Source organism: Dreissena polymorpha, chromosome 10 (assembly GCF_020536995.1).
Source record: "Dreissena polymorpha isolate Duluth1 chromosome 10, UMN_Dpol_1.0, whole genome shotgun sequence".
Taxonomy (NCBI): Eukaryota; Metazoa; Mollusca; class Bivalvia; order Myida; family Dreissenidae; genus Dreissena; species Dreissena polymorpha.
Genome location: NC_068364.1, coordinates 67,794,101 through 67,866,189, shown reverse-complemented (window position 1 = coordinate 67,866,189; position 72,089 = coordinate 67,794,101). Strand labels below are relative to the sequence as shown.

The following is a 72,089-nucleotide window of genomic DNA, read 5'->3' as shown; positions in this document are numbered from 1 at the left end:
TAATTAATCATTCAAACCGTTAACAAACAAAGCAATACAGTCGTCAATATTTGTTTTGTCATTTGGGAAAAATGAATTTTTTTTACACATCTTGTGCAAAACTATTCAGTTATATGTAGAAGACAACCCGCTAACAAATCTTGAAATCGGAAATGCATTCGAAATCTTAAATCTTGGATATTAGTTTCCGTCATTAAACCACTGAGTCAATATGAATTTTACCTCTTATAGTTAGTGAAATTTAATCATAGACTGAACATTTTCACATTGTCTACAATCAGCAATTTAAAACAGAAAGCGATAGGTGGAAGTTGAACATGCAAGTGTAGTTGTTTTGCACACACACGAGTGTTTTCATTATATATTTTGGCACACTGTAGCAACGTTTAATACATGTCTTACTTGACATTGTATGTCGTAAGATTCTGAATCGAAGTATTCGCAGGTTATCTCCCATGGCTGAACGGCAGCCATTGTACTCACTTAAAGATCTGGAAAGATTGTTATTGTAAATTGTTCTTTTTATAAAAACCCGTATTTAATTCTGCATTATTAAACTTTATATAGATGACATGGAGTAAACAGTGTGCACTATTATGAAAATATTCATACTTTGAAAAACAAAAGAAACAAATACAATGAAATATACTATCATCACGTGGTGTGTACTAGCTGAAAGGAGATTAAAGATCTATGCTCGGAATCAGCCTAATCTCTGCTTCAATTTCGATTCTTATGTTTGCAAACAACTCAAAACGTCGTAAAACCTCCTGACTTAAATGCCGCTATATGTCGATTGATCGTTGGTTAATGTCTTCTTAAGCGACTCTTTCATGATAATAGATGCAGGCATTTATTAAAATAATATTGTTACCTAGACAATTACGAAAACTTCCGAAGAATGATTGACAAGCAAACACAAACTCATAATTAACTTGTAATCAACGGAATACATTTTAAAAAGTAATGTCACGCTGTACTCAAAATCTAAAATGTGCATTGAATTACTGACATTTAGATTTAATCCTTAAAACTGACGTTATGGCACGTGATGGGGTAGGCGCTTCGCTTTTGAGCATTGTTGAAGTTGTCTGTGTGTCCAATTTAAAACTTTTCAATGGCATTCATTTCTTCTTTTGTTCTGGCCAATAACAGTTTAAAAATCTGCTTCAGACACAAAAAGAATCAAAATCGATTAACTTGCAAATTAATACATGAATAACGTCATATCATGTTGACATCATGTGTGTGAGGGGGGGGGGTAACATTGACTCTTGCTTTAATAGTTTAATATTCAATAGCATTGATTACGCCTTTCGAAAAATACATAGGTCTTAAATTAAAATCATAGTACAATGAAACCCCTCTAAACCGGACACACCGGGACCGAGTGGAAATTCCGGTTAAGAGAGGATTGAACACTTACATACATTTCAGTGTCCTTACGAAGTTTGCAAGCTTGATAAGAAGCTGAAGAGCTTCTTAATAGGTCATGTAACCACCAGGGAGTGTGGGAGTTTTTTCTTTAGGTTCGGCGTCGTCGGTCTCGAATGTAGTGATGGTGTTTGTCTTGTAGCTTTCCACAAGGTTATCTTCCCAATTTCCATCATTGTCCTCGGTCGGAATTACGGTTTCGATCTCATCGAATTCTGCTATTATGCCATCTGCAATGCCAGCTCACGTACCAAGACAGCCAAAGACACTTCTTCATCTTCATCATCACCATGAATTCCACTCCCATCGTTACCATCATCGCCATCATACTGGTTTGAAACCTTAAACCAAACTCCCTCAAAACGCTTCAAAATTGTCTCTGGCTTTACTGCTTTCCACGCACCTATAATCCACTTGGTGGCGTCCAGTAGCGAGTTTTCCTTTGTCATTTCTTTTACACTACTGTCAGTCTCTAACTTACTGATCAACGATGTCAGGAGTCGCCGTCGGTAGAGTGCATTAAAAGCACGGATGATGCCTTGATCGAGCGACTGCAGGGGGGCTGCTGGTGTTTGCAGAAAAACTTTACTTTGAAATGAGAGAGCTGGTGGTCTTCTTCTTTTCCATGTGAGGTAGCGGTGTCTAACATCAGCAGTATGTCACGACCCTTACACCGCATGTTCACATATACGCCCGTAATCCAGTCATTGAACACCTTGTTGTTCATCCAGGCCTTTTTTGTTGTGCGTATACTGGACACCTAGCGCACTTTCTTTTACATTTTTGAAGCAACGCGGCTTGACTATTTTCCCTGTGGAGTGGCGTAATTTTTTTGCCTATGGCTGAGCCCGCTAGCATAACAGTCACACCCTCTTTACATGTAGATGTCGATGAACCGTTTGCAGAGAGGGTCTTGTCTGGTAACGCAGGGTAGAAAAGTCTAATCACGATTGAATACGTTTTCATACGAATACGTTCCGATAAAGTCACTAATTCTGTCCTTAAAAGTGTTCACATCAAGTAAGTCCACAATGGCACTCTCTCCGCACACTTTGCTTCAATAACTCTGCAAATCACCATGTTATATGACACTTAATGGCAATTGTAATAAACAACACAAAATTAAATAGCATTGAGGTTATTACAATTTAGCACGGCTTCCTTCATCAGAAAAAAATCACACTCAAGAACCCTATTTTCGTTATCAGCAATTATAATCAGTATTATCACCTCTATTGGTCGATATGTACATCACAGGACAAGTATCTTTAAATTCTTTTGCGATTTTTACAGTTTGCGAATCGTTCGACCACCTTTATTAATTTCATGCGTCATTAATCCGCTATTCACAATTTTTTGACATTAGGTCTGAGGTGCAATACACCGGTCCTGAGCGGTTTAGAGAGGTACACTTACGTTTGGAATAACCACATTTTGATCGAAAGAATGACCGGTATTCGGAATTGATTGGATTGCGGTATTGAAGAGATATTTCGAGCATGGTTTTATAGGAAAAAATGGAACGGGACAATTTGTCCGGTTTATAGATGATTCCGGTACAGAGAGGATCCGGTTTAGAGGGTTTAGAGGGTAGTGCGATTAAGCACTGATGTTGCGACAAAAAGAGGCAGTACGTTTTGTTGCGACATTTAGCATTACAGCTGCTACAATAAGCACCAGGAGGTTTTGCGATATTATAACATCCTGACACACATCCTAAGAAAGTGCTGATCATCCATAATTGTCCGATGTATTTGCGTCTCAACAGCTAAATATTTGTTGCAAGCATCAAATGTTTCAATGTCATATTCGATCTTTAATTCTCTAGGTACATCATATTAGAACATACACGGTGAGAAAACGTACATCTGCGCAATGCACCGTTATGTTACGCAATTTATCGTAATTGACACCATATAAAATATACACATTTTAATTTGGTCAATTATTAAAAAAATCGATTTAGCGTTAATTTTATTCTATTTCATTTTTTATTGTTTGAAAAAGAATAATGTTTTTTATCTACATCCATTAATTAATATCTAGCAACAAGTTTTCAATTGAATTAATTTTTGTACATGGCTGGTGCAAATGTTTTATGCTAAAAAATCATAGACATTTATATTTTTTATATAAATAATACAATACAAAATATCAATCATGGCACGTGTATTCCATCTTTCATTATGGCCCATGTGAGAGGTTTTGTTTCTCGGTCATTTGTTAATTAAGCTATCATGGACAGTTATCTCACCGGCGCCGTGAATCAACTTCGAGTTTGTTTATTAAGTAGCATTTGATATATAAAGAATATTATTTTCTTTTTTAATTCATTTTTATTTCATTGAGAAATCAAAAATGCAGTAGCCTTCAACGCCTACGGGAAGAACGTTTTGTCAAATCGTGTCAATGCGTTTTCAACTGTGCTCTCTAATGAAGGGAATGCGTACAATGCCAGCACTGGACACTTCATATATCCCGTGGACGGGATATACCACTTTACGGCCAACATGTGCGTTAACAACAACAGTGGCTTTGGTTTTTACATACAAAAAGGCAGTGCAACCATGAGCGAATCAGTATCTCTGAAAACTACATATAATTACAATTATGACGGTTTGTCATGCTTTTCTGCATCCTGCTATGTGAAGCTGACCAGGAATGAGCACGTGTGGGTCCTCATGGATGGTCAATACACATCAGAAATATTCCCTATAAATTCTTATCATTCATTTACTGGAATGTTGATCCAAGAACTTTAATACATTCGTGAACTCTTTGTTCCAGTATGCGATTAGTAATGTAACTTAATCTATATTAAATTGTTGAAAAGTATTTAACACAAAGAATGGAATCAGATACAAAAACAATAATTTTACTCACTGATACAAATCTGTGCGTATAACCAATTTTGAAATCACTTATCGGGTACATTCAAGTCGACTTAAATTCCGCAGCTTTGAAAATAACTAAACTATGAATGTTTTAACAAACTATTGGACATAATATAAAGGGGGTTATTGTATACATTTTATACTCGCAATGTTCATTATGCATGATGATTCACATAATTTGAATCCTATTCGTTGACCTGATTGTATATATTTCCAGATAAACACGGTGTTTTAATTTTGGCGACAGTTGATTTTAATCTTTTGCTGACAGACCTTCACTTCGATAATTTAACAAGAATACTAAGAAATATAATAGTACTGACCAGTATTTTTATTTTCAACAAATAATAACACACCTGAATATAGGCCGTATTATACATAGACATTTAACCCTACTGGCACATAGATGTATTCATCCGTTTGCAAATATTGGTTTGCAAAAGTTATTTAATGTAGGTAATAGTTTGTTATTATGATTAGAGCGTTTGTTATTATGATTAGAGTGTCTGTTATTATGATTAGAGCGTTTGTTATTATGATTAGAGCGTTTGTTATTATGATTAGAGCGTCTGTTATTATGATTAGAGAGTTTGTTATAATGATTAGAGCGTTTTTTATTATGATTAGAGCGTTTGTTATTATGATTAAAGTGTTTGTTATTATGATTACAGCGTTATTAGATTCTTAGCACTTCTTCTTAACATGCATTCATAACAACTTCCGGTAAAGTAGTTTTCCATTTAAATAATTAAATTAAAAATGCTTATTTACGATTATGAATTCAGACCTTTGCCTTGTTAAGTAAATATTATCTTTGCAAAAAATAAATACATCAACACATGTCAGAAGCGATGATTTTGCGAAAAGATTATCTCCGTCTACAATCATTACTACTTTATAACAGAAATTACTAAAAGTAGAGGACTGAAGTAAAATTTGACTGTAAGTTCCATTTAATTTGAGACCGTTATGTTTATTTTTAAGTTTTCCAATGACCTTATCAAGACGAAATGAAATAGGACACTACTCTTGACCTCTGATAGACAGTACGCTATTTGAATAGATACAAACATTCTCACCAGGGAATAGAAACAACAAGAACTCTGGACACACTTTTATTTATCGACTAACACTTCAGTAGTGTCATTTTTGCGGATTTCTTATTACCTGAAACCACCCTTGAAAGAGCTCGTAAACAATGCATAACGTAATGTGAACAAAATCGGTAGTGATATAGAAGCAGCTCGGATTCATAATTATAGTATAGCATTAGTATTCTGAAGTGCAGTAATATACCATTTATAACATCATGGTGTCGTTGTTAATGAATCCATATATGTGATACAAGCTTATATATATATACACCTATATTTAGTTACTAAAACAATGCTCTACTTTACCATATCATATTACATTTAATGCGTTACATTGCATGCATTGCAGCTTGATTTGAAAAATCACAATTTTATTATTAGAACTATTATTTTTACTATAGTTCGCAGTTGGCTAAAGTCGAGTTTATATTATTTAATCGGATTAAACGTAATTCCTATTACCATCAGCTACATATATGAGATAAAGGAAGATAATCAATTAGAATATTAAAGTACGAAATATTGGTTAAATATATATATATATATATATATATATATATATATATATATATATATATATCATCTCACAGTCTCCTTTAGCCGGACTAATCATCTGAATACAATTCCATTTTGGGTCCTGGAAAGTGGAATGACTCCCCGTGTTGTTAGTGTATAGCCACACATATTGTCCGGCCTTTAAGTCGGCGAAATTAGCGCGTGAGCTGTTTAAGACGGTATCGAATGTTTGAGACTTCATCTTTGAATGTAGGAGCGTCGTTACAGACCATGGGCTTGTGAAACACGAAGAACAAGTGCCTCTGCCGCCAGCGACGCTACTTCCGCTTGATTGACAAACGAAGAAAGATAGAATATACTGGGATAAAGTTAAATGATGCTACCTTCGAGACTTTTAAACCCTGAACCAAACAAATTAAATCGTTCATTTTCTGCGCCTGTTTGCATCCTAAGCTAACATGATTACAATTTATACCAAGGGTGATTTAATATCTTTTTTTTGTAAAATGTACACATTATTAAAATTAGAACATTCATGCTTTGAGTTGTTTAATTTGAGGCCGCAACAAAATATTGATACACATTGGTTAAATAAATTCCTTGTCCGTTTATGTTTATGCCATGTGCATATCAATTGTTCTCGTTTGCAACAAGCGTAAAACAATGCTCATTTTAGTTGACACCGTTTTCTTCAAATAATTATTTAGTTTAAAGGCTCAAAACGTATGAGACATATTACGTTTAAATCAAATGATGTGCACATAACGTTTGAACGAATGGTAGCCCACATAAATTTTAAATCAATTAATGCACATATGACGTTTAAATCATTCGATGCACACAAACTCGTTTATGATAATTCATGTACACATAGCGTTTTAATCGATGGATGTACCCATATCGCGTAAATAATTGAATGCACACATAACGTTTCAATCAATGGATGCACACATAACGTTTTAAAACTTTGAATCAATAAATGCACACATAATTTGCAAATACATGGAGTTACGCCTAACGTTTAAATCAATGGATTTACCAGTAACGTTTCAGTGATTGGATGCTAATATAATATTTAAATCAAAGGATGCACAAATACCGCTATAACCAATTGATGCTCAGCGATGCCGGTTTGACATATAGATGGGGCATTCTTATATTACCATCGCATGTGTATTCCAGAAGGTGTCTTGTTAACGCGGATGATAAGTTAAAATACTATTAAGCCACGAAAACATGTCAGAATATAAGTCTGAAAAAAAAGTGGAAGTCAAATCATAACATATAACAATGACCATCGAGATTTCCATGCAAACATTTTTGTCAGTTTAATTTTGCTGTTTTAGGTTCCGGGTTCAAATCCAAGGCCAGACAGCTTTCGATGTACATGAAAACAATAACCTGTGTTTAACGTGCTTTTGGGAAAAGCATTAGATTGTTTAATACTAGTATTAATATAAGTAACCTGGTTCGATCAACAGTTGGTTATGGTGAGACACATTCGAGGGTTCCGCAGGTCCTACAAAGTTGTAACCTGTAAGGGTATACCGGATATGCGCTAATTTTGGTAAATAAGCTTTTTGGATTTGCTTGTCATCAGAGGACCTTATATTTTCCCTAGTGGTGCAGCCAGTAGAGATACAATTTATTATATATGGCCTTGTGCGTCTTTACTCCTGACCGTGTGTTATGAGACACCAATCTATAATACAAATGAAATTAATTCCTTCGCACAAATGTCTAAACCACGCGCAATAACCGTGTGGCTACATTCATCAAGTTCAAGATCGTATATTAATGTCGCAAATGTAATAGCATGTGTAGTGTAACCCGTCATCCGAACTACTAAAATAAAACCAGAAAAAGTTTACTCATACAACTCGACTGGTACAACCAGAACAGAAACTAACAGTCAGGTACAATTATTACTATACAACCGTCAATAGCTCTTAGCGGAAAGGCATTTACATTTAGATTCTGATAAAGTGTATTTTATCGTATAACGGTACTCATGAGTTCTATATCAACAGGGTCTTTTTTACAGGTTGTGTTGTTTGAAATTATTTTGATTTTAGTAAACATATTGTTCTTTATTCACATGCTATTTATTGTTTACGCCTTGTATTGTTCATTTTTAACTTAAAACAGTTAACAATTAACAGACGGACGTAACTTTGTCACAGGAGATGTTTCTTGGCAAATATGTTCATGTACTTTTCCAGTGACACATAAATCCAAAAATGATCATGAACAATTGTTTTAAACAGTTCTATAAATCCTTTTGACAAATACGTTTTCCCCAAGTTATTAAAGCGAAAAGTCCGATTACATATTAATGATTTTAAAATGGCTATAAAAGAGCTAACTACACTGAAGTTGTGTGCCTTTGCGAAATACTGGGCAGGATTCGCAGTTAACAATCAAATGTTCAAAGTAATTTTTCTAAATTTGATTTATTGTTTTAGTATATAAACCCATCACATACAAATGCAAATGAGTGTGAGAAACTTGCTCAACAAACACGGGCAGCAAACCACCATAAACTATTATATGCATTATATTAAACTTATATAAACAAAGGTTTTATATAAGCAAAGCCGGTCAGCGTCAAAACATATATATATGTGCCAAACATGCATACCTATCTCTGCTACTCCTTTGTGAGAATTAACTGACAAGTTTCAATTACGCGCAAGAATATGCTATTTACATGTCAGTAAAGTTATTTTCAAGCTGTGAACAACCTGTTGATGGAAAGAGTGCTAAGACGCACAAAAGTGTCGATATGGTAATAACGAAAATCACAATGTAATATAACACAATTATGATTAACCGATAAGCATTTTTCATAAGCCTAGCACATGAAATATTCGTTACGTTACATATATAACTAGCGGGCATTCCTTACTGTATATTCGAAGTGTTAAGTATTCGCCAGCTAGAACTTTTTCCATTGAACAAAAGTCAGTAGATAGATAGATTTATTTCGGCATAGGAAGCATATACACAGTTCACAACATAACATAGAATAAAATAATAAGCAATTATTAAAAACTATATCATGTACAATAAACTATGACATGCTCACCAAACCAAGGATAACACAAAAAAGAGCAAGCCCTTATTTCCATTGTGGTCCTTATTATTGGTGGCATGACAAACAGAGGCAGACCTTAAACATAACTATGTTGACCTGAAAAATAACTATGTTCATAGTAAAATAATTATTTAATGCAATAAAAAATATATATCACCGTTCAAAAGAGATCAAACTAATTATCACAGTAGTGCTCAGAAAATATGACAGGAGCTGGAAACTAAGATCAATTGATAATGTTATCAATTATTGCAACACATAGATCTTTGACAGTTGTAATTTGATGATATGAGGTATCATGAATTATCTAAATTAAATATATTGCTAAAATGTATGTTATGAAGTATGAACTTATAATTATTAAAAAATAGAAACCTAAGCCGAAGTTAATATCTGCTTATTAAAAGTGAAAAGATACACGTATATAATAATATACAATGTGCAATTCAGTTAACCTATGGGCAGAATAAATTTTAGGATACTTCCGGTCCGATTGTATTCTTAATCCAAGCCCTTTACATTTGAAGTTAAAATCCCACGTAGACGTAAGATGCAAAACATGCGGTCCGTCCTTGAACTTTTAAAAACCTAACTTCGATTTTGTCCCAGTAAAATATCATTTATATGAATAAACATGTGTAAGACATGACTTAAATGTTCGTGTTGCGTGTCATATATAGATCACGTGATACCACCATTGGAATACTCATGTCACAGAAGATCCGAAACGGGATCCGTTCTGAAATTTAGGGCAACTCATGTCATGTTTTCATGTTTGTAGCTAAACGTTATCTTGTAAAATCTTAAAGCACCTTGCGTGATTTATCAAAACTGATTACTGTTTAAAATTAACGACCACGAACACCTCGAGGAGGGCTGCAAAAAAACGTCAGATTAGGATGCTATGACAGTGTCCTACTATCTCAGAGTTTTGACAAACCCCTTAAATTTAAGTAGATATTTGTGTCCTGTTATTTCAAAATCATTCCATTCGAAGTCGAATGATAAAAGCAAAAAGTCATTTTTGGAGAATTATGTCATTTTTATCTCAACTTTTACCTTGATAATAACAGCATCCGCGATGTTTTTACGCGGAACACCCAAATAAAAGGACAAAGTCGTAATTTATTAATAAAAAAATATTTTATCTCAAAGTCATATATTTACATTAAAGATAGACGCGTGGTTTTTATAATGCGATAAACCGTCTCATATTGATGAACATGTTCGCACAAAAACTGTTGAATTATTCAATACATTATGTTATACTTCTGCTATATTTGGTAATTAACCTCAAGATTTGGCATTGACCGATTTGACATTGACCTTAAAGAAAGCAACATTGTTATTTTGCGTGACATTGCGTTTTCTAAAGTCGAACATGTTTGCATAGTTATTATTAAATCCTTAATAAACTTGGGACGTTATAGTCCCATAATTTGCGGAACAAACGGTCAGGCCAACAGAAAGACTGATGCACTCTAAACAGATATTTTACCTATATGTGCAAGTAAGGATAAATGTTGTTGTAATTAATATTGCGATGGCATGATCTTAAGAAACCTCAAGAAGACCAACAAGATGGCTTACTTGACTTGTCGACCGGATAATAATATTCCATACAATTTGATTGTCATGGTGTAACTATACACCGAAAATGAAATAAGTAGATGGATATCATTTGGATATATAACGAGACTTCTGAGACGTGTATTACTTCCAATTGCAAGCGCATTAAAATGTTAACAACGTTTTGAAAATGAACATTATCTACTGAAGACGTTGATTGAAACGTGAAACGAAAATAAATTATTGATGAAAAGCAACAAAATTCAAAATGTATAGCATGCATCACCCAATCATTTCCCCAAACCTTATATGAACCTTTTACATTTGCAGTTATGCAGTTCTTCCGTTGATCCCATCGGTATCATCGGTCGCTCTATCCAGTCCCGACAGCAGTATTCTTGTCATGAATGCTGCAGCAATAACCGTTGCAAATGATCAGCTATGTAAACACAGAAAACGTATGCATACTATAGGAACATATGATTATATTATATTGTAAAAATTACCGATCGTACACAAGAAATGATTTTTTAAATATGCCTTTCAAATCCGCCATTTGAATTAAAAAACAACATATTTGAATCATATTCAAAAATTCAAATATTAATTCAAATGTTTATCTTTAGGTAAAGAAATGTTTACCCATGTTATATCAATCTACATAAAATTATTAGCAAAAATACTGATTGAACCTATTATTTGAGCTACATCGTGCATTGACGACGCAACACTGGACTGTGCCCGTCTTAATTCCATCCTCAACGTTTGTGCTGATGTTCATCACGCCAAAACCATTTGTCCAAAGTTTTGCGGACTCTGTCAGCGCGGTAAAAATAGTTTATGCCAAAAAACATTCAGAAGAAACATTTGTTTTGATTTGTATATATGTTATCAGTTATAACTTTATATAAAAATATATATATTCCACATTACTTTGAACTGTTGACATATATTTTTAGATTTTAATACAATTTAATTATCTTATAATAACATATCATTTCAGTTGATGACAACTGGGGATACTTGGGGGAGTGGTCTTTGTGCAGCGGTTCGTGTTGTAACGGAACGAAAACCCGCACATGAACCTGTTCGAACCCGCCCCCTTCCAACAGTGGACTCAACTACACAGGGCCAAATGTTGAGTCAAAAATGTATGCGAACCAACTTTGTCCGGGTATGAATATAATGAAGCATTGTTTAAATTCAGATTTTTTATCATAAATTCCATCATGTTTACAATTCAATGCGTGTTAACCATTTGACGATAGTTTTTTTACGATCAATTGCGATGCGTATTTTGTATACAACGATTAGAACCATTTTTTTTCATTGACACATATACTGAGAACACTTTACAACTAAGGCATCTTGTGGTAAAATATGTTATTTTCCAAGTACACGGTCATTGGTCAGATTGGTCCATGTGGTCAAATTGCTCAGCTACTGGTGGTGTAGGGTTACAAAAAAAGACAAGAACGTCCAAGAATCCTACACCAGCCCGGTCTGGAGACTATTGTGTCGGTGAACCGAGCGAATATTCTGTGTGCCTTAATGAACCGTGCAACGTCATTGGTAAGTTTCCGATTTGAATTGTATTATAATACAAATTAAGTGGTAAATATGAAACAATCCATTAGTTTAATCCTGCATAAATCACACACTTCACGTGTTTTATTAAGATGGTGGCTGATTGAGTTGGGGTTCGTGGCAGAGCTGTTCTGTCACATGTGGAGTGGGTCTCATGGTTCGACACAAGACCTGTTCTAACCCGTGTCCTTCAGCTTACTGCAAAACTTGTGAGGGCGACTATACAGATTCTGCTGTGTATGTCAACACGCAATGTAAGTTAATATTTGCGATCAAGTTTGTACGAAATAAAAATATATGGTTTTTAACTTTAACTCGTAGTTCCATTAAGAAGTATTAATCAACCATACTGGCGTTATGGAATTATCGTAATACAACAGGATACCATGTTCAACATAAATTGAATTGCCGAAGAAATAAATAATAAATAAAGTTAAACTCCCTGAGCAGTTTACGTCAGGTTTTGCGACACTGAGCGATGGTTCTGAATCACCAGCCATGCGTCATTCAACTTTGCTGTAAACATCGCAACACAAAACCTTAGAAAATGCCGATCATATATATATATATAATTGTCATATCTAAGTACGGACGACGGAATCAACATCAATAAATGTTGCTAGCTTAAAATGTATTAATGTAGAATTCGACATTCATTGAAGTACCGGTGTTTAGGACATCACAAGTAAGAAAACGCGCACTGTCACAAAAAATTATGACGCCAGACTGGCGCCGTTAAGAAGCATAATCAATCTGTATTGTCATATAAAGATAAATAACCTTCATAATTATACACATATTTCCTCGAAAATTAATTACTATTATAATGTTGCACGTTCATGTTATCAGATTGTCTACTTTAGAGTTTAAAATCGAAGTAAAAACGTATAGAAAACAGATTTGATCGTTGATAAATATCCTGAAACAAGCTTGCTACGTTGACTTGATTCTTTTTATACATTACTGATGCAAGTGTTTGTAGGTAAAAAAACACTCTTGAATTCGATATAATAATGCAGTACAAAATATGAATAATGAGTTTCATCTATCCTAATGGGCCATTTAAAACGTTGTTTCCCTCTGGCCATTATTAATGAGTTGTGCTATCATGTACAGCTTTTACACCTGCGCTGTGTATTAACTTTTAAATATTTGATCAGGTAGCATTAGATATTAGTATGTTATGTTTTGTAATTTATTTACATTCATTTTTCTTTCACTGAGAAGCAAAAGCTGCACATCATCCCAAAGTCCAAAACTAGACATAATTAACTGCATTTAATATGTTACCTCTCAAACAAGTGGAGAGTGTGGTTATAGTTTATTATATTATTTTCCTAAAATAAAAAAGTCTAACAAAACAAATACGCTATCGGTATTATATTACAGGCCATAAAGTAGCTCTCAACGCGCAAGGAGTCAATGTGTTGTCAAATCTTCAACGAATGGAGTGCGTACGAAGCCAGCACTGGGCACTTCATAGCTCCTGTGGATGGGATATACTACTTCACTGCCCAAATCTGCGTTCATACCTACTATAACGCCAACTTTTTCATAGAAAACGGCAGTGCAAGCATGAGCGGGGATATGTTTCTGACAGCTACATTCGTATACGAGCATCGGGCGGGGATATGTGTCTGACGGCTACGTTCGTATACGAGCATCGGGCGGGGCTATGTGTCTGACGGCTACATTCGTATACGAGCATCGGGCGGGGCTATGTGTCTGACGGCTACATTCGTATACGAGCATCGGGCGGGACTATGTGTCTGACGGCTACATACGTATACGAGCATCGGTCGGGGCTATGTGTCTGACGGCTACATTCGTATACGAGCATCGGGCGGGACTATGTGTCTGACGGCTACATTCGTATACGAGCATCGGGCGGGGCTATGTGTCTGACGGCTACATTCGTATACGAGCATCGGTCGGGGCTATGTGTCTAACGGCTACATTCGTATACGAGCATCGGGCGGGGCTATGTGTCTAACGGCTACATTCGTATACGAGCATCGGGCTGGGCTATGTGTCTGACGGCTACATTCGTATACGAGCATCGGGCGGGGCTATGTGTCTGACGGCTACATTCGTATACGAGCATCGGGCGGGGCTATGTGTCTGACGGCTACATTCGTATTCGAGCATCGGGCGAGGCTATGTGTCTGACGGCTACATTCGTATATGAGTATCGGGTGGGGCTATGTGTCTGACGGCTACATTCGTATACGTGCATCGGGCGGGGCTATGTGTCTGACGGCTACATTCGTATACGAGCATCGGGCGAGGCTATGTGTCTGACGGCTACATTCGTATACGAGCATCGGGCGAGGCTATTTTCTGACGGCTACGTTCGTATACGAGCATCAGGCGAGGCTATGCGTCTGATGGCTACGTTCGTATATGAGCATCGGGCGGGGCTATGTGTCTGACGGCTACATTCCTATACGAGCATCGGGCGAGGCTATGTGTCTGACGGCTACATTCGTATACGAGCATCGGACGGAGCTATGTGTATGACGGCTACATTCGTATACGAGCATCGGGCGGGGCTATATGTCTGACGGCTACATTCGTATACGAGCATCGGACGGGGCTCTGTGTCTGACGGCTACATTCGTATACGAGCATCGGGCGGGGCTACGTGTCTGACGGTTACATTCGTATACGAGCATCGGGCGGGGCTATGTGTCTTACGGCTACATTCGTATACGAGCATCGGGCGGGACTATGTGTCTGACGGCTACATTCGTATACGAGCATCTTGCGGGGCTATGTGTCTGACGGCTACATTAGTATACGAGCAACGGGCGGGGCTATGTGTATGACGGCTACATTCGTATACGAGCATCGGGTGGGGCTATTAGACTGACGGCTACATTCGTTTACGAGCATCGGACAGGGCTATGTGTCTGACGGCTACATTCGTATTCGAGCATCGGGCGGGGCTATGTGTCTGACGGCTACATTCGTATACGAGCATCGGGCGAGGCTATGTGTCTGACGTCTACATTCGTATACGATCATCGAGCGGGGCTATGTGTCTGACGGCTACATTCGTATACGAGCATCGGGCGGGGCTATGTGTCTAACGGCTACATTCGTATACGAGCATCGGGCGAGGCTATGTGTCTGACGACTACATTCGTATACGAGCATCGGGCGGGGCTATGTGTCTGACGGCTACATTCGTATACGAGCATCGGACGGGGCTATGTGTCTGACGGCTACGTTCGTATACGAGCATCGGGCGAGGCTATATGTCTGACGGCTACATTCGTATACGAGCATCGGGAGGAGCTATGTGTCTGACGGCTACATTCGTATACGAGCATCGGGCGAGGCTATGTGTCTGACGGCTACATTCGTATACGAGCATCGGGCGAGGCTATGTGGCTGACGGCTACATTCGTATACGAGCATCGGGCGGGGCTATGTGTCTAACGACTTCATTCGTATACGAGCATCGGGCGGGGCTATGTGTCTGACGGCTACATTTGTATACCAGCAACGGGCTGGGCTATGTGTCTGACGGCTACATTTGTATAAGAGCATCGGGCGGGTCTATGTGTCTGACGGCTACATTCGTATACGAGCATCGGGCGGGGCTATGTGTCTGACGGCTACATTTGTATACGAGCATCGGGCGGGCTATGTGTCTGACGGCTACATTCGTATACGAGCATCGGGCGAGGCTATGTGTCTGACGGCTACATTCGTATACGAGCATCGGGCGAGGCTGTGTGTCTGACGGCTACATTCGTATACGAGCATCAGGCTAGGCTATGTTTTTGACGGCTACATTCGTATACGAGCATCGGGCGAGGCTATGTGTCTGACGGCTACATTCGTATACAAGCATCGTGCGGGGCTATGTGTCTGACGGCTACATTCGTATACGAGCATCGGGCGGGCTATGTGTCTGACGACTACATTCGTATACGAGCATCGGGCGATTCTATGTGTCTGACGGCTACATTCGTATACGAGCATCGGGCGAGGCTATGTGTCTGATGGCTACATTCGTATACGAGCATCGGGCGAGGCTATGTTTCTGACGGCTACATTCGTATACGAGCATCGGGCGAGGCTATGTGTCTGACGGCTACATTCGTATACGAGCATCGGGCGGGGCTATGTGTCTGCCTGCTACATTCGTATACGAGCATCGGGCGAGGCTATGTGTCTGACGGCTACATTCGTATACGAGCATCGGCGAGGCTATATGTCTGACGGCTACATTCGTATACGAGCATCGGGCGGGGCTATGTGTCTGACGGCTACATTCGTATACGAGCATCGGGCGAGGCTATGTGTCTGACGGCTACATTTGTATACGAGCATCGGGCGGGGCTATGTGTCTGACGGCTACATTCGTATACGAGCATCGGGCGAGGCTATGTGTCTGCCGGCTACATTCGTATACGAGCATCGGGCGGGGCTATGTGTCTGACGGCTACATTCGTATACGAGCATCGGGCGAGGCTATGTGTCTGCCGGCTAAATTCGTATACGAGCATCGGGCGGGGCTATGTGTCTGACGGCTACATTTGTATACGATCATCAGGCGAGGCTATGTGTCTGACGGCTACATTCGTATACGAGCATCGGGTGGGGCTATGTGTCTGACGGCTACATTCGTATACGAGCATCGGGCGGGGCTATATGTCTGACGGCTACATTCGTATACGAGCATCGGGCGGGGCTATGTGTCTGACGGCTAAATTCGTATATCATTAAGCTGGATGTGCATCTGTATCTAGCTCTGTGAAACTTACCAGAAATGAGCACGTGTAGGTGAAGATGGAAAACCCGTTCACATCATATATATATGAAAGTGGTTTAAATATTTGGAATACATTTACTGGAACGTTGACCCATGAGATTTAATAAAGTCGTAAACTCTTTATGTTTCGTTTGTCCCTAGAAAGTACAGGTAGTGTTTAGGATAAATAGTGACCGGTATCCGACCCATGGTACTAACACGAAGTCATAATTATCAACATACACAAACTGTGAAACGTCGTTCATTAAACACTTGCATTGACCATTATTTTGAAGAAAAAAAACACTTTTAATACAACTATTTGTTATACAATTAGGTTAACAAGATATTTTCAGATTTTTTTTTGCTTTATATTGTATGTGTTGATATCCAATACGTCCCGAAATCACATTTATTTGTTATATGTATTACAAGTGTTTATAAAATCATAACAAAACACACTCCGATAGCATCTGAATGATGAGTGCTCTACCTGCACCAGACACAAATCAAGGCGATGAATTTAAATGATGCGCTTGTAGGTTTATGCGATATTTCAGTGTAAATACATTATAAAATATGGTCCTAAGTCGAATAGTTTTCAATTCCTTATTCAAACCAAATACCGGTAAGCAACTGTTGCTTTGTAATTAAATGACCTAATCCAAAAGAAATCATGCTGCTGAAACTTAAAGCGGCAGCCATTTTGTAGTTGCTAATAAAACACCTTGTTGGCAACGACGGCATGCAAAAATCAAAGTACTGACAGTACTGGTGTGACGATGCTTTTGAAGAGGATGGATATACAAACATAAATTTTATTTTATGTATATCACCGCAATTGTTTATGTGGGTACGAAAAGTATTTTGGGTACGAATATTTTGGGTACGAAAAAAGTATGCCAACACAAAATTTGGGTACAAACACAAATTTGGGTACGAAAATACGAAAACAAAATTTGAGTACGAAAAACAATTTGGGTACGAAACAAAATTTGGGTACGAAAATATTTTGGGTACGAACAAAAATTTAGGTACGAAAAAAAGAGTTACGAAAACAAATTGGGTACGAAAAATATTGGGTACGGAAAAAAATTGGGGTTACGAGGAAGTAGTACCCGTGGGGATCTTTACCCCCAATCGCACATTCTCGTCCGTTTCCGTCAAACATCAGATAAGTACCTCGATGGCAATAGTATGAATACACATTGCGAAAGCGGTAATGCGGTCCTACCTTCGCGCGTCAAAATGTAAGCGAAATATGTAAACAATGTGGACTAGCATGTCAGGAATGTCTGAATTAACGAAGAAAATCGTGTATTGATGTTAGTTTATTGAAGAAATGTACAGAAAATAGATTAAATAAACAATGGCGATAATTTTCTCAGCCACATACTTGTTAAAAGTTTTATATCACAAAATGAAAGTGAAAGTAGAACTGTCAAAATGACAACCTGTCAACGTACTGTTTTTGATGGCACGAGAGGGCGATTACACTCAATGTGTTCACATTTTACCATAGGCTTTGTCAATGACCTTTATAGTATGGGAGGCTTTGTTATTATTTATTGCTATCATGTAACTGCATGAATGTGTATATGTTTACAATACACAAAGCATAAATAATGATATAAATATACTGATTGAGCTTATAATAATCTGAGAACTATAGCCAAGTCAATTAATGATTTAAAATACAATTTTTTTGTCCTGATTTCATGAAGACTTGAGATATTTATGCACATAGAGTATCAAGATATGGGGTGATCCAAAAATAAAAATGACTGTGAAAGTGAAATTTTCATGTGAAAAGAATTTCATTTTTTCTGAAGTATTTCATTCAACCATTGCATATAATGAACTGTTCTGCATATTTGCCATTTTGATAGGCGTTTGTTAGGTGATCAACAGGAGATGACCAGAGTACCAGAGAAAAGGGATAAACATTTGAGATCTGGTCAGGGCTCCATGTAAAAGTCGTTAAATGGTATACATTTTATATCTGGTCGGTGCTCAAGAGATAATGGGTATAAATTTCAGAAAATTTTACCATTTAAAAGTGTTTAAATAGCCCTTGACTAAGGTTCTTAATTCATCTAGCATGAAAATGTGTACTATATCTTTTTAACACTAATAATATTTAATGTACAAATTTAATCTACCAATGTGTACAGATACTACTTAACATATAGTTGTCTGTATTGGATGTAGGAACTAGCTAAAATATCCATTAGAAAACATATCAGGGGGTGAAATATTCTTTGCTTAAAGCCCTGACCCTGGAGCTATGTTTATACATATTTAAACACACTGATTAAAGAAGTAAAACAATACATTGATACAACAGAGGGAAAATCATCCCCTCTAAACAACATGAAACATAATGATGTATAATAGTTTTGGATCTGAAACTGGATCTGGATCAAGCAAAAGCACTCCTTCATAGAAATAAGTCATTTTACAATATCGGATAGATTATTGACAATCATCATTCTTATTTCAATAATAAGAAAACTTATGAAGTGTTTGATACGAATGCCATTGTTACTTGAGCAAAAACTTGTATTTTAAAGGTAATGTTTGAACTACTCCGTAAATTAAAAAGCCCATGAGGCAAAGTGGTTAAGCATCAGACTTTGATTAAGGACGTGTCCGTTTGAGACCCAATGAAGGAAGATCTTTTTATTTTATCTTTTTGTATTGTTAATATTTGAAATATTAATATATTTATTTTGATTAAAATAGTACAGTTTTGTTAGTTAATTCATTAAATGGCATTTGTCAAAAAATGAAAATCTGTGAATAAGTCTCGTTAAAAATAATTACAAACCTATGCTTGAATTAAGTTGAATTTAGTTGATAGACACTGGACAGAATGAGGCGTGTGGACGACTTGCAGCATGACGTGTGAGAATTCACACACAAACGGACCCGCCACCAAGCAACGGTGGACTCTATTGTACCGGACCGGATATTGAGTCACAAATGTGTACCAAGCAACCGTGTCCAGGTGTTTCGTGTTTTTGGTTTAAGTGAGAATGTAGTTAAATCATCTTAATTGCAATTTAAATGGCACAATTTATCGGCGAATTTTGAATTGACAGGTTGGTTAAATCATTCGCACGTGTATGTTAATTATAGACATTGTTAACACTCTTACTGGTTAAATCAAAACTTCTAAATGTCAGTACATGGAGACTGGTCTGACTGGTACTCTGTCACGTGGGATGTTGGACTACGAAAGAAGACAAGAACCTGCACCAATCCGAAGCCAGACTGATTTGGGGAGTAGTGTTATGGCGATGCTAGCGAATATACCGTGTACCAAACAAACCAATGGAACAATCAAAGTTAAAACACCCGATTGTTGTAAGAAATATTTATAAACAAATAGGAAATGACGAAACAAACTACATTCAAAGATGGATTTGCGAGTCATTCTTATGTAATAACATTTGTCAGCGCACGGTAACTGGTCAGATTGGTCCACTTAGTCTGGTTGCTCGGTTACCTGTGACGTGGGACTAATGAAGAGAACAAGAACATGCACAGATCCTAGATCTGAACAACTTTGGGATAATTGTAACGGCGATGCTAGCAAGTATACCGTGTGCCAAACAAATCCTTGCAATGATCAAGGTACGAATACCTGATTGGTATACACAATTACTTTAAAATGTAATTACAATTACATTTTATTACGGTGAGTAAAATATTGAATTAACTAAAACTGACGAAACAATTTTCATTAAAGGATCGATTGGCGAGTCATTTTAATGTAAGAACATTTTTCGGTGCACGGCAACTGATACGAGTGGTCCACATGGTCAGGTTGCTCGGTTACCTGTGATGTTGGACTGACATAAAAGACAAGAATCTGCAATAATCTTAAACCAGAACGAAATGGAGACTATAGTGTCGGAGATAAGAGCGAAAAAACAGTGTGCGTAAATGAACCATGTAGCGTCAGGAGTAAATAATCGATGTTAATTTTATTATGATCCAACGTTAGTGTGGAGTTTGAACAAATTTATATCCATTCACCAGATCGGTATGGGGACTTTTGCGTCTTTCAACTTAGCTTAAGTATCCGAAATTTATTTAATTATGATACAAAATGAGATGGAAATAAAAAATCAACAACTTGATTCAAACAATATCGCACACATTTGCTACATACTTAAACTTAGTATATTTAGTTTACAGTAAAAACTGTTAAGGATAATACAACAAAGAGTTTGAAGCATTTCCGATACAAACTATGTTTGAATATACCATTATCATGTGGTTTGTAAATGGGTATGATTAAGCTCTGGTCGAAACCAGCAATATCTTTGCTAAGGTGGATGCTTAATGCCGGAATCGACTCCTCAAATCTTTTAAACAATGATTTGCGCCGTTTACGATTCAAAATTAAGCATGGGTTCGCTTGAATACTGTTTTAATGCACTCGAAGAGCTAACTCGCGAGCGTCATTTCAATGTATTACTGTTTAAGACAATATCGCGATAAGTTAGTCACTGGTTTAACTACGCGTTCATAAATTCATACGTACCTGTTCATGTTTTGCCGACTCTACTTTTTTATTGGTGAAGGTGTTTTGGCGTAGCTGTCTAACTCAGGCTTTCGCATCACCACAAAGAGGCAAAAAAAATGTTCGAAAAATTTTCCTCCGATATTCCCGAATGAATAAATGGCATTTTCTGATTTATTAAAAAAACCTAAAATAAGCAAAGCAGACAATGGTCTGTATTTTCATCAAGCATTAATATTTTGTATATGGAAAAATGGTAAACAATCTGTTTTGTGTAATCTAGCATGAAAGATGTACCCAATTTTGAAATCATCACATTTTGTAGATTTGTTCATACGAAACATTTTTGGTTCTGAAACGTGTACAACATTGTAATCTCCAAGCTTATTTTCACAAATACTAGTCTTCGTTGGGAGTTTACATTCCCAGAGAATGGTATCCGATAAAGTCGAAAACTAAGTTCGTATTCATTTAAAAAACATGTAAATGCCATACGGCTAAGACTTGTGAAGAAAACATCCGCGCCGTTAGTCATGCCTCTTTGATTTTATAAACGATCGTTTTCAACAAACAAATTAAAATATACGCGACATAATTTTTATCTTTTTAAAATTCGTGTTTGGTATATTGACATAATACAACCAAGTGTATGTATATTGGTCAAACAGGAAGTGATGACCCAACGGTAGTTTATTTGCTTTGATATCGATATCGTTTAGGACAATCATCTTGCAGAATATAATTATCGTAACGAGCTGCAACATTTATCGGTAATGTGGCGGAAATCAGTGTAAGGACAAGTTGTTGCGACAAATATCTTGACAGATAAGAAAAAAAGCGTCCAGATGTTTTGCGACTTTTGACGTTTTTCTAACATTGAGTATCAGCCGTGCTACATTCAACGTTGACGTGAACATCGCTTCACACACCCTTAAAAATTGTATATAATACATAATTGTTACATCTTATTTAGGACCATAGAATCAACAGCACACTAAAAGTTGTTCGAAACAAATGAATGCATGTCGAATTCGACATTTATTGCAGTATTTTATTTAAAGATATTTTATTTTAAGACATCCGTTGTAAGAAAACGCGCACTTGCGCAAAAACAACATGACATATTCTTTAACTGGCGCCCTTATGTAGCGCACTCGAGCGTTATTGACAGATAAAGTAAGTTGAAGTGTTGCCGGACAATTAATTTCAAAATACATTTCAACGTTTATATAATTCGATGTCCTTCTTTAAAACTTTGACATCAAAGAAATGTTTTCCTTAGTTGCAATTGTTAACGCATAACTGTTACAAATTGTATTTGATAAAAAATGAACGAAGCTCTTTTCCATAAACCTAAAAAAGTTGAAGGGTTGAACTTGATGTAAGTTTGTTATGTTTTGTCTGTTTTATGTATTTAACTTACCAATATAATTGAGAAATCAAACTGCACATTGCCATCAAATCAAAGTAAAAAATGGACATTATTTATTACATTGAATATGTGATCCGTAAAAGGAGAATAGTTTGTCGTGACTAATTGTTTGTATTAAGTGTGCATACGTTTAACATGAAGATGCACTATCAATATTATCTTACAGGTCAATTAATAGCCTTCAACACTCACAAACTAAATGCGTTTTCAAAAAAATTCAATGCATTTCCCACTGTAATCTTCAACAAAGGGAATGCGTACAATCCCACCACTGGCCACTTCACAGCTCCTGTGGACGGGATATCCTACTTCACTGCCCAAATCTGCAGTAATTCAGGATACATTCTTTTCTTTTACTTGGAAAAAGGCAGCGAAACCATGCGCGTCAAGGTGCGTCTTACAGCTACCCATCAGTTCGAATATAACTTCAACTCATGTACGCCTGCATCCTGCTCTGTGAAGCTCAACATAAATTAACACATGTGGGTGCGGTTTTGTGGTCAATATACATATATATAAATGATCTTGTACGGGCCATAACTATGTCATTAATTGTGAGATTTTAAAATTACTTGGTACATTTGTTCACAATCATTGGACAGTGTGTCATGTGAAAGAATTATGTTGATATCTCCAAGGTCAAAGTTACACTTGGGGTTCAAAAGTCAAAAATGGCCATAAATGAGCTTGTCCGTCCATAGCTATGTCATTCATTGTGAGATTTTAAAATGACTATACATTAATTTTGATCAAAGGCATTGGACGGCGTTTCATGCGAAAGAAATCATGAGTTCAAAAGTCAAAATGGCCATAAATGATAATGGCATAATAATTCTTAAAAATCGCCATAAATTAGCTTCTTTTTGTTTGAAGACAGCATGCAAAATTGTCTGTGCCAATGCAGCATGTGGGCGTCTACGTCACGTCTGTGACAAAGCTCTAGCTGTTTCCTGTACAGACCAGTGTTTTTTCTAAAGGCTATATTAATACATGTAATGTTGTTTAGAGTCTCTGTCTGAGAACCAAAGACCAGAAAGATACTTCCAGTACTACATGGACAAGATCACAAACCATGCTCCTGCTTAAACTTTACAAAGCAAATGTAGATAAGTTCAACAACCCCCTGTTAAAAAAAACACTGTGGAAAGAACTGTGCAAATCTCTTTACAGTAATGGTTTTTAATAGCAAGCAGGTTGAAGGGAGATGGAATATCATCGTGGCAGCTTATCGTCGAGCTAAAGACAGCAACAGAGCATCGGGATCAAAGAGCCATAATGTGATACTAAAACAGATTGTAATATAATTTGACACTTAAAGCAAAAAAGATCTAACATTCGATCATCAGCTCAAGTAACGAATGATTACTTTGTGATGATAAGATGTGATCTATGGATTTTAATGAAAGTAAACCAATAAAAACAATACAATACCTTAATATGAAATGTTATGTCATCATCATAGACATTTTGAACATAAATGCCTTAGACAAAGGTCAACCATATGATATTATGTTTCAATGGTTTTTAGCTCGACTATTTTATATGAAATATATATAGTGGTGCTATCCTACTCACCCCGGCGTCGGCGTTAGCGTTCCCGTTAGCATGCAAATGTTAAAGTTTGCGTACTACCCCAAATATTGTCAATGTCCCTTGACATATTGCTTTCATATTTTGCATACTTCTTAACCAACATAACCCCAACCTAAATACAAGAGCAGACAACTCTTATCAAGCATTTTTTTTATAATTATGGCTCTTTTTCCACTTAGGATAAACATTATTGATAAATCTATGTTAAAATTTGCGTACCACCTCAAATATTGTCAATGTCCCTTGACATATTGCTTTAATATTTTGCAAACTTCTTTATCAACATGACCCCAATCTATAAACAAGAGCAGACAACTGTATCAAGCATTTTGTAAGTATTATGGCCCTTTTTCCATTAAGAATATGCTTATTATTAATAAATCTATGTTAAAATGTGCGTACCACCTCAAATAGTGTCAATGTCCCTTGACATATTGCTTTAATATTTTGCAAACTTCTTTACCAACATGACCCCAATCTATAAACAAGAGCAAACAACTCAAGCATTTTGTAAGAAATATGGCCCTTTTTTGTCTTAGTAACTGAATATTTTGTTAAACTTTGTGCTTAGATCCATTTGACTTCTAAAGTATTAAAGCTTAATGCTTTCAAACTTCAAATATTTTCTTACTATCATGAGGGTACTGTACCTGCCAAGTTCATTTTTAGCTTGACCTTTGAATGACCTTGACTCTCAAGGTCAAGAGTAAATTTTACTTATATTGCCATAACTTCTTTATTTATGATCAGATTGTATTTATACTTTGACAAAACAACACTTACCTGAATACCACAATGAATTCCACCCAAACAATACCCCACGCACCAACCCAGAATCCCTGGCACCCCCTCCCCCCCCCAATTTTTTTTCCTTTTTTTATTTTTGAAAGATCATCTAATAAATGACCTCATCCCACATTATACTCCCCTCTCAACCCCCCTCCCCTCCAAAAAATAATCCTTTTTTTATTTTTGAAGGACCGCCCAAACTTCCCACCCAAGCTATCGCTATCAAACTTGAAATATAATCTTGCTAGTTTGTTTTTGTCTTTACAAATGTTCAATAGATTGTGGAAAACATACCTGAACTATTACCTTGACCTTATTGAATAATTTGAACAATTACCCCATGATGGCTTACGGTATACTTTCAAACACTTGATTAGTCGAGCGCGCTGTCCTCTGACAGCTCTTGTTTCTTGATACATGCATGTTGAGGCAATTATTCTTTGTGTACAGTTCTGAATATATTTTATCTAACATTCGAGGTTAACCATTTGCATTCCAATTATAAATTGCATGCTTGCAACTTAAAAAAAATTATATACACTTCAGTAATAAGCTTCCAACACTTTAGCATGTTGCATTGACTCAAAGTTTTAATGAAATAAGTGTCAAATTCCAAATCATGGATGATATTATTATTGTTGTTGTTGATTTTTAGCTCGGTTGTTTTCGGAGAAACCCCCGAGGTATTGTCAAGCGTCGTGCTAAAACCTTTACATTGGCTCTAAAAATCAAAGTGCTGCCACCTACAACTTTGAAACTTCATATGTAGATGCACCTTGATGTGTTCTACACGCCACACCCATTTTTGGGTCACTAGGTCAAAGGACATGGTCACTGTGACCTTTAAAAAAATAATTCTAACAAGCTTTCATTTATTCAAAACTGCACCCGCAGTCGAGCGTGGCCGTTATGTGGTGCTCTTGTTGTTTAAATATATGTTATCGTTTGTTATGTACTTTGCTATAAAAGTGGAACAGCAATAGTTTTTTTTGTCAATTTATTTAAAAGCAATAGACATATTTCCAAGAACGTAAAATTGCATACATGTGAAAACAATTCTGTTGGATACACAAATACCTTATCATTTAACAGGCATATGGACACTTTAATTTTTTATTACTTTAAATAAAAAAATATGAAGATAAATGCATGATCACGACTCAAAACTAACCGTCTGATTACAAAATAATGTAAACAAGACTATTGCCAAGCAATATATGTCCCCTACGGGCTCCACCATTGTCAGAAATATATATATATATATATATATATATATATATATATATATATATATATATATATATATATTTATTATATATTTGTTGCCATAGCGACCAGAATTTTGATGTATCAAGAAAATAAAATGACGTGCATACTGTCCATATTGCTATCTATCCATGTTTCAAGTTTCATGAAAAATATGAAGAACTTTTAAAGTTATCGCAGGATCCAGAAAAGTGTGCAGGATCCACCATTTTCAGCAGTATGTCTAGTCTATTTAATGCCATAGCAACCATAATTTTTGACATGGGAACAAAAAGAAATGACGTGCATGATCTCCATATTGCCATCTGTCCATGTTTCAAGTTTCATGAAAAAATATGAAGAACTTCTAAAGTTATCGCAGGATCAAGAAAAGTGTGACAGACTGACGGACACAAAGAGCGCAAACCTTAAGTCCCCTCCGGTGAAACCGGTAGGGGACAATAACTACTGAGCAGTATAAGTGAAAACCAAACATTTTTCAGAAATAATGGTCAATGACAATTTTTATTAGTATGTTTCATTATTTTTAATATAAAAAGTTAACCAAAATAAATTGTCCCAACAGGTTGAACAGAAACTGAAAGCTTATTAATTGATTTTATCGTGAACTGCCTTGTTATAATTGATTTTTTCATAACGCCTTCGACAATAGTTTGAGGTAAATATAATGAAAAATTATTATCGTCATTTTGAAATAGAATGTCAATTTTATCTTCATTTAAAATGCGTAAATTATGCAGCATGCAACTTGCACTGACTGTTTTGACAATATCAATAAACATAAGTCTGAAAACTCTACTCTTTAACATGCCAAAGCTGTTTTCTATGAGGACACGGGTGCCAGAAAAGCTTTGTTGAAGTTCACCCGTTGAAAAGGTGACCATTATCGCGATGGTGTCATCAAGTATCTAGAAATCGGATAAGCTTCATCTCCTTATATGTGATTCATTCCAGTAAACCCGGGAAGTGCAGCATATAAAGGCGAGTTACGGAAAACGCGTGCATCATGCACCTTTCCAGGCCACCCTCAATACACATCTGTGAAACGCCTGTCTTCTCGACAAACAGCTTGCAAGATTATTGAATAGTGTCCTTTTCTATTGAAGTAGTTTGGAGACCTTTTCCTTGGTTCCGACATTTTTATCTGCGTCCCATCTATTGCCCCTCAAGACTCCATGGAAGCCTTTCTTATTTTGAAATTCATCAATCACAGTCTGCTTGTCATTGTTTGATGGCCAACATATTACTGTCTTAAGAAGACTGCCACATAAAACTGTCAGCATTCTTCGGTTATGGTCTAAGAAAGTTGACTTTGATACGTTAAAACGGTCTGCAATAGACCTTACTGTCTAAATTACCCTAATACCAAAGCGTCATTAGCAAGTCCTTATCCAATGGAACTTGTTCACTACCCCCAGTTGCAATCCTTCTTCGAAGCTGATCATCAGTGGAAATTCTCTCCAGAACTTTTTCAAAAGTACCCATTGTCATGCGAAAAAAGGTCTTAAAGTCATCTGGGAGGTACTGAGGTACGGTGACTTCAACGTAGTTGGCCACTTTCGGGACATCATCTCTGCAGCTGAAAAGAAACAAACCAAATTACTAGTTGTTAAATGGATTTAGTTAAGAGCCTGTAATATTGCTTTGATAACGTCAAGCTTATTAATACCTTAAAACTTAATATGACTTTTGTACTTAGTAATCTGTATTACTTGTTCAGGGCATTTTCAACCCAGGGCCCTTATACAACCCTGTGCCATTAACATTTCAATAATGATTCAAATAAAACTCAAATTTGAGTTTAGATTTTTGTTTTAATGGCTATGTTAACATCACAGAGCTTAAGCATGGTCCTTAGGGAGTATGGGTACACCCCTTTGGTGATACAAATTCTTTAGCATCTTTATTGTTTTTATAATTAATGAATTCTGACTATTAATCCAATAAATAAAAGATATACGTTAATTGGTAATTGTCAATATTTAATACTCGGTGTATACATTTAAACGGTTCACGTCCCGAAGCCGAAATTACTGTTCTTTATATTGTACGAAATTTAGTTTATCCGAAATAACATTGAATATAACAAGTGAATTCGTTAATAATGGTAGAATAGATAGTTCACAATTGCTGCACATAGAGCGGCGAATCGTGGCATTGTTTCACTAGCCTTATCAAAGAGCAAGTCCATTTCCAAGGACATGGTTTTCTATAAACGGAAAGGGTCTAATATCAGGGGCGTAGCTAGCATTTTCTTTTTTTTAGTCAGGGTCATGATACATAAAAACGGGGGTTAGGATGTCCTCCCCCGATTTTTTTTTAATCCTATAACGCTTGTGTCGAGATTTTAAGCATATCTAGACAACTAATAAGATAACAAAATAAAAGACATTGGCCTGTTTTTCTTTGATATTTTACTGTTTTATCTCAATGTCAGAGAACAAAATTTTACTGTATTATCTTTATACCAGAAAATATATAATTTTAAAACAATATGGAACAGAGAAACATTTAAAAGTGAAACACTACACTTACTCACAAGTCAAATCATGGGAATTCTTTCCAATAATACTGTCTGCATGTCTATAAAGGCACCGTAACGTGTTGAGTGTAAAAATTACTTATAGTCGATCTATTACACTAATTGTTCTAACAAGTTCATCAATTACATGAAATCAATATTTCTACACCTAACCGAGGCAAATATGGTGAGGATTTCATCGATCGAAACATCCGCTTCACTGTGAATGTGTACGAGTCCTTAATCAGACTTACAACTTACTGTAGTGTTTAAAGGGAGATAAGTAGATCTGCATGTAGATCTATGTAAGCTTGTAACAGCAAATCACGTTAAAAGAATCGAGCTAGAATCTTTGCACATAGAAAGAAGTAGAGTTGACAATTGGAAGATATGTCCTTTGAACGCGACCATAATCCATTGTCTGAGGATTATGTCAATATGTATAACACCTCATCCCCCCAGGGTCAACATTTTAATGCGTTTTTCGAAGTTGAAGCATTTTTATTTTTTCCTGTTTCAAAAAAATGTAATAATAGCAGCTACGCCCCTGCATATGTTTTATTTTGAATATTTTCCAATAGATAAAAAAAATGTACTAATAATCTTAATAAAGAACTCATACATCATTATTGGAATTTCAGAATTCTATTGCATGACCCTTAAGTAAGTGATAAGGCTTCTTTCGAAACACGTGTTTCTATTCGTTTTAATATGTAGCTAGGGTTTACCAGATTAAGTTTTCGGTTAACTTAAATAAAATGGCAAAACTACGTAGGCATAAAGGCGACATATATAGTATACAGCGGTGTCAGCTACGTGCGCACGCTGTAGGTATGACGTGCGCATGCGATAAGTATGAAATGCGCATGCGATAACCATTGCGTTCGCATTCCATTGCTTTAGCGTGCGCAACTAAAAGCTATGACGTGCGCATCAAATCAGTATTCACCATTTGAAAAGAACAATAAACAAATGCGACTGAAAAATATAGGTCATACAACCCCAAACCGGACTTCCTGTTTTTAGGGTTACATGCAGTCAGTTTGATACTTAACACACATTGTTCAGTGCATGCTGCATAGGATTTGTTAACTACATTGCAAATGGAATGGCTTGGTATCAGTTTGAAGGTATATTTGTAAGCAATAAGAAAAAAAGCCATTTTTGTGCTCTACTTTTTCTGTTGATGGTTTCCGGCTTCGAAAGTAGGTAATACTATTTGAGCCCATAATAATCGCCTGCACAGCTGTCAAAACCGGTGTGCCTATCCTATAAGGTGAATAATTTAAAGAAATTAGGAATGTTATGCAACATTTTTAAAAGTCTTTTCCTCCTCATATTGCTGAATAAAATAGAATAATAGGTTGAATGATGAAATCAAGTATGTGTAATTTTTTTTATAATGACCATGTATTCATTATTAAATAAGTGACGTAGGCGATTATATTCTTTACGGGTTTGTGCAGGCATAGCTTTTCAGGCATATGTCATAGCTGCACTGCATTAAAATTTGATTCGCAACCGCTCTCAACAACTTAAATGTGTTTGTCATTATGAAACAAATTATTGATACATATTGCGACTAAGACGTTGTTGGAATCTTATCATCTTCGTTTTGCTTATATTAGTATTCAACCCCTCGATGTCGAATATAGCGACATGCATTTAGGTTTTGTCTGAAGACCTAACGGATTTGTTGTAATTAATAGTAAATTAAAAGACGTTAAAAATGAGAACTGTCCACTATCAAGGTATATAATTAATGCCGATAAAAATAATCAGAACATTCGATAGTAAAATATGTAAATAACAGAGGAGAGAATGCTCGTCCTGCTTTAAACTCAATGATGAAATTAATTACTATAAATACGTGTCGGAAGTAAATCGGAGACAGCTAACAATCCCCGTAGAATGCCATTTTAGTTGTTGAGGTAGTCATATCGGATATTACAATAATAACAGGATATCGCTCCGTTCATTTATACTCTGCTACAGTACATGATAAGCGACAGACAAAACAAAGCAGCTAACAAGTTAATACTTCAAATTAAAAGATAATGACAGACAGAGAGACTAATAAAGATAGTCTTATATTATCTTATATTACTTTATTTTATCTTATGAACTTTAACACCCACACTACAGATACGCCGCCTAGTAAAGTGTGCTAAACCCTCCTTTAAGTATTAAGCACATTATTCTGTATGAACATTCCACAATTAACGCCTAATTGAGTACCGCCGCCCTTAATCGCAAAACTATTACCCTAATTATCATCCCGCCAGTTACATCAAACAATTGTACCCAAATAAAGAATACACACCTCGTAAATAACTACTTCAACTATATATATATGCTCCTCATAAAATCGTGCAAATAAATATACTAATAACGGGAATCAACTGTGAATGTATTATTAAATGAATCAGTAATCTTACAGTACGTATTCGTGATTCGCATTGGGGGGTCGACAGCGACGTGGGAATAAGTAACAATAAATACAATGAAACATTATTGTAAATTTCTGATCTTTTTAAGGCTCCTCATATAACATTAATGACAATGTTTTATATAATGTTAATCGTTTGAATGGTGATACAGAGATTTTAAACAATAATATATCTGTTGAAGGTGTTTTCAAAGCTGTCAATCAGGCTATAAATGGAAAAGCTTGGGGTTGTGATAATATACCTATGGAAATATTGCAAAAAGACTGCTCGGTATCTTTTCTTTATATTTTGTATAATATTTGTTTTTAAAAGGGAAATATTCCGTCAGAATGGAGTAGAATAATAATAAGCCCTATTCCAAAATCAAGTACTGTTGATCCGAGAGATCCGATGTCATATAGGGGTGTATCGTTGTATTGCACCATGTATAAGATATATTGTACAATTTTAAATGACCGTTTGTCAAAATGGGCAGAATTAAATGATATACTCTGCGACGAGCAAAATGGATTTAGAAAAGGTAGCAGTACCATTGATCATTTGTCATCTTTAACTAATATCATAGAAACTAGAAAGAAAAATAAGCTAGCAAACTTTTGTGCATCCATAGATTTTTGCAAGGCGTATGATTTTATTGACAGATCACTTTTGTGGAAAAAAATAAATAGTAAAGGTGTTCAGGGTTATATATTACACGCAATACAGTCGTTGTATAATTCAGTCTCGTCCTGTGCAAGAATAAATGGTCTTACAACGGAACGGTTCGATGTAAACTGTGGACTCCGACAGGGCTGTTCGTTATCACCTTTACTGTTTAATCTGTTCTTAAATGATCTAAATGATCTAGTTTATCAAATTAAAGCAGTTGGAAAAGGAATTGACATAGATAAGAATAAGATCATATATACATATATACAATAGCTTCAAACTAGAATTGTACACAGAACTCGGGGACAAAATCTCTGTCATATAAAATGAAAATTGTTAACGACAATGTTATTTTTTGTAAAAAACATGAGGCAACGTTAACTCATCTTTTCTGGGAATGTGAACACATTCAACCTATTATCAACTATATAAAACATTCAATGATTATAAACAACATTAATTTGCCCAACATTTCTTGCCAAGATGTGCTACTTGGAATTTGTTCTGAAAAAAAGATCCCCATCAATATTTTATTACTTGAAATAAAAAGGTATGTTTTTTATTTGTAAAAAAACATAGTAAAATCCCAACAGTACCAGGGCTTAAAAGGAGTTCAACTAGCATGGGCAATTCAAAAGCACACCGTTTGCCAAGGCTCGGAATTTCCAAATTGTAAGATAATAAGATTATTAATACCATGAACCCGTAACTTAAAATATTCTTGCTTTACATTGATGTGCACTGAAATGAATATTTCAACTATACACTGTGGTGTTGTTTTCACTTTTTTTCAAATCTACACTTTCTTTACCATTTACAAGAGAAAACAATTATATGTGTAATACAAATCTCCATATTATGTATAAACATCCCTGTGTTATATAGAAAGTATAGTTGCTACTTGTATTTTATGTGCTTTCACAAAGATTTTCATCTACTATGTATATTGCATACATTTTACACTGCTTAAAAACTTGCATCCATGTTTATAAACTTGCAAACCATTTACACTAACACAGCTGTATTCATTTGCTAACATAACACATAATGTTTGTAAGGTATGGAGTAGGATGGCCTCGACCTATATATACCTATTGATGAGGTAAATAAACTGTATTATTTAAAACAAAGATAATGATAAGATCTTCATATTCCTGTATGCAGATGGTATTGTACTCATTGCTGAGTCTGACAATGATCTTCAACTTCTTTTAAATGTGTTAGCAAACTGGTGTACATCAAACTCTATGATAGTCAACCCTACGAAAAGCAATATTGTTAATTTTAGGCCTCAATCGGTATGTAGAACTTCATTTGATTTTACATGTGGTCAGCATAGTCTTAAAATAGTTGAACACTACCTACTTGGATCTGTTACTTGATGAGTTTCTAGATTATAATAAGACTGCTAAGTGTATAGCTCAGAGTGCAGGTAGAGCATTGGGGTTTATTATTGCCAAATCTAAGTCAATGGAATCCATGCCATATGATTATTAAGCTGTACGATTCAATGGTTTGGCATATCTTATGGTGTTTCTATTTGGGGTAACAGGTCCTTTTCCTGCATAGATGCCATACGTAATAGGGCAATGGGTTACTATCCTGGGGTTGGACGGTATACACCTACGGCAGCTCGGCAACCACCACATGTAAAACAGTGGAGATCTGTATGCTTACAGTGGCATAGATTTATTAGAATGGATGTTAACTTGGGCTGCAACGAATCCAAAATATTTGTTCGGATCCAAATCCGAATCCAAATAAGGTTTCTTCGGATTTTTTTCGGATCCGGATACCCCAGATAAGAGAAAATTAGAAATTCTGTCTAAATTAAAGCAATCACTGTTTTAGAAGTATAATTTGACCAAAAAAAAATAAACATTTATTAACAAAAAACATAACAAATTTCTCGTTTATTGTAGCAATATCAGAATAAAACGAAACCTCAACACGTATTCACTTAATAGTTTGCTCGTCAACATACACTTTTCACTGTTCATGCAGTTTGATGTTTGTTTTCACAAAAGTTAACATATCAACATTGTCCGGGTCCAGGCAAGACTTATGAGCACTGACGAGGTCTCCTGCTGTGGAGAAGATTCTCTCACTGGGAATTGAGGTTTCTAGCATCATAAGATAGCATTTAAACTTAGTATATGACGAAAGATGCTTTCAAGACAATACATGATGCAGGAACACAATTTGACAGGTAACGAAATTATGCAAAATTTACCTGAATAACATTCCAGCCACACTGCATCCACTACCATTGTTTTTAATACAACTCAGAAAGACAATAAGGATTGAAAACTTACTTATTGCCATTAAGAATTGAATTTGTAATGTGTAAATCCTCCATGGTTATGAATTAATTTTGCTTTCGGTGATCATTACGATCATTTTAACCCTTTTTATCTGCTTTTAGAAAAGGCTATGGTTGCCAAACTGCACTTTTATAAATAATAGAAGATTGGAAAAAATCCTTGGATGATAATAAATTTGTTGCTGCAATTTTAGTGGACTTATCCAAAGCGTTCGATTGTCTCCCTCACGACTTGATACTATTAAAACTTAAAGCATATGGTATGTCCGAACACTCCACTGATTTATTGAAAAGTTACCTTTCGCATAGAAAACAGTGTGTCCGTATGGGAAATTTAAATAGTCAGTTCTTACACTTATACAAAGGAGTCCCTCAATGATCTATTCTTGGGACGGTTTTATTTAACATTTTTATAAACGACATTTTCTATTTTATTTCAAATAGCAGCTTGTATAACTATGCTGACGACAATACCCTTTCATATTCAAGACATAATTTAACAGAGGTTGTAAATACTCTTGAAGAAGATAGTAAAACATTAATAACGTGGTTTTCAAACAATAGAATGCAAGCAAACCCGGATAAATTTCAAGGCATTGCCATTGGAAAACAATCTAGACAACACAATGTATCATTCAATCTTGGAAATAATCATACCATATATCACATGTGATGAAGAAGTAAAATTATAATGGGTTACAATTGGTTTTCAACTGAAATTTAATAGCCATATATCTAACATTTGTAAAAAAAAGCCTCAAGGCAATAAATGTTTTAAAAAGAATTGGAAAACACCTTTGTAAATTAAGTAAACTAACCATTTACCATTCTTTTATCCTATCAAGTTTTAACTATTGCCCTATAGTATGGCATTACTGTGGAGAAGTTAATACAAAGAAAATGGAAAAAATTCAAGAAAGAGCATTAACATTCGTGTATGACGATTATGTTTCAAATAATGAAGATTTATTGAAAAAAGTCAAAACTACCTTCATTGAAAGTTATATCAATTATTTAAGAAACATTTAAAATAGTAAATAATCTAAGTCCCATTTATCTTCATGACCTTGTTTATCTTAAATCTAGTTCCTTTTCTTTTAGATACACCAGAACTGCCGAAATCCCCCAAGTAAGAACAACAAGTTACGGCGTTAACTCTTTCCGTTTCGGAGATGCCAAGCTGTGGAACTCTTTGCCCCAACATTTTAGGGACCAGGTACATTTCAATCAGTTCTCCAGTTTGGTTAGCTCATGGGACGGAGAGTTGACGCTGTTCCTTTTGCATGGATTCAACATAGTTGCTAAACATAGTCGCTAAAATTTGCTTTTACTGCTTGCCTGCTTTATGTTTTTCACACACACTATGTTATATGCATTTTTCATGCAACGAAACTAACTATTATTAAATATGTAGGTTGCTAAAATTGGCTTTTTGTTGCTTGCCTGTTTTATGATTCATGCTTTTTGTGCTCGCTTGTTTTATGTCTCGTACATACTGTGACATGAGCTTTTTCTTTCATCTAAGGAAAATAATTATTAAATATATAGGTAAATCAGTATTATTATTAATGATAAGTTAAATTAACTTTTTCATAATTTTATTTGTTTTTTTCATTCACACTGTGATACATGTTTGTTTTATTAAATATGTAAGTTGCTTAAGTTTGCTTTATGCTGCTTGCTTGTTTTTTATGAGTCATGCTTTTTGTGCTTGCTTGTTTTATGTCTCATGCATACTGTGATATATGCTTTTTCTTCCATGTAAGGAATATAATTATTTAACATATAAGTAAATCAGTATTATTATTAATATTAAGTAAAATCTTCTTTCATCATAATTGTATATGTTTTTAATGCACACTGTGATATATGTTTGTTTTTATTAAATATGTAAGTTGCTAAAATTGGCTTTCTGCTGCTTGCTTGTTTTTATGATTCATGCTTTTTGTGCTTGCTTGTTTTTATGCTTCATGCACACTGTTATATGTGCTTTTTTCATGTAATGAAAATGATTAGTTCATGTAAGTTAGATCACTATCAAGTAAAATATTCTTTTATCATAATTGTTTAATGTGTTAAATATATGGTAGAATAATATCTTAATTCTTGTTACTTAAATTAGTAATTATGTTTTCATTCCATATATAACTTTTTTTTATTAAAACACTCATGGCTTACTTCTAAAACTACATAATAATCTCTTCATCTTTTTTATTTAGCACATCAGTTTTTACTTATGTGTGCCAGCTCCTTGTTTTTAACTAGCATATGTAATATTTTATGTGTCTATATTTTTATATATAGTTATTAATTTATTAGCATGTGGATTGTTACTAAAACCGAATATGATTTGTATTTATATATGCCTTGTACAGAACCATAATGCCTTAAATGCGACGGTAAATAGCTATACATAGCTCATGTTGAACTGTTATTACTGTGAACAGACTATAAATAAAAGTTTGTATCTTGTATCTTGTACGGTAAGTCCAATGACACTCTTAGACAATAAAAGCCGAAAGATCTCGAATGAATTGCTATTTGACCGTCACACGTTCATAAATATCGACTATTATACGTATCCTACATCTTTAAAATAGAACCAGTCTGTATAAAAACAATACTCGAAAACAGCGCAAGGTTACATACAACTATGAAAATAAATATTCGGAACCGAAATTTCCAGGGGTGGATCCGTACCCGCGAATCTGAAGTTGGAGCCGATATCATCGGATATTTCGGATACCCGTTGCAGCCCTAATGTTAACAGAGTTAATTATAAGGTATTTTCTGCATGTTTAATGAAAAGTAACACTAGATGCAAGAATCGGCAATTCATGTTTAATAAATATATGGAAAAGTTAGACTTTTAGAATATGCACGTAACCGTGTAACAGTATCGTCAAAGTTATTTTGTGAAAAGTTGGTCTTAAATCTATGTCAATGTTTGTGGATGAATTGAGAGCTAATTTTGATAGAAATGTTTGTCGAAATGGTAGAAGTGGTAATAAATTAAGAACGTATAAAGTGTTGAAAATGACTACAATACAGAGCACTATTGTAAAATATGTTTGCCCCGTAAGCATAAGTCATCACTAGCTAAATTCAGAATTGGAGTAGCACAAATAAAGCGTGAAAATGGTAGATATTAAAATATTTCTGTCGACAGAAGAATTTGTCCAATATGAAAAACTGCAGTTGAATGTGAAAAACATGTATTACCATCATGCAATGCGTATGAACATATTAGATCTCCATTGGTGGAGAAAGCAAGTAGTCTGATGCCAGAATTTGTGAATCTAGGTGATGAGGATACGCTTATATATATTCTCTCCAACAATGATATTTTTAAACTTACAGCCAAAACCTGTTACAATATTCTTCAACTTCGCTATAATATTCTACATAAATAGCAAAAGCATACCTTACTGAGTTAGTACTTTTTAAGTGTGCTTTAATGTAAATTAATGATCTAGGTGGGAGATGAGAACACACCTTTCAAGTTGACTGTTCACTCTTAAATTTAATTTTGTTTAGTGTTTTTTTATCGTTTTTGTATCTATTATACTTATGTACTGATCTATTATTTAGATATTATTAATAAAATGGTGCGTTTGTCATATCCGACCTAGAATGAAAACTGTTTAACACTTTTATTGTATAAACGACTTACCTTTTAAATTTAAATTTGATAAGTAATGTTTTATCCCTGTGTTTGTGTGTCACCACTGACCAGTTTATAGGCGATATATGACTTTGTAAGACATAGTGCTTTATTTTCGCTTTCAATATTTTATGGTTAATTTCTTATTGAAAATTTTAAGGTGAGGTCAGTAGGGGCAATGAAAATAGTTTTATGTGATATAGTCTTAAACTGTACTTTGCCATATGTGACTTAGTCTCATAACTCTAAGATTGTACAAAGCTGTTTTAACTGATGTTTTAAATGATGTCTAGAGTTAAGTAGAGACTATATAACTTTATGGTATTTGGAAGAGAGGCAACTCTGTAGTTCATGTTGCAGTTTTCTGTAATTTAAATTCGGGTGTTATCTCCCTTTCATTTCATTATAATTATGATGATTCTTGTGTTGATATAATACTCTAGTCTCCTATAACTCGATACTTTCGAGTGGCATCATGTTATTATTATTATGCTCATGTTTTATAGTATGCTGTGATTATATATACATGTATGCTGATACGACTTTAATAAACTAATAAACCTATAAACAAACTAAATTTTATAAAACTATAAACTAACAATAAATCATTTACTATTTACCCACTACCTTGCAAAATAAACACCAATATATACAGTTATATACTATATTGAAGCCTTTACCATTATAATTACTTCACTTGCAATAGAAAATACATAAGGAAACTCACATTTTACCAACAATCAAAATCTAAATATTTCTTTCTCCGATTTTTGGGTGGAATTCAATTTAAAACTAGAATTATACCCGCGTCTAATAAATAAAATAAGCAATCTAAAAAGCCATTCTAAAAATCTCGCGTTAACTTGAATAAATTACCTCCCCTAAGCTTATCGGAATGTTTTTAAAAAAAATACACGTATACGGATAAAAGTGTTCCCCGCAAAGCGTGATAATGAACCGCATGCCCGTGCCACTCGCTCTCCAATAACGCAATCAATAAATTGCAAACTATCTACAAACATCTCGACCGAATACAATATCCGTAAATAAGTTGCCATAAAAAATATAGGAAATTTGGAACACAACACAAAGAGGCAAATATAATGTTAACTTAAGGTAGTACAACTGTAATGGGCAATATTCCAAAACCCATTAAAAGTATTATTTTCATAAACTTTATACCATATGTGGTCTTATTACAAATTTTTAGGGTGGCTTTCTATGCAAAAAAAAAAATTCTTGATTTGTTCTGTATGATGACCCATAATTAGAATTTTCATCTAAATTAAATTAAACCTGGGGATAAATAAATTCAATAAACTCTTTTTTATAGCATTTTTGTTATCAATGTTTGCATATTTTGTACAGGATATGATTGTAGATGATAAGATAATATAATACAAGACAATTGAGTGATAACAATAATGAAAAAAATCTTATTTATTATGTAAGGTTCTTCAAAACTACAAACTCAATCCGTGAATGCAAAAATCACCCATACAAAATGTCTCTTTTTTTAAAGTTGTTTGTTATTTCTTTTGAATTTGAGCATTTATATTTTAGCAGAGACATGTGATCAGCTTAAATCAAAGTAAAAAAAAACAATTTGCCCGTGTATATTTTGAACAATTCACTAAAATCTATTAGGACTATAAGAAATATTTTTCAAGAAATTCAAAACCACATTATGGCAAAATGTCAAAATATGCAAAATAACCAGAGTCTTTTACCAATCAGTTAACACATGCAATGTTCTTACTCTCTTCATACATATATTTAATACATTATGCAGTTATGCTAAATCTGCCAATGTAGGGATGGCGTTGGTTAGGGGGGGGGGGGGGTGGGGGTGGGGGGTGGAGGCATAAGTAGGTCTGAAAATTATTTTTTTTTATATAAAGATGTATACTAAGTATTTTTCACTGTTATTAACCAAGATCTATAACATTCTTAGATTTAAATTCAAATGACCATCTACCTTACAAGCTTGTATTCATTTAATAACAATGTACAAACAAAAATATTAAATGCAAAACTAAATAAGCGTATACTTTTAAGTTCCTTTGACATGGACAGGGCTTTCTACACTATATCCTTCAGTTAGTTACAAATACTCAAGCAAACTTGGTGAAACTTGGCATGCATATAAAAGGCAATGTAGGGATTAAGTGCAACCCTTCATTTTTAACCTTATGTGATTGATCAGGTCACTGTTACTAAAAATAGAAACAAAAATCACGCAAAATGGATCATACGATAAGTACTAAGGGTGCTTTGATGAACTTTTTTGACTTATAAAGAGTATTATGGACATTATGCAGTACCATATTTCTAACTTTAGTTGAAGTCACTGTTACTAAAAAATAAATAAAGAAATGCACACAATCTGACTACTGTAATTACTGAAAAACTACTGAAGGTACTGAAATAGAACATAATAAGAATAAGTGACTCTAGGCAAGCCTTCAGCATTTTTTTTAAATGAAAACATCACGTATAGCATCCTCTACACTCCTGTTATTAAGCATTGTCAAATACACAAGTTTTTAGCCCTGACTCAGCAATATTTTTAGCGGCGTAGGCCTTTTCATTACGCTTCATAAAATGAGTGGGCTCAATGTTGGACAGTTTTGGGCTTTAGCACTGTTGAAAGCAATTTTTTTGACACAGCCAATGAGGAAAAACTGTGGGTCATTAGATCTTTTAAAGACAAATTCACAAATTGGAGCAACTTTCTAAGTGATGCCACATCTACCATGGCATCATGTGCAACTGTGCATTGTATGTTTCACCAAGCAAGTGTAAAACTAAATCAACTTGCTTCAAGGACTGCTTTGGATAAAATTTTCTGAATATTGATAGAGAATCGATAAAAGCGCAGTTATACAAAATAAATTGCACTTACATTTACCTAGATTGAAACAAAAATAGTTTAATCAAAATGACGACCATTATGAACAACTAAGCACACATTTCGAAACTGTTCAAGCCAATATATAATTCCTTCGACAGCCACTCATATTGACACTTGCTGCACAACTTATCCAATGAATGTCATTGTCCCACCACTGGCTGCACAACTTATCCAATGAATGTCATTGTCCCATCACTCATTGAAATGCCTGTAACTTGTAAAGCCTCTTGACTTATTGGAACAGTTGGCCTGACTTATGTTGCGAACTGACTACCAGACTGGACTCTCACCGATGCATATGGGTGACCTGCAGGAGTTCCCTTCCTTCAACTGGAAACATAGTTTGACAATGCAATCTAGTTAAATATTGACATGCAATATCACATTTAGAATGCAACTTAATTTAACATAATATCTTGGAATTTTATTAGGTTAATAATCACACTGCTGATCTACCAGCCATAAAATTGTGAACTGCTGATCTACCAGCCATGAAATTTGTTTTAATATAGAAAAACAAAACCATGATGTTTTAAGAAGATTATTGTTATTTTTTACATATTTTTTTGGCTATTATTCTAGGATTGGGAAAATTTTCAGCTAATTGGGCGAAAATACTTGTATTTTGAATTGGGAATGGGTCAGCCATTCTGACCCGCAGGATTAGTATAAAAAGGCCTGTCAAACGTTGCCTAAATTACACTTGTGATATTAGTGGTCAACATAGAAAACTGGTTTTGCAACACATTTTATATAGTTTAATGTTTTCCATTTAATTATGCAAAAATGTATTGTTATCGCTGATAATCCAAATATAGATTCTTACATCATTTGATTTAAGATAGCATCGCTAACTGCAATCCTAGCTGATTCAGTCGCAACTTGCTCTATCACCTCACCAGCTGGCTGTTCCATTATTTTTAAGTTGGTGTTCGATATTGTTTTGAGGTTTAATGTGGACAGGCTCACAGCATAATGTTTACACGGGATGGGCCACCCAGGCTGTCCACAATTGCTAAATGCAGAAACAAATATAACTATAGCAAAGATAAAAGTAAATACAAGATCTAAAAAAAAACACACATTTACTTCTGGTTACTGTATCTCGATGTTTACAAATTAGTGAAATTACAGTAAATAGAGCATAGACAAAGACCATAATATAATGATAATAATGCCCGTAATTTACATTTTTGAACTATATGTCTATATAAATGATTACCGTATGTGCATTTTATATAAACGCTCTGATCATATATCTGTGACCTTACCTGATTCAAGTTTTGTGTTGACACCAAAGTAGGTATTCCACTTTTCCAGGTCCTTTTTTCCCATTTTCTTTGACTTGTGGGTTTTACCATACGCTGCAGTGTTTACCAACCGGCAGTCAATGTAACTACACTCTATGTACAGATTTTTTTCTTTTTTGCTACTTCTTTTTTACTCGTTAACCGTCTTTTTGGTTACGATTCACGATTGTTGTTTTTTATGTTGTCGCGAAAATACATTACTTTCGTTTCTTTTTTTACACAATTTTGATAGAAAAACCTACTTTGATGTCGTAATATATTGAACTATGAATATCATCGATACACTCTATTATTGAATTATATAAAACATGTTTTTATTTAAGATTTATAATTTGTAAATAATAAACCGAACAAAACGGACATGTCACGTTATTTACCGACATTAGCCGACGTCAACAGATCTTACAACAAACGCGGGAAATGATTACAGTTGCACTTACATAACCTATCTATCTGTATCGTGTCGACCGACTCCGATCCATGGACTATAGACCAATTCACGCGTGACGTCACGCGCACCTGCGTGTTTTATCCGTGCTACTCTGGTAGGCAAAAGAAAGACACGATCAAAGGGGAGATATCGAGCATGATATTTATTGTCACGCTCTATATCTATAATAAATACATTATTTAATATATTTTGATATGTATACGACCATTTTTAGATTTTAGATTTAAACATCCCAAAAGTTTTTGTACTGTACTCAAACAAATAAGAATGAAAACAAACAATAAATAGATCGATTCCATGCACACAGCATATAATAACTTACCACTATGATAATCCATAATCTATCTGTTATTAAGTATGTACAATTGCTGCAACTAAAGAACAGGGTCTGAACTAATAACACTTTGTTTATGTGTTAAGGAATCTTTGAGTATCATATCAAATTTGTTAAATCGTATAACGTAATTTACCAATTGTTCATCTAATGTTCCCCAATATACATTTGATTTATTCATACTCGTGTTTGTTGAAATGTGTTTTCTGGCGCGTATCAATATCAACCACATGACTGTGATGTTGACGAGGTACATTGTGCAAGTCAACTAAAAAAAGTCTTCCAAAACATTGAACTAAATTTTGCAATTATATCATTCTGTAATCTGACCATAGCTGATTACATCAATGCACACATTATAAACTCGGTAGTATTATTGGCAAAATATTTTATTTGTTAATGCAAACAGGCAAACAGGAAAAAAACAACACCATAAATAGATTTTCTTGTGTCCTTTTAATAATATAATTTAACAAGAGGAATTAATCGCGACTACACAAAATAAATTACATATATTGTATATTCGTTGTGCGCTTTTTATGCTCAATGGGTACACCTACCCTAAAAAAAATGTAAATATACTTTGTGACATAGTTTCACCTACCTTAAAGCAACATTTATACACTTTTTCCCTTGTATGTATATATATATATATATATATATATATATATATATATATATATATAATATAATATAATATATATCGAAATTGACACTGTTTTAAACATATTTTTCACACCATCCATAGTCTTTATAGATGCTATGTACCATAACTAATATCGGGACAAAAGGATTGTAGGACATAAGCCCCCCAGGACAAAACCCCCCCAATGAAAAAATGAACATTTGGAAAATTGCCCCCAGTAGAAATGACAGGTAGGATATAAGCCCCCCAGTGCTTATTTTGCATCTGGACATTTGCCCCCCAGTGCTTATTTTAGAAGAGGACATTTGCCCCCCAGTGCTAATATCATATGTTGTTTCCATTAAACTAGTATATCTCTGTCTTTTGATTCATTATTATTTCATATCTCACAACTATATAATCATAGAAACTTGGATCATTATAATTTGAAATAAAAAAGGTCCAGAAACTCACTTGAATTTCCTAATCTTAGGTAAAACAAACATCTTAAAGAATTGTTCTTTAATTAATCAATCAAAAGGATTATCAGCTTGTTAAAGGTGTGACATGTGGCTTTGATCATATACTTGTTAATGAAAATTAATGGCTTCTTTATTTAAGCAATCAAAATGATTATCAATAATAATTATCATAACTTAGTACAAATAATGATAATTAAAGTGAACACATATAACAACATTTAAAGGCAATTATTTTTGTAGTTACATTGGTTGAGTGACAATTAACTAAAACTTAGTATATAACGAAACTATCACATTTCAAATGATACATTTCATCATGGAAATTATTAAGAGTAATAAAGGGTCTGAGAAATTACTGAAGGATGGGTACTCTTACACCAAAAAGAAGTCTCGTAAGAATCAATACATTGGGAATGTTCCAAGCGCAGAAGCGCGTCATGTAAAGGAACCTTGACAACTAATCTTGATGTAAGTATAATATTAAAATGCTATTTGTTATCTTTGCTATCATAACTTTTAAAATAGCGATTTGCAAAATTAATTCCAGACAGTATTGCATAACTTCACAAATTTAATTATTTGAAGTAAAGGTAAATGTAGTATTTGTAAGCTTAACCAACATTCAAAATATCAATTAATTTACATAATTAATTCCAAACAGTTATACAAAACGTCACAAAATAATTTTATATATAATAAATTAAATGTTTCATTGCTATTATCATTAGTTACAATATTAAATAATTGTTTTTATATATTCAGGTTACTATGGTCACATCATCCACAACACACAGTAACGATGCTAACCTCTTAGCCATAGAAGTTATGAAAGTCAGAGAAGAGATCAAATCCAGTGTCGCCTTATTTATCCCTTCCATTATTTAAGCCTTTCAGTGGTGGTAATTGGATAAATGGATTATCATCTCAAAGGTTTTGAGTAATCAGGTGGTGATAATTGGACATGATTATCTGCTCAATCGAGTAATGCCATTGAAAATTAGGCACTGGGGGGCAAATGTCCACTTCTAAAATAAGCACTGGGGGCAAATGTCCAGATGCAAAATAAGCACTGGGGGGCTTATATCCTACCTGTCATTTCTACTGGGGGGCAATTGTCCAAATGTTCATTTTTTCATTGGGGGGGGGGGGTTGTCCTGGGGGGCTTATGTCTGGATCCCGGACAAAAGACAACATATACACTACTTTTGTGTATTTTTAAACATAATATGTTATATACGAAATATATTATTTTGACGATGGAAATAAAATAGGAAATTTCTAAAAAAAGTCTTGTCTGTCTGTCTAGGAAAACGAACACTTTGACACATTAAATAAATTAATTTAATTTAATTGGTTTGATTTGATTGTTTGCATCAATCTTAAAATCGTGTTAGCCTTTGTATTCCGGTGTTTAATTGCCCCCTTTGTTCGGCACAAGCCGATTATCTCGTTTTCAAAGAACTGAGAAATAAAGTACACCCTTGCGACCTTCAATGTCATTCTTGGAAACAAATTTTGTATTCACATGCATATATACATGTATATAACAATTTGACTTAATCTCTATTTATTTACATTGATTGTCTTTTGTATTTGTGCTATGTTTGTATCGTTTGTTTGTATCATGTACATCTTCAGAAAATGGAGGCAATAAAGATATATATATACAGCAGGGACCTATACAAACAATAGGTCCCTGACCACAGGTGGTATATGAAAGTCTGGTCATTAAACACAATTGATGGTACCACCATGTCTTCTCTTTCTAGTAGTATTGAGCAGTTATTTGGGGTTTAGTAATATACCGCCAAAGTTCAACTGTTCAATTAGATATGCTACATATTGTACAAAAAATATATAGTAATTTGTCCAGTATATATTAACAGAAAATGTACGCTGTGAAGATACTAGCCTGTTTACCGGTAATTTATAACAAAACGTATTTAATAATTGGTAAATGTACATATAATCATTAAACGTATTTAGCGGGTACCGGTTAATTAAAACTATGTCATTCCGTTTGAAGATTGAATGTTACGGCCATGCACAAACGACATCATGAAAACAAGAAATTACGTATGACTACTGGGGTAAATAATATTTACGAAAAATAAAAAGCAATATAAATATATATTATAAAATGTAATATATTTATTACTCATATACACTAGTAAAGAAATTTCAATATACATGAATTCACAGGTTAATTTGCATCATGTGAAGTTGTGTTTTTCAGTTGTATCTTACGATTCATCTATAGTGTTATTCACCTTAAAAACAAATCATCCAATTTAAAAGAAAATGATCATAGCATTTAAATACTGTCATGCACTTCGCTTTTAATATGGCTTTGTTGTACCGGTATGTCAGATTTTAATGCACCCCTTTTCTTTCACTCATATTTTTTTATCACACTTTCATACTCCTATAATTGATAATTATAATTATATAATGGGATGCATTATTATTTTTTGTAATTTTTGAAGTCCTTCTGCAAGAAATAAAACGGCTAATGCATAGCTTTGTTTTGTGAAATTGTCGGTGTTTAGTCTTCAGACCACCTTTACCTTGATGCTAATGACTAACGAGTATATATTTTTTTATAGATAAGAATACATGTATTAATTAAACAATATTGACATTAAACATGCAATATCTTTAATAGTATTTAGGTGTTATCATGTTGTTGTTAATGTTTTCGATATATTTACCAAACACGTGCCGTTATCTATACGACATAATGTTTATCGTAACTGTACCCAGTGCTTTTGCCTACCAGCGCATCGCGCATGCGCGAAAATTCGGAATCAAAACAATAACAATGAATTGGTCTATAGCCACGGGAGGTTTCCCCGAACGGGACATGGACGACGGGCCGCTTAGACGAGCACCAGCGGCCCACTCGTCGGAGCAACGCTCGGGCTGCATCTAACTGTATCCTACCGACCTGGCCCGAGCAATGATCTAAAAACAACCTATATATAGTCACTCCAAAGCAGAGAATAGCCGACGGGCCGCTTCGACCCGCCACTGGGTCTGTGTCACCCGATACGACTCGAGTTAAACTGTACAAGAGGCCTTACGTTAACGGAGTTAGGCTGTATGGACAGGCAGTAATATTACTATCATACCATTTGGCGTGGGGTTAGCCTCTAGATAATAGCTTATTTATAGATAAAGAAGGAAAAGAAAGTAGGCTACGGAAACTCGTCTTCTCGAATATTTATGAAAAAATAATGGGAAAAAAAGTTTTTTAGGTCTTGAGCCCAACAATTGAAATATTGGTTATAAACATTAATTTTATTCAAGGAATTTTGAACATTTTAAGATAATATTAAATACTGAAGTGAATCTTGTTACCGAGGGTTTATTCGAAATACCTGTGAAATATATTCATAATTTTGAAAACACTAGGGATTTGTTTGTAGTTTAATTATATTTAAGTATGCAATACCAAAAATAATAAACAAGAATTGCAAACAGAACAAGGTTTCATTCAATCGTTTACTTATTTATTTATGTATTTATGTATTTATATATTTATGTATTTATTTATGTATTTATATATTTATTCGTTCGTTCGTGCGTGTGTGCGTTCGTTCGTTCGTTCGTTCGTTCCTTCCTTCGTTCCTTCCTTCGTTCGTTCCTTCCTTCGTTCGTTCCTTCCTTCGTTCCTTCCTTCCTTACTTCCTTCCTTCCTTCCTTCCTTCCTTCCGTCCTTCCTTCCTTCTTCCTTCCTTCCTTCTTCCTTCCTTCCTTCCTTCCTTCCCTTCCTTCCTTCCGTCCTTTCCTCCTTCTTCCTTCCTTCCGTCCTTCCGTCTTCCTTGCTTCCTTCCTTGCTTCCTTCCTTGCTTCCTTGCTTTCTTGCTTCCTTCCTACCTTCCTTCCTTCCTTCATTCATTCATTAATTCATACATCCCTTTATTCATTCATTTGGTTTGTTCGTTTGTTTGTTCGTTTGTGGTTCGTTCCTTTTTTGTCTGTACCTTTGATCGTTCGTTCGTTCGTTCGTGCGTTTTTCGTCGTTCGTTCGTTAGTCATTCTTTCATCTTTTTTATTTATTTTATATTTATTTATATTTATCTATATATTTATCTGTATATCTATTCATTTCGTTGGTTAGTTTGTTCATACGTGCGCTTGTTAATTGGTTTATTGGTTTATTGGTTCATTCTTTCTTTCAGTCAGTCAGTCAGTCAGTTAGTCAGACAGTCGTTCTTTCGCACGCTCTTGCGCTTTTTGTTCGTTCGTGTTTGCGTCCGTCCGTTTGTTTGTGCGTTTGAGCAAATGGGTGTTTGTCATTATCATCATCCTCATCATCATCATCTTGAGCAGCAGCAGCAGCAGCACCATCAACATCATCATAATCATAATCATCATCATCATCATCATCATCATCATCATCATCATCATCATCATCATCATTATTATTTTTATTTTTATTTTATTTTATTTTTATTTTGATTTTATTTTTATTTTATTTTTATTTTATTTTTATTTTATTTTTATTTTATTTTATTTTATTTTATTTTATTTTATTTTTATTTTATTTTTAGTTTATTTTTATTTTTATTTTATTTTTATTTTATTTTATTTTATTTTATTTTTATTTTATTTGGGTGAGGGATGAGTGGGAGGGAGGTTAGTGGAGTGTAGGGTAGTTTGAGGGAGGGATGTGTTATAGTGTATGTGATTTTATGTAGGTGTATTTATGTGTAGTTAGGATGTGTGATTTGTATTGTTAGGGGAGTGGATTTATTGTAGTTTTGTTATTTTTATGTATTATTTATTTTATTTTATTTATTTTTTTATTTATTATTGATTATTTATTTATTTATTTATTTATTTATTTATTTATTTATTTATTTATTTTTCATTTTAGTTTATTTTTATTTTATTTGTATTTCCTTTATTTATATATATTTTGTATTATTTGTACTTTATATTATATAAGATGCATATTACGTTTATGTTGCCACTTTAAAACAAACTACATGTTGAATGAAGGTTTTTAATCGATTGGTGATATCGTCACGTAGCAGCAGGAAGGGTGCCTTGGGTATTTTATGACATCTCATGCCAACATGACGAGACAGCGTATATAGCGGACCCTCTTGATATTTTTTTCGGCCGGGATTTTCAAGAATCTTTAAATAATTTTAATTTATTATTAATTTAAGGTAAATAAACTTTCATAAAATTATACACAATAACCTTTTTGAAAATAAACAACAAACGATGAATGTTTTGACACCCATTTTATTTGAAGTATGCAAAGCCGAAAAATATCAAGAGGTTCCGCTGTATACTCTGTCTCATTATAAAATTAACACCCTGTCTGTGTTATAAACAAGAGCTGTAATCGTTAATTTATTCAGCTTCATTAATAATTAGCTTTATTGATATGTTTTGTTACCAAAATATTTCAATTTATTTCATAAAAAAATAATAATCAAGTCAAAGGAAATTAAATGGCCGATATCTAAACAAAAGCATAAGCACCAAGACCGTAGCATCAGTTCTGTGCGATAAGACCGCGCACTACATTCTTCCGTCTTCATTCCTTACTTACTTTCTTTTGTATACAGAATACTATTCTCCTAAGCAAGATGTATTTTTTTTAAACTTAACTCCAAATATAAACGCTACAAATCGGTATAAAGTACGAACATGTAAACCTAGATTCTTAAACTGCAAATGTTCGGAGCATAAGAATCGCGCGCTACTTTCGTACGCCTTCATACCTTATTTACTTACATTTTTAAACCCTTTTTTCTATCGTATACAGAATCCTATTCTCCGAAGCAAGATGTAGTTTTAAAAACTGAACTCCAAATATAAACGCTACAAAGCGGTATAAAGTACGAACATGTTAACCCTAAATCTAGATTCTAATACGGTATGGTATTTGCAAAAGTAAAAGTTATCACTCGCCGGGCTGCCCAAACCAGAAGAAAAACTTCATATATATTTATATATCTGAAAACTACTAAACGTAGGCTTTCTAATGATATCAAATTCGTCAAAATCGGCCGAGAAATGAAATAATTTAAAAAAAAACGTAAGTGGGTACATCAAAATGTATATTCTCGGCGCTTCGATGAACGCAATTCGATAGCTACTAATCACGTGACTAAGTTACGACAAGGTTAAACGCGCGGGGGTAAAACATACAATGTTTATTTTTTGTGTTTAACGCGCTATAAATCCATTAATAACAACGGAAATATCCTAAAAGTTATAAATTTTTTAAAAGAGGAATTATTAAGGAACAATATAACGTATAAACAAATAACATCGGATAATTAGTTTTTGCATGAAATTGAATTTTCTACAGTAAGGGTTAAATACTCGATTCAACTCTTGTCAATATACGCTCCGTGACAAAACGAACCAATGACCTGAACCAATCAGCAAACAATGAACTAACGCACAAACGAACTAACAAACGGACGGACGGAGGAATGAATGAACGAATAAATAGATAGATAAATAAATTATTAAATAATTATTAAAATAAAACCCTGTTCCGATCACACTTATTGTTTGTTATTATTTTTACTATTGTATACTTGAATATAATTCAACTATCAACAAATCCATAGTGTTTTCAAAATTATGAATCTATTGTACAATTTACAGGTATGCAAAATAAACCACGCGGTAACAAGATTCACGTAAGTATTTTTTATATTCAATCTTAAAATGCTCCAAATTCCTTGAATAAAATAAAAATTTACAAAATTTCACTTCTTTATAAGTTCAAGACATAAAAGGGCGTTTTTCTTTTATTCTTTTAAATAAATTATCGAGAAGATGGAGATACAGTGGCCAAACCCATTCCTTCATTATCTATAAATAAACTATTTATTTATAGATCTTCGAGCAAAGTTATCTAGAGGCTAACCCCACCAAATGGTGTGATGGTCAATACCATTGCCTGTCCATACAGTGTAACTTCGTTAACCTAAGGCCTTTTGAACGGTATTAATCAAGTCGTATCGCGTGTCTGTGCCCTGTGGAGGCGCCATGGACGTGAGCGGGTTGTCATGATGCAAATCAAACCTCAGTCTAACATTAACAGCACACAATGCTAAAACAACGGAAGAGTACGCTTTGAATTCCCCAACACGACGATCACTCAGCCTTTTAACCACTTTAGATGAGTTCAACTCTTCCTTTCAAAACCACTTATCAACAATCGGGTTAACAGTTCCCGGTACCCGCGAGACCCCCTTTTCCCCATTGTTTTTTACGCTGCACTCAGCAGCCGTCTACGTACGCAGGGGCGTACAAACAGACCACTTACTTCCACGTGCAAACGGATGCCAAATTAAGTGCGAACGTGGGTAACTAACACCTACCCACAGTGCAACCCCTTTTTATGAAAATATTGTTACATTTAAATTTGACCATACAATATATTTTCCATATGTATACTATTAAAATATGTTGGGTTCAGCGTGTCGGTCGGGGTAGTGGGGCGGACCGCCCGCGCGCTACGGCTCTGTAGACAAGACCTACCCAAGATCACAAAAAAGAAACGTATTGTATTTGTTTTTCTTCTCTGTCTTGTAGCCGTAGGATTAGTTGTTTGCATGCCATTGTCTGATAACCATTGTATTTGCTATTCCTTATGTACCAATGTTCCTATGTGGCCGGATCGGATGTAATGAACGATAAGCATCATCCCAGTTCACGGTCTTCCCCGGCCAAAATACAATAATAAATAGGACTACTGCCTTTGTCATCATAAATAGTATAAACATAAACATGAACGTGCGTGCTCCCTCTAATACAAATTTATAGCAGTAAATAATAATAATATCATCATCGTCGTCGTCGTTATCATCATCATCATCATCAGCAGCAGCAGCAGCAGCAGCAACAGCGTCATCATCACCATCATCGTCATCATCGTTCTCTTCCTCGTCCTGCTCTGCCGCCTCCAGCTCCTCCTCCTCGTCCTTCTCCACCTTATCGTCATTATCATCATGATCATCATCAGCAGCAGCAGCAGCATCTTCATCATTATCACCATCAGTAGCAGCATCGTTATTATCATCAACAACATCGTTACCGTAATCGTCGTCATGGTCGTCGTCATGGTCGTCGTCATAGTCATCATCATCATCATTATTATCATCATCATCATCATCATCATCATCATCATCATCATCATCATCATCATCATCATCATCATCATCATCAACGTCGTCGTCGTCGTAATCGTCGTCGTCGTCGTCCTTATCGTCGTCATTGTCATCATCGTCGTCGTCGTTGTCATTGTTATCATCGTCGTCATCGCCGTGCTCATACTACAAACACTATGCAACGAAGTTACCGGTAAAGGATACTGTAAAATTCAAACAGCAATAACAACAGTAACCATTAACAATCTCAACAACCGTAAAACCTATAAGAAGCTCATTTTTGAAGTGAATAAGGATGATTCTCTTTTGTATTATGACCAATATCGAATCTTATCGATTGATAGAGTTTGCTGCTTAAGGTATTAATAACCTAATAATAATGAATTGATAATATTTAGAAAAAAATGGTTACAATGTCGTTTACCCCTCTTAGATGCAGTATTTGACCAATTCAATGTGTCGCTAAAAGTATTCATTACACATTCAGTCCAAAAAGCGTTACGAGTTGCTTTGGAAACTGAATCGATTGTATAACCGCATTCCTATAGAAATGGTGTTTGTATCAGGGCCTGTTCAATTTCTACGCTTTATTGCAATTCATAAAACTATCAATACGGGTATATGTACTCTAGACACACTCTGTTATCCAAACAATCCTTGTGATCATAAACAAATAATCAAATAAATCTAAATAAAATTAAATGATAAAAATGGTATTTTCCTGTTTTTGCTGTTGCTTGTTATCAACAGAACAGCGAACACTTTCTAATATCAATTCAAAATATCTTCAATTAATAACACGATCAAAGATTAGAAGTTTATCTGAATATGTAAACAGAAACATCTATGTGTTTGCTCTAGAGCTTTAGAAAGCAGCAAAAGGACAAAGCTGTAGCAGTTTTCTGATTGTGCTTGAATATTTGTGATTGTTGTTGTTGCATTAATAATACCATGAGTGCATTTATTGATCGCAAGTGTACATTCAATTGCCTAATTATATACTTTAAATTGAAATGAAATTAAGTTTCAAACGTGTAGCCACCCCATTTATTATTTATTATGTCTCATTTTTGTCTAAATACACTTATGAATGTTTATCGCTCATGAAGCCCTAGAATATATCTTCTAGCCAAAATTAATGTAAATTTACTTACTGTATAGTGTAATGTCTAGTATTTTATAAAGATAAATTGTGGTGCATTTACGCACCCTCTATCAAGCTACTTCCCCATAGACCGTCTATAATCTTTTTTCGTTTCGGTTTAGGTGGTCGTTACAGGGGAAAAAAAGGTTTAAATTTACAACCGAGAAAAGTTTATATTTACGCTCTTACATGTATAAGCATAGTTTCCCTTAAATGACAATAATCATAGAGCTAATATTCCTAAGAAATTATTTTCTTTTCACCTTTGTACTCTATTTCCAAAGATCACCGATATTTCATGTTTGGTATAGGTGGTCTTACACAACATGTGTCAAATTTGGGAAATTATTTGTACATTTAAGCGTAATGATGCATGATCATCATTGCATTTTTCTACCAACGTATATACAAATTGTATAATTTATTCTCCCTTAACTTACTTGTGAATACTTCATATTTATATCAGTGTGAAATGTAAATAAATGTGTTATATTATTATTTTATCCGCTAACGTATGATTGTATTAATTTGGTACTGTTTTTCATATACTGTAATATATAATACACTACTATTTTCCAATGCCGTTTACTTCTGCATATTTTTATACACGAGTTATTCGATAAAAAAAGCCTGCATCTTTTTAATACGTACCAGATTTGTACATAAATCTGTTTGGTTCTCATAGCCCTAACTTTTAAATCACTACTTCTACAGATCTTGGTAAACTGGCTAAAAATTCATATTTTAACTAGCTGTCTAATGTAACCATTATTATTAAGTGGTTACAAATCACTTCTTAATGACCCCTAGGCTTAGCTCATTCTTCCTACATGCTGAACACAATAAATATATCAATTTGCTTAATCCTAACGGTTTTACCTTTTGTTTCCTCTATAGGCACAGCTGACATCTCGGGTAGCCCCATTCTTATCCAGTCGACCATGATTTATGCCAATAGGCAAATCCCATTGTAAATCGTCATCGTGTGCAGTCGAGCAAAAAATCAAGTCAAAATGACCTAAACCATTCCAACAATAGAAACTATCAACAGCAAGCAGCAATATTGCATTAATCTCACTAATTAAACTTGCATCTTTCAGTTAAGAAATTTTACATTTAGCAAATGCTTAACGAATCAGCGCGTGCTAAAGAAAACGATTTGTACACAAGAAAACACCGCACAATTAAGGTCAAAGACCACTAATTATACTATAATCATCCACATATCGGGCTACATAATTAACTACTGACCGTTACATCATTCGCAGGCAATAACCACTATGTATGAGTATTGGTGTTGCTTTATTCTATAAATTCAATATCTTCATATATATTTATTAATTCTACCGTTCATACCCCCACTCTCACTGTGTGTTGTTGTTGTAAAAATTATCTGAAGCCTCAATATTGTACTTAATATTGTACTTTGTTATATTGCCCATATTGTGTATGTAATATACTTTGGTGAAAATAAAGTTCTGTTCTGTTCTGTTCATTTTGTATTTCCACATGAGGTATTCCGGTCTCACAATCTATTGGCATACCATACATTATCTTGTATCAAAATATGTTTAATCAGCTGACTAATACTAAGTGGAATTGCAATATGTCAATAATTAGTCATCAACACAATTGACTGCATGTATGTTTAATTGTTTATCCATATGATAATTTATAGTTTAGGGAAAAATAAGTTTTGTCAATTTTTATTTAATACTTTACAAATTGTTAAAACCATTCAAATAAAACCTGCTTTATCTATATACCGTATGTTTCGGTCATTTTAAAATATTTATTTTCGTGTCCGAAAAATTAAATATGAAACATATTTAGAGACAAGTATGTTATGTTCGTTTGTCAATTATTTAATTGGAGTAGAAATAATACAGCAATGTACAATTATTGTATTGTGCTGTACTCTTCGTTCTCTTCTTTAAAATAAAAACATCTTGACATCATTGCAATCACCTGAAATAATATATAAAAAGTAAAAACATTAAACATTTGCCTTTCTTAATACGATGTCATTTACAACGCTGTTGGAAGACACCATTGTTTATTACAAATTTACAAGGTAATTGACCCAATATCGCAAATGTAATCGCCGATTGCCCTCAAGCATGATTCGGCCAAGTTTTATTACTTTAATCAGGTTGTTAAAATGCATGATCGAAGGGTCATCAGATAAGCGAAAACAGGGCAAAAATCTGATAAAATAGCGCTGTTTAATTGACTGAACGAAAATCCGTATGTCCGAAAATTTAGAATCATGAAATACAAATATTTTGGCTAAAAAGGAGATCTAAGAAAATTTAGAATTACCGAAAAGTAAGAAAGATTACGGTAGTTTTTATGGTGTTAAATACACACACAACAACAAACATGAACGTGACAATTTGTACATAACAATATCATATAATGCAATTGTTATCAGTTTTAAAATCATATTTATTGAATGTGTTTGATTTAAGCAGGATAATTGCTGTCAATTTAACATTGCACACGTTCCTTTAATTGGATCGTAACCGTTATAAACCAATCTCTTGCACGACGGTCACATTACATTCACCTCTGTGTTGGGCTCAGAACGGACTATTGTTATTAAAGCGTCTCATTCATGTCATGATCATTCCAAGCGTTCCAATCGTGATACATCGGCTATCTCGGATTCCTCCGTAAGATAGGCCTCGTGGCTAACGGTCGCCATATTGCCTTGTATTACTACTTTACTACCCAAAAGGATTGCCAGTCTATTGTTATGAGGCTGTATACACGCGCGTTGAACTAGCGCCAAACTTTTTACCGAAACTTTCATATTAAGAGCACTATTAACGTTCATTTGTGTTGCATTTTGACCTATTATCCAAGTGATTTACTTTTCCATTATTATTTAATCACCCTATCATCCAATATTTAAGATGAAGTTACGGTGTTTACAAAACCAAAACCGAAAGTGAAACTGGATGCATTTTGTTTCGCGATGTAAACATTAAATATTTGTTCAGTTTGAGGAAGCGAATCGATAATAGACGTTGGAATATGTATGCAATACAGACTATCATTGCTGATTGTAGTACTGGCTAAAAAATACCTTTTATGACAGGCTTTATTCATATTTTGTGTGTATGTTGGTTTGTATTGTGCTGTATTTTGCTGTTTTGTACTGTTTGGGCAATCGGTCACTTGCCTTAAATAAAGGACCAACTAATTGTTTTTAATGATAATTCAATACTGCTCCAGCAGCTGGAGTTTCACTTCTTTATAATGTATAGAACGTTAATCAAATAGTGACCATAAATCACTACAAATGTCTGGGTTGTTCATTAACCCATTTATGCCCAGTGGACTCTCCCATCCTTCTTAATTGGATCAATTTATTTCCAAAAGTAGGGGTGTCTGGTATATTTATTTCTATATTTAGAATATTTCTTACAGAAATTTCTTTAAGCAAACAGTGCATTATGCGGCGTCTCATCTGGGTCTACGCTGTTTGCAATGTCCTTTTTTTCAGGACGCTAGGCATGAACGGGTTAATATAATTAATTCACGTTTCTGATCTAATTGCCTGTATCTAGTTGTAATTACCATGATATTGATAAAATTAAAACGATTTTTTCATAAATTAACATTACATGTTTTATTTATATCATTTAGGGAATATATAATTGTATCATTATCATCATTAAATATTCTGAAAATGATCTAAATTATCCTGATTACTTTAAAGTAGAATTTTTAAGTTTTACTCATTATTTTTAATGAATTTGCACATTTGCTTGATTCAAAATAAATTGTAATAATAAGGGTTTCAGTTGTTAGTTTTAACCCATTTTTAGTTCGATTAAATTTAAAGTACTTACTACGTACATGTATGTGAAATGCTCTTGAGTACGTTTCCTGGGCCTAGAACCAGTACTTGGGTGTCTCTTGGAGATTTCTTAAGAATGCTCCCACACTGGGGATCAAACCAGTGACCCCTAGATCATTAGGTGGACACCACATCCATTACACATCAGCGACCTTTAATTAGTAAATTACTTTAGTATTGCAGCATTATACAATGTAATGTTGCTACATATTTTTGGAAAATGATTAATGTGCAGTACTAAATAAATCTAAATGCATACAATTTTAATTGTGTATATTGTGTGATTCTTATTTACAAATTCCCTTTTTACAGGTATACTGGATTATGAAAGACTGATAAACATAAAATTGACAACTCATCTCCCCAACGATACTTTGTGTGGCTCATTCTCAAAACAAACCCATAGTCAGTGAGAAAACTACAGTGTAAAAAGACCACTTGATTGTGACAATTATGGCTGACCAAGCAAATGTTATCATTTAAAATAAAGAAAACTTCCAGTTCAATATACATTTTATACCAATTATGACATTGGCCAACACAGAAAACAATTATAAGGTTGATTTTCCCAAAATTGACTGTTACAATTGGATACTGTTTTAAGCTTCACTCTACTTTGTCTGAAAATAAAAGTCCTAAATGATGTAATAGAAACATACATATTTAATTTTTAGTTTTACAAGGATATATATATACATACATATATTATAATATCTTTTTATCGATGGTCAATCAATTTAAGTTTAACTAATATATTCATACACATTTTATACTTGTGTATGCTTTGATTTTTTTCTATTGAAGCCAAATTAATATCCCATTAGATAGATAGATAATATCACAGCAGTATTCCTATTTTGTCTGCAAGTACTGCAGAAATCATGGATTATTATTTTACTGAGTCAGCCTTAATCTTTATATTATAACTGTTAAAACAGATTAAGATGTGCATTATACAACTGAGGATGCATCAAGATTAAAAAATGGTACATGTATAAATTAATAAAGAATCAATAACAATCAGAAACTGTGCATTTTTTTCAGTATTGTGTGAAAGGATTTGAAGTAATGATGTGTTTTTGAAATATGATTTATGTGAATTTGAATAAATATATAAAATTTAGTGATTTTCTCAGACAAAAACTGTAAATTACATACTAAAGTATTCAGAATGTATTCTTGTAATATTCATTCGAATTTTTTAGTACAAAAAGCACTTTTCCCTGGCATTTGTATTTATAGTAATTGCATATTTTATAATTCTGACAGTATTTATAAACTGTGTTCATGCAAGCGTGAACACGGTTTCATTTTTTGAGTATTTAAACAAGAGGGCTATGATGGCCGTGTATCACTCCACTGCTGAAAAAAAAGGCCGAAACAAATTTCTCTGCATGTGCAAATACTTAAATATAGGCCCTATTTAAGCACATGTACACTTTTGTGACCTTCTGGGCTGGGTCAAATTTAACCCCAGGGGCATAATTTGAAAAAACTTTGTAGAGGACTACTATATCTCACTACATACAAAATGTGGTAGCCCTAGGTCCTAGAGTTAAGGACAAGAATATTTTTAAAGTTTTCACAAAATAAGCAAGATATAAGCGTATATAATGTTCAATTTTGTGACATGCGGGTCAGGATCATATTTGACCCAAAGTGCATAATTTGAACAAACTTGGTAGAGGACTATAAGATGTTACTGCATACCAAATTTGGTAGCCATAGTCCAAATGGTTTTCGACAAGAAGATTTTATAAGATTTCACAAAATAGGCGCTTTAAAAGCGTTTATTCAGTTTTGTGACCCCCGGGGCAGGGTCAAATTTGACCCCAGAGTCATTATTTGAACAAATTTGGTAGTGGTTTATTAGATGTCACTACATACCAAATTTGGTAGCCCTAGGCCCAATGGTTATGGACAACAAGATTTTTAAAGTTTTCACAAAATAGGCCCCATATAAGCGTATGTTCAGTTTTGTGACCCCGGGCAGGGTCAAATTTGACCCAAGGGGCATAATTTGAACAAACTTGGTAGAGAACTAGAACATGTCACTACATACCAAATTTGGTAGCCCTATGCCTTATGGTTAAGGACAATAAGAGTTTTAAAATTTTCACAAAATAGGCACTATACATGTATAAGCATATAATTGATTTTTTGGCCCCCAGGGCAGGGTCAAATTTGACCCCTGGAGCATAATTTGAACAAACTAAGTAGAGGGCTATACAATGTCACTACATACCAAATTGTGTAGCCCTAGGCCTAATGGTTATGGACAAGATTATTTTTAAGTTATCACAAAATAGGCATTATATAAGCATATGTTCAATTTTGTGACCCCCGGGGCAGGGTCAAATTTGACCCTAGGGATTAAATTTGAACAAATTTGGTAGAGGACTATTAGATGTCACTATATACCAAATTTGATAGCCCTAGGCCGGATTGTTATTGACAAGATTTTTTTTGAAGTTTTCACAAAATAGGCCTTATATAAGCATATGATCATTTTTGTGACCCTCGGGGCAGGGTCAAACTTGACCCCAGGGGCATAATTTGAACAAACTTGGTAGAGGACTATAAGATGCCACTACATACCAAATTTGGTAGCCCTAGGCCCAATGGTTATGGACGAGAAGATTTGTAAAGTTTTCACAAAATATACCCTATATAAGCATATGTTCAATTTTGTGACCCCCGGGGCAGTGTCAAATTTGACCCCAGGGGTATAATTTGAACAAATTTAGAAGAGGACTATAAGGTGTCTCTACATACCAAATTTGATAGCCCTAGGCCCAATGGTTATGGACGGGAGATTTGAAAGTTTTCACAAAATAGGCCTTATATAAGCACATTTTCAATTTTGTGACCCCCAGGGCAGAGTCAAATTTGACCCCAGGGGCATAATTTGAACAAATTTGAAAGAGGTACACCCCAGGAACATTCCTAAGAAATTTCCTCAGAATTGGACTAGTAGTTTAGGAGAAGATGTTTAAAGAAAAAGTTTATGCATGGATGTACGATGGACACAGGACCTTTGGCCAGTGGAGCTAAAAATCAAATTAAACATTTAGTTTTGATTTAAAATCAGTTTTTATATGCAAGTGTCTATTTCACTTATAAATTAAAACAGCATATTATTCATTATTGAAAAGATTATTCCAAGCTTGATGTCATATTTCAGCTTTGCATAGTGTAGTTAATTGAACATTGTATTGAACTGTATGGGCAGCTATATTTTTTAATTTATGTATGTTGTATTATACAAAATGCATTATTTCTACCACAAGTAGACCATATAAGGCCTTCTGCTACTAAATAGGCACTGGTATGAATTTGACACTGTTTTTGATACTCATACAAAACTTTAATTATTACTACACTTTAGTATATTAAATATTTTCAAGTTTTTGTTCAACATTTTTTGCAAAAGAAAAGATTGTCTTAATGCATTTGAAAATATACTTAAAACAAACTAAAAATGCATTTTAACATACTTTTTTCCTGGTAAAGTGTATTTGGGATGATAAAAAATACACTTGAAGAGTATTAATGCTGGAAAAATGCAGAAAAAAATACATTTGTTTCTGTTAGAAGTGTGTCTTGTCTGCATTTTTAAGTGTATTAAATGCACATCAAATGCAGATAAATACAATGCCAATACTGTTACATGTATTGTAATGGACATAAAATGCACTTGTTCTTGTAATTAAATGCTTTAGTGAATTGAAATAACCTTTTATAACGTTTTAACAATTAATAATACCTTTTTATATAAATTTTCTTTTGAAATGTGATACTTAAATGACTTTTGCACCACTAGTAAGAGATATAATTTGTGCTCATAATGCTTTATCATTACACTACATAATATCATTTGTTGTATGAAAATTACCCGTAAAATTCATGTGAAAGCTCAAGAGATCAATAGCAGCGTGCTATACCCTGCTCCTTTTTACATGACTTGATGGTATTTAGTCCCCAATTATACATGGCTAAGGGAAAATTAATGTGCCGATTTGACAAATAAGTCTTAACTGGGATCCAAAAGGCAGACTTTCATATTACTTGTATTTAATTTAAATCATGATCTGAATTGCTCTTTGGCAAATTTTTGTTGGTCACAGTATTCAACTGAATTTTGTTCACTTTGTAGTGATTATATTTTCTATATTTATCAGACAACATCTTTCTTCAAAAGTTTAACATGATTGCTTAGTTAATTTAGAAACAAGATCAATGCATCATAACATAAAATGAAAAAATGTGTAATAGTAAAAATGGCAGCAAAAAAGCACTAGATTATCTGCCTTAAATCTGAGACGATATGTTGATGTATTGGAATTTCTCATAAATAATGTGCTCCATAGTTGTATAATTGTATAGTCGCATGCATGAGTGCTGTTAATGTCACAATACCAATTAAAGCCTATAATTTACTAAAACAATTTGAAGTTTGATGTGAGTTTGTTTCAAGATCTGTTATATATAATTATATATACATGTATATATATATATATATATTGTTGAAAAGTTAACATGCAATAAGTTTACTGTAATTAAGTGACAAATAGTTTTACTGATTTGGTTGGATGCATATATGCAGATATATCATGGTTTGTGCAGAGGACAGTAGCAAAAACAAGAGCTGTCTCTGTAGGATGACATACGCCCCCGATAAACGCTTTAATAGAAGTTATGAGCATTTTTCAAAACCTAAAAGCCGACCCTAAGTTCAAGGTCAAAGGGGTCAAAATTTGTGTGTGTATGGTAAGGCCTTGTCCATATACACATGCATACCAAATATGAATGTTACATCTGAAGCGACATATAAGTTATGAGCATTTTTTTCGAAAATAAATGCAAAGTGTGACGGATAGACAGACGGACAGTGTGATCACTATATGCCCTCCTTTGGGGGGCATAAAAATGTGTTTCACATTGTTTCGGTAAATTAGTAATGTAGTTAAAAGAACAGAATCATCAATTATAAAGTTATTGATTATAAAGTGTTTCTGGCATATTTGATGCATTCATCTAGCTATAAGAAGGTCCCTGTTTTATCCCCACTGGCACCGAGTGAGGGTTCTCAAAATCTTTAAACAATATGAATAACTACATATAGGGTCAAGAGGATGTCACCCTTTATGTACCAGTCCCCTTATGTACCACCCCTTTATGTACCACTATCTGATCCTTTATGTACCATATATATAATATATAGAGATAAATAGTATATGGTTTAATATGAAGGTGTGTTAATAATGAAATGTATTTTGTGACATATTATTTATGAATTTAGAGTAATATATTGCCATAGATTATATTTTATGCCAGCTTGTGTGTCAGTGACTATCTTAGTATAATTTATTAGCCCCAGTAGTAATAAATGATTCATATTCTTACCTGAAATTAAAGTATATTATAAAAATCCATTTGTCACTATCTTATCCTGACTAAGTCTAACTTAACTGTAAAAAATACAATTATTTCCTTTTTTAATAATATTTAGAGAATGACCTAAATTTTCAAACTGTGAAAAATAAAAATAAATCCTTTAATCATGTTTACAATAAATATAACTGGTGGTGTCATCAAAGGATGTCTATTTGTGGTATAAATAAAGTTATAAGGTACCTATATAATTATAAAATTATCACGTTCATTTTCAAATAAAAAATCAAAGACAGGATAAAGAGAAAGTTTTCACAGGTTTCAAGTAATTAAGGTAAGTGTTGTTGCTCAATTGTTAAAGTGTGTATATATGCTGGTGATATCCAATATGTAAAACCATACCAACATTATTTTTTATGTAAAATTAAATAAAAGTATAAAAGTTTAAATGTTGTTGTTAATTGGTCTAATTATTTGAGGAATGTGTCACTTCTGAAGAAGGACCCATTTGGTTTGGGATGTTTACTAACAAGAAATATCTTTAAAAAAGATATACGGCGTTGATTGTGGTTGAAGTTTATGGAAGGTAAAGATTTATATGAATGAGATCAAGTTTAGCTAATATCTTTTTCTGTGCAGTTTTTAGCTGCATCAAACGCAGTACGGGATGTTACGCGGAGTTTTCGCGGCTTATTTTACATTATTACATATTGCTGGTCATAAACCTATAGATACAAAAAAGAAAACCAAAGTCAACCGGCCACACGCGAAGTCTCCGTACATATTTTAAATATGTATACGCGCGTTCTTCGAACAAACCTGTTTGAGTGGTTTATCGGGAATTGCTACGTGTATTTGATTCGATTATTAACAGTATCGAGAATCATCGCGCTCATACTTAATACATTAGTCAATATGCTGCAATAATACATTAGTAAATATGATGGAATAATTCTTGTTAATTAATTAAAAATAATATTTATCATGGTATTGTTGAAAACACATTAAGAATCTATTATTGACATGCCATAAAATAATATCGCTGGATATCTTCATTTCACATCTTTCTGGTGGTAAAGAAAATTCCGGTTCACCTAGTTCACGCTATAGCGTCTTTATTATATAACTATTATATAACTGACCGCGAACTCCGAACAGCACAGAAGGTCTGACCTGTATATAAACTCTGACATTCAAACACACTAACCGCGAACTGACCCCTTATACCTCGCGGGTTGAAATGCAACACATTAAAGTGAGGCATCGCTTCCACTGCTCTTTATACTTTTACATATAACATGTTGACAGGAATATGGAAGTCAGTACTAAATATGAGAACATGGCCTTTAAGTACACAACGTTCTCGCGCTGAAAATCCTCTGAAAATAAAAGATGTACGCACAAACTGTATTGATGTCGAGATTGAGTGTAAAACTGTTCTATCTATAAAGCCTTTTTATTAGAGATAAAACTGTTTCATGCTGAACACGCAGTAAAACAGTGTTACAAAGACGCGGACATGTTTCCAATGTTCTAGTGGTATTATCAAATCAGCCAATGCAATCAATGAAGTGTATTCATCTGTACTTGGCCGCGGGAAGTTTTATTTGAATTCTATTGGACGCTAACAAAGGTCAGGCTAAGGTGAAAAGCTGGCGTATTCAGCTGACGCCGAAAAAAACATGACATTTCACACCTGGCATAGGTGAGGAATGTAGAGCTGTTGACCACCAGACAGTGTCATTAGTCTTCATAAGAGATACTGTAACAATTGCATAAGGTTCGTTTCATTTTAGCTTTATCATTTTATTTTTGCTATTGGAAATAAAACAATGTATGAATGTGAACAAAATTTCAATTCTTATTCATATTGAGAATTTTTATTTTATTTTGTACATGTACATTTAAAATTCAAATTTTTGGTACTTTACATTGAAACAAAATTAGAAATAACTACTTTTGTGAACAATTTCGACTTATAATTCTATTTTTTAATTTGCTACAGTTTAGATTTTAATATTGACCTTATCGCGATGACGTCACAAAAGGGGCAGTCCCTTAGCGACGGTGAAAACAATGCCCTAGATACGGTCGATTTACTACGCTGATTGAGCACCTCTGCTGATATTTCGTCAATTGCATTCCTATTGGGAAGTGAATAGGTAATTAAATGTCCTGTAATTGGTGTTTAAAATGTCTTTTGACTATTATGAAGGGTTAGATTGCACTTCGAAAGCCCGATATGATCAGAAAATAAAACTAATTGGATATAATGAATGTCCGTACAAATTGCAAGCTGGATGTTGGAAAAATGACCCGTCCGAGTGACCGATGATCGAGTACGGCGACATTCATGATAAACTTTCTCACTGAGACACCGGGTAAATTCGTTTATTCTGTAATAATAGGAGTATCCTTGTAGATGTTGATGTAATGAGTATTGTCTTTCTTTTCAGGGTTCATTCATCTTCGAACATTATAATTATATTTCTACTAATACTATGTCAATTTATCATGCTAATGTGAAGCTATAAAATACGTAGGGACATCTGGTACATGACTTACTGAAAGCCTTAGTTGTGTTCATTGTAATGAGTACGAGTGACAAATATTAAAATTAACACACATATATCTGTATAAATATTTGTTTTTCAAACATTATTTACCCCCGTTGCTGTCAAACGTAATTTCTTTTTTATGATGTCGATCGTTTATTTTCGTTACATTAAATCTGAACACGGAATGACGTCTTTTTAATTAACTGATACACGCTAAATACGTTACTTGTTTTTTTACGTAAATTTTATAATTATTAAATACTTAAATTAATCGGGCTAGTATCTTTACGGTGTAAATTTCTGATAATCTAAATTGGACATGACTTTATATTTGACCATATGTCACATATCTAATTTAAGCAACTGTTAAGTACATCGGCGTTAATTATTCATCCAAATGACTGCTTAATACTACCAGAAAGAGCAGACATGGTGGCATCTATCGTGTTAAATGACACTGTCTGGACCACCCAGTGTGGTTTATGACACCTTTTTGTCAGTTAAGTTTGGACAATATTTGATCAAAATGAAATAATCGGATTATGCAAAACAAAGGGGCATTTAAAAACCAGAATACAAAAGCATACACGATTTTAAGACTGATGCAAACAATCAAATGAAAAACATTGCATTTAATTTATTTAATGTTTATTTAAGGTGTATATTCAATTATTTCGGCATTAAAAATTTGGCTTAAATGACTGCTCAGTATGACAAGAGATGACATAGAGGTATCATAAATTGTGTTTAATGACCACATGTGGTTTATGCAGAGCCCCTAGTATAGGTCCCCAGCTGGCTTTATGACATCGTGCTTTCTTTGTCTGGACAGTAACCGATCATAACGAGATAATCGGTTTTTGATGAAGAAAGGGGCATTCAAATACCTAACATGCGGAAACAAAAAGTGTCGAAATTGGTGTGAATTAAATCAAAACAATAACATTTATCATGAGAATTTATTTAATACGTAACAAGGTAATAAGGTAACAAATATAGAGGTTCAAATCAGCTACTATATGTTGCATATATTTAAAATGTATTGGTTGTTTGTTTTCATCCTTATTTGTGTTCGTTCATTAAATTAAATTTATTATGAAAGAATTTCTATTTCTGGGTATTTTTATTCTAAAAAATGGTCGCGAAGATGTGCCTTAACTTAAGAAAATTGCGAGCAGTGTTAAATATTTCAATGCAAATAAAATGGCGACAGCGCTTTTGTTTTCACCGTCGTCAAGGGGCATGTAACTCTAACTGACGCAAGTGCCCGCATGTTGCGATAAGGTCCATAGATTCAAATTTTTGGTTCTTAACATTACATTATGAATTGCAATAACAAAATAGATGTAACATATAATTTAGAAATATTTTACTTAGTAAGAACTGAGTTACTAAGTTACTCAGTTTTATTTAACTTTTTTTTGGTTCTTAACATTAAATTATGAATTGCAATAACAAAATAGATATAACATTTAATTCTGCAATATTTTACTTAGTAAGAACTGAGTTACTAAGTTACTCAGCTTTATTTAACTTTTTTCAACATTTTAAAAACTTTTCTGATAGCAAGAAATAAATGATTCAGTACAATGAATTGCAATGTTATAATAGACAAAATTTGTTTAACTCAAATTTGACTCAATCAACACTTGTATTTGCACAGGTAATAGACCGTTTGCAATAATAGGAGATTTTTACGTACGCACCGGTTCGGCCGCCATATTGGAGGTATACCAGCGAAGCGTAAACATCGATCAAAATTAAGAGAGCGTAAAACTGTGACTCATGGCGTCTAAATCACTGAACCAAAAAGGGCCGTACAAAGATAGACTGGAGCCTGCAACAAAAGCAAGATACATTGAAAAACTTGCATTGATTGGTGGTATTGACCCATATGATTTGAAAAAGCTTTGTGATGATGTGAATCAACTGCCATCGTTGACCTACCCTGACATCGTTAATTATTTGTTGTTTACACCTAGTATTTACACGATGGAAGATCTGAAAAACTTCAAAAGCTTAGAAGCAGTGAATCAAGTTGAGTGTGGCTGGGTTTCTGGCGTGACTTCTGCTGTGTTGAGTAACAGACTGTTGGTGAAAGGAAGGGTAAGTTATTGCTTTTTTCTTGAAATTCATTGTTCTGGATATTAAGCTTTTTTTTTTTAATTTTCTCTCATTACTACATCAGCCCTGTTCACAGATTTGTACTGGTATATATGTATCGAGGTAAACGGCATTTGTACTACCACCCCTCGAAGCTAGCTTTTTTTAGCAAGTACTTTTGCCAGACGTGGTAGAATGTCTGTGTATGGCTCGAGAGGTCCTGGGTTTGATTCCCAGTCGAGGCGTGTTACTGTATGTTTCAGCCAGTAACACATAATATACACTACTAAGTACAATGTTATTCTCATGTACACCAAGAATTGAACTGAATTTTACCTATGCTGACCTATGATATCGGATTTATAAGATCCAGTTATGATGTTCTTAACGACAAAACGCATGGTTGGAAACAATTATTTTAGATTTTGGTTTCACTTCAAACAGCATATGCGACATGCTTACAACTTAGGTATTTTTTAGCTTTTATGCTGACTTTTTTTATGTGTTTCATATGTCAAGATGCTTAATATCTTGTAAATGTAGTTTACTATTGCTTTTTTATACTTACAGGTTCTTCACTCTCAAAGAATGCATGAAAAACCACTGTCCCCATGGTTCATCTCTACGAAGGATGGTCAAGTTTTGGCCAGTCGCTGTGACTGTATGGCAGGATGTGGAGAAACTTGCACACATGTTGCTGCCTTAATGTTTTGGGTTATGAGAACTGTTAAAGTAAGAGACGAAAGGACTGTAACACAGGAACCAGCATATAGGACCATCCCCCCATCCGTGAAGAATGTTGAGTATAGAGAAATTTCTAACATTAACTTTCAAAGTGCGAAGTCCCTCAAGAGAAAATTTGAAGAGTGTTTAAGCAGCTCAACTAGTCAAATTTCTAAAAATGTTCATCCTGTAAGAAAGACTAGGAAAATCCCTTCCCCTACAGAAAATGAATTAGACTCTTTCTTCTCTGATCTTGTTTCCACCAACCGCAAGCCTGCAATCTTATCAATTGTGCCTGATTATCTTGAGAGCTACAAACCTAAGTCAGCAGTGCTCAAGTTGCCTAAACCACTAACTGAACTCAAGAACAAACAATCGATGTATTTAGATTATGACCAGCTAATCAAATCATGTCAGGGCATTGAAATTACGGTCACTGACGAGGAAATTGAAAATGTAGAGAAAATCACCCGAAAACAGGCAAGTGAGGGTAAGTGGTTCAATTACCGCTCTGGGCGTATCACAGCCTCAAAAATGAAGAGTGTTTACACTGCGAACATTGATAATCCGTCAAGTGCGTTAGTAAAATCTATTGTTTATCCCAATGTAAACTTTAGAAATGAAGCCACCAAATGGGGGATTGACAATGAGAAAAAAGCTGCCACTTTGTGTTGTGAAGCCCTTGCTACTGACCACGACAATGTTGAGTTGATAGAAACAGGACTTTTTATCTCAAAGGACAGACCATTTATAGGTGCTTCCCCAGATGGGATCATCAAATGTGATTGCTGTGGGTCCTGTTTATTGGAAGTTAAGTGTCCATTCAATCACAAAGGAAAAGTGATTGATGAATCAGTGCCTTATTTGATTAAAGGGGAAGATGGAGAGCTATGTTTGGACAGAAATCATCCATACTTCTTCCAAATTCAAACTCAACTTGGGGTAACAGAGTTGGAATCGTGTTACTTTGTTGTGTGGAGTGACATCAGTGTTCACATTGAACAAATAAATTTCAACCCGGAGTTTTATGAACAAATCTGTGCTAAGGCAGAAGTTTTTTATCGTAGGGCTTTGTTACCAGAGCTTGTTGGAAAGTACTTTACCCGTCTGTCTAACATCAATCAAACTGATATGAACTCAGTTCATATTCTTAAGGAAATAACATCCAGCCAAAAAGATGATGGTAATGTGGGAGAAAAGTTTTCCTATTGTAGAAGACTTGAGGAGCCACCCATGGTTGGTTGCGATGGAGAAAATTGCAAAATTGTGTGGTTTCATTTTAGCTGTGTAAATATCACCAAGTCGCCTGAGGAAATTGAAACAGTGAAATGGTATTGTCCAGATTGTGCTATGTAAATGATAACTTACTTGAAATGGAAGTGACAACTTGATCGCAACAATTAAATTGAAACAGTGAAATGGTATTGTCCTGATTGTGATATGTAATTGTTAACTTATTTGAAATGAAAGTGACAACTTGATGGCAACAGTTTCATAGAAATGTGTATCTGTTTAATTAATAATTTTTCTCCTGAGAAAATATTGTACCATTTTCATATTGACAGATATTTGTTTTGAATGAGTGATGCATTTTGGCTAATTATGTGACTAATATGGTTAATGGAGTTGTGTTGCTTGATCATTTGAGCCTTGGTTCTTAGAAAACTGGGCTTAATGCATGTGCGTAAAGTGTCATGCCAGATTGGCCTGTGCAGTCCGGACAGGCTAATCAGGGACGACACTTTCCGCCTAAATTGGATTTTTGCTAAGAAGAGACTTCATTTAAACAAATGTCAAAAAAGCGGTGTCGTCCCTGATTAGCCTGTGCAGACTGCCCAGGCTAATCTGGGATGACACTTTATACATATGCATTATGCCCATTTTTCTCAGAACGCGACTTAATTTGGTCATAAAAATGTCTTATTTGTTAAGTCTTCTGAGTAAAAGATTGGTATTTTTGTTTTTATAGGAAATCTTCTTGATTTTGCAAAATTGAGAATTGAATAAAGACGTCATAATGATAATGCAATTCCATGTGTTCTGTTTTGCTTAACTTTATTTCTTACATATTGGTCCAAGTCAAGGAGTCGAATGACAAAAAGTCCTTAAACAAAGTAATTCAACTGTTAATCACACTTAAGTAAATATTGAAGTATTTAAATGGAAAATCAATTCACAGAATATTTTTGTTTAACTATGTGTACTAAATTCATAATACAAGTTGAATTATTTTTTTTAGGACTTTTTGTTCAAATATTAATCCTTTATCAACAGCTCTTTAATCATAGTATTTGAGAAGTAACATCATTTAGAGAGTTAAATTTAATCAATAAAATATGATTTACAGAATGAATTATGAAACTATATAATGCTATATACTATATATACTAAACACAGAGAGCACGGATAAGACAATATAATAGATAGTCTATTTATCAAAGTCGACCACTGATTCACATAAGTTAACCAGCGCGCAACACACATGAGCTATTTTGTCAATTGTAGTAAAGCCATCCTCATCTTTGGTAATCACTAGGTCCAATGGTAGTGTCCCATTTAAGAATGTGTACTTTTGGCGCACAAGCCCAATAACTCTCTCAACATGTATCCGTACATTGGCTATTTTTCTTGTTGTTTCTACATCCAATGGAGTGAGTTGGTCTTTACCTTTGGTGAAAGCTGGAATTTTCAATGACCCACAAACAGAACCAACACTATCCGCAATATCATATCCTCTATCTGCCAACACTAAATCCCCCGGCAAAATGTTATCTAAAAAATTGCAATGTTCAGTGACATATTTGTCACTTGCACGACCGCCCCAACCTTTGGAAATAAACGACACTACTCCCTGTGGTGTGATTCCAATAAGGAACTTCACAGTGTTGTGATGCTTGTATGACGACCATGTCTCTGCCCTCGCTATAAGATTTGATGGACGCTCTATAAAAATCTCGAAGCAATCAATGATTACTGCACACTTATTACCAAACTGTCTTTGGAACTGTACTGGCATTGTTGCTCTCAATTAGGCTCTGTCAGGCCATCGCACAATTGGTTTTAGTCTTACATACATGATGTCAATAGTATTCACAAAAGTTCGAGAAATGGTTGCACATGAAACATTCAGTTCGTAGGCAAGGTGATTGACAGTCAAATTTAGGCGAAGTCTACTTAAAGTCATCACAAGGCACTTAAACTTTCCAAGTGTTACACTATGTTTGCTTGTTAAATAAGGATATAGATACTTGTACAATGACATCAGTATAGCAAAACAAGAAAGTCCTGTAAAGTACCTCACTCTTTCATCATTGTCTTAAAGAGTCTCCTGAGAAAACATAGACGCATTCCGGATAGATGTTTTTAGATTTTCATTTTCTAGTTTCAAACGTTTATTTTCATGTTCCAATGATTCAACATCTGAAGTAAGCATATCAGTCTGAACATTCTTTGCACTATCTAAATTTACATCAGGTGGTAACTCTGGAGTGTTGTTGTCTGAAAGATCTTGGACCAATGATCTTGCAGTCTCCGCACGTTTCTTCCGTCTCTCAAAGCGCTCAGCAGCAACTTTAGGGGCAGGCGTACTCGGAGCTTGACATCCCATGTTCACTGATGGCGCCCAATCAGGACTGTCTCGGTCAAAAAGTTCTGCCTTTTGCTCTGAAAATATAAAATGACATAAAGTATGACTTGTGTGGTATAACAATTTTCTTTCCACTTTCCTGGTCTTAACTATGAGACTCAAACCACCAATTTTTAGTCTGAGCTCCAGCTATGATCTTCTGGTGAATAGACAAAGAATTTCATAATTTGAATCTTTTCAATATCAAATTGTATTCTTTATGTGGATG

The 72,089-nt window shown here is 34.3% G+C and overlaps 1 pseudogene; it reads right to left on the bottom strand.

Annotated features, from left to right (window-relative positions):
• Window positions 1-27,504: 27,504 nt before the first annotated feature.
• Window positions 27,505-54,514, bottom strand: LOC127849198 (uncharacterized; annotated as a pseudogene).
• Between the last annotated feature and the right edge of the window lie 17,575 nt (window positions 54,515-72,089).